This window comes from Aegilops tauschii, chromosome 7 (assembly GCF_002575655.3).
Source record: "Aegilops tauschii subsp. strangulata cultivar AL8/78 chromosome 7, Aet v6.0, whole genome shotgun sequence".
Classification (NCBI taxonomy): Eukaryota; Viridiplantae; Streptophyta; class Magnoliopsida; order Poales; family Poaceae; genus Aegilops; species Aegilops tauschii.
In genome coordinates this window covers 2177055-2249143 of record NC_053041.3, presented here as the reverse complement: position 1 = coordinate 2249143, position 72089 = coordinate 2177055, and the positions used below count along the sequence as shown (strand labels likewise).

The window sequence follows — 72089 nt, the reverse complement described above, 5'->3', positions numbered from 1 at the left end:
ATGAATGGCATATTTTCTAATCTTTCTAATCTTCAAGCGCATTGCATCCATCTTGATCTTGTGATCATCGACGACATCCGCAATAGGCAACTCCAATATCATCTTCTCCTCCTCATTTTTTTTTATTTTTTCCTTCAAGTAATTGTTTTCTTCTTCAACTAAATTTAACCTCTCGACAATAGGGTTGGTTAGAATTTCCGGTTCAACCACCTCCTAGATAAATAAAATCTATGTCACGTTGGTCGGTATATTTGTCATAAACAATAAATGAACCAAATAGTTATAAAAAGATAATATATACCACATCCGAATCATAGACAGGACGAGGGCCGACGGGGGCGGATACCAAAACCATCGCACTATGTAATAAGAAGGAATAATAAAAGTAACAAAATTAGACAAGTATCTATCTAAGGTAAGAATTTTTCCCTTTCAGAAAGAAGATAAGAACAAGAGGCTCACCACGGTGGTGCTAGCGACGAGATCGGCGCGGGCGATCGACGGTGGTGAAGACGGGGACGAGACGTGACGGACCGCTAAACCTAGACAAATCTCGGGGAAAATGGAGCTCGGAGGTCGAGTTTCGAGAGGAGAAAGATTAACTAGTGTGGCTCAGACATTTGATCGAACACCTCATGTGCATAGGAGGTGAGCTAGAGCACCCAAATGCCCTCCCCTCGCTGGCCAAAAAAAACAGAGCACTCTGGAGTGCTCTGCTGTGGCGATGGGGTATATATAGGGAACTTATTGGTCCCGGTTCGTGGCACCAACCGGGACTAAAGGCCTTTGGTCTTGGTTGGTGCCACGAACCGGGACCAATGACCCCTTTAGTCCCGGTTGGTGGCACCAACCGGGAGCAAAGGCCTTGTGCTGCCCCGCGTCAAAAGTTTAGTTCCACCTCGCTAGTTGAGAGGGCTCGAGAGTGGTTTATAAGCTCTGCTGCGCCCACCCTCTCGAGCTCCTCTCAACTGCAGGCTTTCGGGCCTAACCGTTCTCTTTGCCTGTGGGGCCTACTGGGCCTTCTGCGGGCCTGAATCCTGGCCCATGGATGGGTTTCAAGTCGTATTCAGGCCGTGTTGGCCCAGTAGGTGGCATAATTTTTTTCTCTGCTTTTTGTTTTCTCTTTTGCTTTATTTGTTTTGTTTTGTTTCTACTTATAACAAAAAACATATTTATTTTATTTCTAATTACTTATGTATTTTACTTTAATTATTTTATTTTTATTTATTTTACTGGTGCTATTTTTATTTAATTTATTAAGGTTTATTTATTTTAGTTACTATAGTTTATTTTATTTTATTTTATTAAGGTTTATTTATTTTATTTATTTTATTAAGGTTTATTTATTTATTTACTATAAAAAATGAACATAGATGCGCCTATAGAGAAAATTCAACCTAAATTCATAATAAATTTCTATGAAATTCAAAGAAATTTACTTTGAATTTAGGTCAAATTCCCTGTATAAGGGCATCTATTTTCACTTTGAGAGGAGCTCAACAAGGCAGAGAGGGACGGGCTTATAAACTAGTGTGAGCGCCCTTCGGTTGGCGAGGTGGGATTAAACACTGGCCGCAACTAGGACCAGCCCTTTAGTCCCGGTTTGTGGTATGAATCAGGACTAAAGGGTGGTGGGCCAGGAGCGTGGCCCATTGGTCCCGGTTTGTCCCACCAACCGGGACCAAAGGGGCCGGACGAACCGGGACCAATACCCCCACGAGGCCCGGCAGGCCCCTGGCCGCACGAACCGGGACCAATGCTCACATTAGTCCCGGTTCGTGACTGAACCGGGACTAATGTGAATATTGCCCTGTGACCAAAGCCCAGTTTTCTACTAGTGCTCCAATGTCACCTCAAGTATCCGTGGGTATGATTATACGATATGCATCACACAATCGCAGATTCATCTATTCAAACCGACACAAAGTACTTCAAAGAGTGCCCCAAAGTGTCTATCGGAGAGTCAAGACGAAAACGTGTGCCAACCCCTATGCATAAGTTCACAAGGTCACTGAACCCGCAAGTTCATCGCCAAAACATACATCAAGTAGATCACGTGAATATCCCATTGTCACCACAGATAAGCACATGCAAGACATACATCAAGTGTTCTCAAATCCTTAAGGACTCAATCCGATAAGATAACTTCAAAGGGAAAACTCAATCCATTACAAGAGAGTAGAGGGGGAGAAACATCATAAGATCCAACTATAATAGCAAAGCTCGCGATACATCAAGATCGTGCCATATCAAGAACACGAGAGAGAGAGAGAGAGAGAGAGAGAGAGAGAGAGAGAGAGATCAAACACATAGCTACTGGTACATACCCTCAGCCCCGAGGGTGAACTACTCCCTCCTCGTCATGGAGAGCGCCGGGATGATGAAGATGGCCACCGGTGAGGGATTCCCCCTCCGGCAGGGTGCCGGAACAGGGTCCCGATTGGTTTTTCATGGCTACAGAGGCTTGCGGCGGCGGAACTCTCGATCTAGGTTTCTTTCTGGGGGTTTCTATATTTATAGGATTTTTTGGTGTCGGTCACACGTCAGGGGGGTCTCCGAGTCATCCACGAGATAGGGGGGCACGCCCAGGGGGTAGGGCGCGCCCTCCACCCTCGTGGATGGCTCGGGACTCTTCTGGCCCAACTCTTTTACTTCGGGGGCTTCTTTTGGTCCATTAAAAATCATCAAAAATCGGCACGTCAATTGGACTCCGTTTGGTATTCCTTTTCTGTAAAACTCAAAAACAAGGGAAAAACAGAAACTGGCACCGGGCTCTAGGTTAATAGGTTAGTCCCAAAAAACATATAAAACATCATATAAATGCATTTAAAACATCCAAGATGGATAATATATTAGCATGGAACAATAAACAATTATAGATACGTTGGAGACATATCAAGGCTTCTCTCTTGAACAAAAGCATACGGTAGGTAACAAATTACCGTTGGCCAATTGATAGAAAAGCACATAGTTATGACGACATTCAACGCAATGATCGTGTATATAGGCGTCACGTCCGAGACAAGTAGACCGACTCTTGCGTGCATCTACTACTATTACTCCACCCATCGACTGCTATCCAACAAGCATCTAGGGTATTCAGCTAATAAAAAAGAATAACGCCTTAAGCAAGATGACATGATGTAGACAAAATAAACCCAATCAATATGAATAAACCCTATCTTTTTATCCTTAATGGAAACAATACAAATATGTGTCATGTCCCTTTCTATCACTGGGATTGAGCACCGCAAGATTGAACCCATCGCAAAACACCTCTTCCATTACAAGATAAATCAATCTAGTTGGCCAATCCAAACGAATAGATCAGAGGGAAATACAAAGCTATAAGAATCATGCATAAAAGTATTCAGAAAAGACTCCAAATATTTCTCATGAATAATCTGATCATAAACACACAATTCATCGGATCCCAACAAACACACCGCAAAAGAAGATTACATCGAATAGATCTCCAAGAACATCGAGGAGAACATTGTATTGAAGATCAAAGAGAGAGAAGCATGCAACTAACTACTAGCTATGGACCCATAGGTCTATGGGAAACTAGTCACGCATCATCGGAAGGGTGTCAAGGTTGATGTAGAAGCCCTCCGTGATTGATTCCCCCTCCGGCAGAGTACGGAGAAGGCCTCCAGATGGGATCTCAGAGGAAGAGAGGCTTGCGGCGGCGAAAAAATGTTTCGGTGGCTCCTTGATATAATGGGAATATTTGGGAATTTATAGTAGTGGAATTAGGTCAAGAGGTGCCACGAGGGGCCCACAAGCCCAGGGGCGCACCCTTCCTCCCCAGGGCATGCCTGGCAGGCTTGTCGCTCCCTCGTGACTCTTCAGGTCTTCTCCCGATGCTTCTAGGTTCCCTTCTGGTCCAGAAAAAATCATCAAGAAGTTACATAGCGTTTGGACTCCGTTTGGTACTGATTTCCTGAAAAGACAAAAACAAGCAAAAAACAACAACTGGCACTGGGCACTAGGTAAATAGGTTAGTCCCAAAAAATGATATATAATTGCATATAAAACATCCAAGATTGATACTATAATAGCATGGAACAATAAAAAATTATAGATACGTTGGAGACGTATCAACATCCCCAAGCTTAATTCCTGCTCGTCCTCGAGTAGGTAAATGAAAAAACAGAATTTTTCATGTGGAATGCTACCTATCATGTTCATCATGTAATTTCTCTTTTGTGGTATGAATATTTAGTTCCAAATGATTCAAAGAAATAGTTTATAATTTGATATAAAGACATCAATACTCAGGCATACCAACAAACAATCATGCATTTCAAAATAAAAATGCTAAAGAAAGTTATCCCTACAAAATCATATAGTCTTGTCATGATCCATCTTCTTAACACAAAGTATTTATCATGCACAACCCTGATGACAAGCCGGGCAATTGGTTCATACTTTTTAACGCGCTTAAGCTTTTTCAACCCCCACGCCATACATGAGCGAAGCCATGGATATAGCACAATGGGTGGAATAGAATATGGTGGTAGAGATTAGTAAGGGGAAGAAAAAAAAGGAAGAAAGTCTCACATTGACGAGGCTAATCAACGGGCTATGGAGATGCCCGCCAATTGATGTCAATGCAAGGAGTAGGGATTGCCATGCAACAGATGCACTAAGAGCTATAAGTGTATGAAACCTCAAAATAAAAACTAAGTGGGTGTGCATCCAACTTGCTTGCTCATGAAGACCTTGGGCATTTGAGGAAGCCCATCATCGAAATATGCAAGCCAAGTTCTATAATGAAAAATTCCCACTAATATATGGAAATGAAAGCATAGGAGACTATCTATATGGAAAACATGGTGCTACTTTCAAGCACAAGTGTGGAACAGGATAATAACATTGCCCCTTCTCCCCTTTCCCCCCATTTTTTTTTCTTTTTTGGTGGGCTCTTTTTGGCCTCTTTTTTATGGGCTCCTTTTGGCTTCTGTTTTTTATCTCCTCACTGGGACAATGCTCTCATAATGAATAAGGATGATCATCACACTTCTATTTACTTACAACTCAAAATTATAACTGGATAGTAGAACAAAATATGACTCTATATGAATGCCTCTGTAGTGTACCACGATGTACAATGAGCCACAAATACTATGTCTGCTATAAGATCATGCAAAGCAATATGACAATGATGATGTGTGTCATAAAAACAGAACGGTAGAAGTTGCATGGCAATATATCTCGCAATGACTATGGAAATACCATAATAGGTAGGTATGGTGGCTGTTTTAAGGAAGATATAAGGAGGCTTATGTGTGATAAAACGTATCATATCACGGGGTTTGGATGCACCGGGGAAGTTTGCACCAACACTCGAGGTGAGAAAGGGCAATGTACGGTAATGAAGAGGCTAGCAAATTACGGAAAGGTGAGAGTGCATATAATCCATGGACTCACACTAGTCATAAAGAACTAAAATACTTATTGCGAAAGTTTATTAGCCCTCGAAGCAAAGTACTACTCTGCATGCCCCTAGGTGGATAGATTGGTACTACTATGCATGCTCCAACTTCTTAGCATAACTAGAGACCATACGTGCATGCTTCAGGAATCACAAACCCTAACACCAATATTCTTACTAAACCACAATCATTCACTAGTACCTCCCACCTATTACCATCTTAATATCGCAAAACTATTGCAAGGAATCAAACCTATCATATTCAATGATCTACATGAAAGTTTTTATTATATCCTTCTTGAATACCTATCATATTAGGACCAATTTCATAACTCGTGCATATTTCCATTACTATTTGTCAAACTCTCCAAATGATATAAGTGAAGCACGAGAGTGCAAGTATTTCTTTAAAATATAACCATGGCCGTGCTCTAAAAAATTATAAGTGAAGCACTAGAGAAACTACCTAGCTCACAGATATAAGTGAAGTATAAAGATTATTCTAACAAATCATGAATGGGTGTGTGTCCCTCCCAAAATGTGTGTCCAACAAAGATGATTGTGGAAAACTAAAAACAAACAAAGCAAAGACTCATATAATACACGACGCTCCAAGCAAAACTCATATCGTGTGATGAATAAAAATAGAGCTCCAAGTAATTTACCGATGATTGGTAGACAAAAGAGGAGATGCCTTCCGGGGCATCCCCAAGCTTAGACACTTGTGTCTCCTTGAATATTACCTTGGGGTGCTTAGGTCATCCCCAATCTTAGGCTCTTGTCAGTCTCAATTCCTTCATCCATCGCGAGATCTCACTTAAAACTTGAAAACTTTGGCACACAAAACTCAACAGAAATCTTCGTGAGATCCGTTAGTATAACAACCAAATCACCAACTTTAGGTACTGTTATGAACCCATTCATATTTTATTATTGCATAATACCTACTGTATTCCAACTTCTCCATGACTTATACCCCCCGATACTAGTCTCACTACACTGGGTATTTCAGACAACCAACTAAACGGTTCCAAAATAACTGAACTTCTCGATTTATCTCAAGTCAAACTTGTTTAAGTTTGAGCAAGTGTAGAGCAAAATTTATTGACATCTAGAACATCAAATTAGTCCCATGAGATTTTTATGAAATATAAGTTCATATTATACGTATTTGGTTTTGTAGATTGTAGCATATTTTTCTATATGGTTGGTTAAACTTAAACTAAAACTAGCTTTGACTTAGGACAAACCATAAAACTTCAACTATTTTGGAACTGAGTTGTTGCCATATTGTCGGTAAAAAAACAGAAGCACAAAAAGGTGTAACAGAAGAACCACTAACCAAACCTAACTCGACCTCACTACCACTGCCTTGATAGTACAAATGTGGGCGGTGGGCGATGGGATTGAGATATGCATCAAGAGGTTTCCAGACAGAACGCAGAGAAGATAATAACAAACTGAAAAAACAGCGACCGCACTAATCAGCCGTCCAGAAAACGCTGGAACTACATGCATGTAGGCAGACAAAACCCAATGGGAAACAGATAGCGACAGCACAAATGGACCAACAGTGGCTGAGCAGCAGAAAGCGACGGCACATACGCAGACAGCGGCGCGAACTCTGACCCAACAGGGACACAAACGAAATCGGACGTTCAATAGAAATGGAAGGAAGCATATAAGAAGAACAATCACGTCAGCCTGCCCCACATGCAGCCAAAAATGCTAAACCAACCAAAAGAACCATCACACCAGTTCAAAAAATTTGAAACGAAAACCTGAATACACAGCGCGTTTGTACACAGCCGTGTACCAAAAAAATACACGTGCCACGTTCAAACTTTACCATCGGTCATTTTCAGCCAAGTGGGTGAATCTTGGGCAATTCCACAGTCCACCCTGATATTGGAGAATCCGCATAGTCTTGGCCTCAACGGAAATAATATGTGTGGCCCCATCCCGTTTCAGATTGCCATGCTCAAGAATATACAAAGATTGTTCCAATATGACAACAGATTCTCTGGTTTCATACCAGAGAGCACTGGTAACCTAACCAAGTTAGAACCCATGCTACTATCTCACAACCAACTATCATCAAATATACTGCCAAGTTTGTTTCATCTTGATTGCCTCATCCAACTACATCTATCACATAATTTATTGACCAGTGCATTACCAGTTGATATACGGTCTTTGGAACAAATTTGCAACATGGATCTCTCTTCAAACCGCTTGGTTGGTAGTATCCCGGAGTCGATTGGACAGCTGCAAATGATAGAGTAAACTTATCACACAATTCATTCTATGATTCACTTCTATTCAGCTTGCAAACTTTGGATCTATCACATAACAGTCTCTCTTGTACAATACCAGAGTAACTTGTCAATTTCACCATTCTAACTAGCACTATTAGGGAAAAGCTAGTAGTGGCACGGGGCCCAACGCTACTACTATCGTGCCACAACTAAAAATTTAGTAGTAGCTCGGGCGTCACCACGCTCTACTACCAAAAAGTTAGTAGTAACACGGTTGCCACCCGCGCTACTACTATTTCGCGCCCGCACTGATACAAACGAAATAGTACTAGCGCGTCTAACGCACTACTAGTATTTCTAAATACAAGTAGCACGCGGTATTTTTTTCCGCGCTTCTACTAATTAATTAGGAATTTAAAAAATTCACCAATTCCATTTTATGCATACAATTCTACAACTAAAACAAACCCAGAAATGTGATCCAGTTACCAATGTAGAATCAATTAGTATCATCACAAGCATACAACCGAGTACTTCATTTATCGCAATGTAAACATAGATATCACACGCACATCAAAGTTTGGGCAAGGCAATACAAGTTCGATGGAGAAGCTTCTCGCGGCACGCTACTAGCTACTATGCCCAGTAGTTGTCGCGCAGCCTGGGAGAGACACGCTACTACTAAGCGTGGCCCACCAGCTGGCCTCGTCTATCCATAATAGTAGAGCGGGGTGTCCCACGTGTGCTACAACTATCCACTTAGTAGTAGCGCGGGTTTAACACACGGCGGTCCTACTACTGTCTGTCCGAAGGGCACCGTGGGAGGAGTATTCTCAAACATCAGCCAACAATTCTTGATCGAAACTCAGGTTTTTGTGGTCCCCCGAGTTTGGAATTTTCACCTAGTCCAAGTTACATTCGTAGAACCAATGGGCATATGCTGAGAGTTCTTCTACTGACTATCATTATTGTTACTAGGCTTGTAGCTCTCTGTATATTTGTAGAGCAGTTTTAGCATGCTCCCTCTTACCCCCTCTTTTCACATGAGAGGTAAGAGTATGTAGTAGATCTGAGCCGTTGATCACATTAATTAGTGGTCGGATTAACTCTTACCTTCTTACCTCATATGTAAAAAGAGGGGGTAAGATCGAGCATGTTAAAATTCGCCATATTTGTAATGATTATACAGAAAATTCAGAAGCGGCAGGGTATGACAGCTTCTGCCGGTATGGTTGACATGATCAGCCCTCACTTGGTGTCCAACAATGAGATTAATCGTCCCACTAATGATTTTGGTGAGAGAAACTTGTTGGGATCGGGAATCTTTGGAGAAGTTTTTAAAGGCCAATTGAGCAAAGGTATGATAGTTGCAGTCAAAGTCCTAAACATGCAGTTGAACAGGCCATGAGAAGCTTCGATGCTGAATGTAGTGTGTTGCGCATGGCACTGCACCGCAATCGAATTAAGATCCTCGGTACATGATGCAACTTGAACTTTAGAGAACTATTCCTTCATCACATGCCCAATGGAAGATTAGAAGCACTCCTACATAGCTCTCAAATTATAAAGCACTTGAGCTTCCTCGAGAGGCTATGCATCATGCTCGATGAGTCCTTGGCGATGGGGTATCTGCACCACGAGCACTACCAGGTGGTCTTGCACTGTGACTTGAAGCCTAGCCATGTTTTGTTTGACAGCACATGTGGTAGATTTTGGCATTGCAAGCTTGTTGCTAGGCGATGACAACTACATGATCTCTGCAAGCATGTCTTGAACAGTTGGCTACATGGCACCTGGTACTCAGTGGCGGAGCTTCATAAGAATCTAAGCCTCACAAATTTGTATGGGGCCGGCCGGCGACGAGGGGTGGCCTGACAGACCGGCTGACATCGATGACCACTGGCCAGTGGCAAACAGCCAAAGACAACCGTCTCAGGCGTTCCCTTGTTCCCTCTTCTGACCTGCTCGGTGCCGGGATGTTCCCGATGGCTCGCGTGGATCAGAGGCGAGCATCTCCTCCTTGGCGCCAGCGTCGTTGCCGAGCCAGCGCGATGGCAGGGTGGTTGGTTCCACGATGGAGTAGGGCACTGAGGCGAGCAGCTGTGCCCAATCGTGGTTGAGGAAAAGAGAGATGAAGCAGCCGAGCAGGTTTGTGTGTCGTTCGTGATGATGTCAAATGTGTGGCCTTCTGCGTGTATGTAGATGGGGCTATCCAAAAACTGCAAGGCGATTAGTACTACCTTGTAAAATAATTGAGATTGGCTTTTTAGCACCCGGGGGTCTGGACTCCCGGTTATCTTAGCCGCTCATGCCGTACCTTTCTCATCAAGATATGTACTAGGCCCTTGACCGCTAGTTTGTTTAGCAGGCCTAGGTGAACAGTAAAGATTCCCAACTACATAGCCTGGTCGTTGTCCAACCCGTGATTCGTAAACACCAAAAGTAACCAACGCATCACATCACATGCCTCTGTTCAATCTCTGTCTCTCTACAGCGTGTGCAGCACGTGAACATGAAAAAGTCAGCCTTGGACCAGAGTAGTTTTTGTATAGAGAGAGGGAGTACATCCTGTAGTTGAACAGTGCCACGGGTACTATTCATGTCTCTGTAAATGACTGCCAAGCATTTCAGTGGAGACAGCTGCTGTTTTCAATTCGCTGGCTCCCACCTTTATCAAGAGGAGTCCGTTTTAGAGCAGTGGAGATGACCTGCAAATGTCTGTACAAGTTATTGTCTCAAAAACGAATGGTCAAGGTTACCGCACGCGCCGCTTTGACCATGTAGAACGTGACCCGCCTGTCACTTCTGTTGGAGACAAGTTCGTCAGACCTGTACTTGCTGACTAGACCTAATACTGAGACCTACGGCCTGGTACACATCGATGTTAGATGAGGGAAAATGGCCTGGCTAAGCACACTGCTGCCTGTAACTCGTCTGACCCCTGCACAGTCCCTGCACGAATCTCTGTGCGATTCAACAGGAGGATAATGGGGGGTCTGGACACCCGGGTGCTACTACACCTTTTTGAAAATAATTGCATTTGGGATGGGGAGCCACGTCCCCCTCAAACTTATACATAGCTCCGCCGTTGCAGGTACTTACATAAAGATCCCGAAAAAAGGTACTTACTTTGGAGAAACACTTTTAATTAAAGTTATTTAATCTAGTTCTTGTTAAGCCACGAATTAACTAGGGTTATTCAGTTCTCCTTTAATTTTCTATGAATACCTTGAGAACGGTATGGGGGCTCTTGGAAAGGCATCACGGAAGAGTAACGTCTTCAGCTATGGCATTATGCTCCTTAAAGTCTTCACCGGAAGGAGACCCACAGATGATATTTTTACTGGAGATCTAACCCTCAAGCAATGGTTACTGAGGCATGCCCTACTAAGCTTGTTTGTGTTGTGCACGATCAACTATTGCAAGGATCTTCCACAAGCTGCAGTTTTGAAAGCTTTCTTATGTCGATATTTGAGTTGTGTTTAGTCTGCCCCAGTGACTCGCTAGCCCAGATGATGACTATGAGCAATGTAGTCATAGCTCTGAATAAGATCAAAGTGGATTACACCAAATGGCAGATTCTGTTGAAAATATGAGCAATTTATCAAATGATTTTATTAACAGAAATACTACATAAAGCATGACTAATATAGCCGCGATAAAGCAAGTCATGCAATCTGATGGAGAGAAAGTAAATAGCATCTGCATATATGAACTTGAACTAAACACATCTAGAACAGACACTAGATGAAGTTGCATATATGAAGTAGAACCTATCATATGTAGGGCAGAAACTAGAGCAAAGAACTGTGTCATGACATCTAACAGAAAGAGCAAGAACACGCACGGGACAGCAGCAGCAGAAGCACTGGACTTGGGGTCGACATCCTCTCCAGCCATGTCGTTGCTGAGGTAGTCGACGTCGGGGAAGAAGTCGTCGTCGGGGAAGTAGTCGTCGGAGTCCGTGATGAAGAAGCCAGTAGTCGCGCAGAGCGCTCCCCAAAAACCTTATCACCCTTCTCCCGTACAGGACTCAAAGAGGTGCGGTTTCGGAGGCCTACTGTCCCGACCTGCGGTGCACGCCGCAAGCCGGGATGGGGAAGATCGTAGTAGCAGCGCAGTGCTCAGGAACTTGTGGCGAGAGGAGGAAGAGGTTCTGGTGCGTCTCTCTAAGAGGAGCGACCTCCCTTTTATAGGCGCAAGAGAAGGAGGGAAGAGGCTGCGCCGGAAGCTGAAGGGAACGCGGGAGACGAAACGAACGGGCAGGCCTTTCGTATACCCGTAGTGCGTGGCAAAAATTTAGACATCGGCTAGGCTCATTCCCGCAACCCGCGGCGCGGCGCGGCGAGGCGGGCGCCGAAGGAGGAGCGCGCGTGGATGTCCCTCTTGTTCTCATGCTCATACAAGTGGGGAAAGAACCTCCCTTATAAGGAGGTCCAACTCCCACTAAACTAGCAATGTGGGACTAAACTTTAGTAGTATCCCTTGCCTTGCACAAATGGGCTAAGTGGGCCTCTAGGATTTATTAGGAATTTCTGAAATTGTTATTGGGCTGGCCCATAAATAGATAAAATTCCAGCAATCCCCCACCAGATCCTAGAGGCACATAGAATTTGCCTTTAGTTCCAAAACACTGTTTTATATACCGGTACTGCAGTGGAGACTGTTAAGTTGAACTTCCACCTAGAACTCTATGCTACACTAGTAAGCAACTTGAACAGTGGACTGGGCCTTGAACTGCAAGTTTTCTGCGAATCTAGCTTCACATAAAACCTTGACCGATACGTGGCTACCGTGGGTCTTCCCCGCGGGTGGAGCTTATGCGTCATACTCCGAGACCTTTCATGAGTTTACTAAAGAGAACCCTACTCTCTCATAGATTGTGATGTTTGACAATCAGACTCATATAGGTGTGTTCTTCAAAAGATGTCCTGCAGGACAACATCTCTGCTTAAATGAGCCACTTAGAACACATTAAGATATACATCAACCTGCCATGCAGATTAGGAGAGTATTGCATCTTCATGGAGTGGTATTGTTGATAGTAAGGATACTCTCCTCTCAGTTGACCAACAGCTTGTCTTCCACATCTAATTCACGGGATCTCCGATCACAAAGAATAGGTTACCACTGTGAACAACTCATATTGTGAGTCTCATACCCATCTCCCTCGATGCATTATCTATCACATTACGTGATAGACCCTTAGTAAAAGGATCTGCCAGATTTTTAGACGTTTGGATATAATCCAATGCAATAACTCCGGAGTTTCTCATTTTCCTGACAGACTTTAACCTTCTCTAAACGTGTCTCGATGACTTCATGTTATCCTTCCTCTAACCGTTCAACAGTCTCATGAGCAATTGATAGAATTGAGCATAGTTATGAGAATATCTAGGTATGGTCATGTATATAGGCATCACGTCCGTGACAAGTAGACCGAAACGATTCTGCATCTACTACTATTACTCTACACATCGACCGGTATCCAGCATGCATCTAGAGTATTAAGTTCATAAGAACAGAGTAATGCTTTAAGCAAGATGACATGATGTAGAGGGATAAACTCATGCAATATGATATAAACCCCATCTTTTTATCCTCGATGGCAACAATACAATACGTGTCGTTTCCCCTACTATCACTGGGATCGAGCACCACAAGATTGAACCCAAAGCTAAGCACTTCTCCCATTGCAAGAAAGATCAATCTTGTAGGCCAAACCAAACTGATAATTCGAAGAGACTTGCAAAGATAACCAATCATACATAAAAGAATTCAGAGGAGATTCAAATATTGTTCATAGATAATCTTGATCATAAACCCACAATTCATCGGATCTCGGCAAACACACCGCAAAAAGAAGAGTTACATCAAATAGATCTCCTCTATTGTAAATCGTCCCTCTTCTGTCAGAGCTAAAATTGGCTGTAGATCGATAGCTCAACTTCCTGCCACTGCTGAAGGGGTGCTTGTAGGACGTTTCTACAGGTTTACTTATGAAGTTCAGGAGGTTTTGGTTAAAAATCCTGTGAATGCAGAAACTATCGATCCTATTCCTGATGAAAGGACCAAGCCAGATTAGACCCCTAAGAGGAAACGTATTGAACAAGAGAAAGGGATGCCGCAGCCTGAGTCTGCTGGACATGGCAACATTGGGGGTTCCTATCGTGGTGGCAAGGCCTGTCGCCTGCTATACGATGAGGAGGAGGGATCTCCTTCTACTGAAAGTGATGGGGATAATTCTTTGCTTATTGAAATGATGCAAAGAGAAATTGAGGAAAAAATGAAAGAAGATGACGTAGATTCCTCTAACTGGATTGTCCCTAGGAATCCTGATGTCATGAAGACTACTGCTCAAGATATACAGGTAAAAAAAGTCATACATAATAAAATTGCTTCGGCCTGTCAAACTACTACTAACCCTTCCCAGATTGTGGAGGTAACTGGTGAGGTGGATCCTGGGCTAAAGACTTCATGCAGCCATATGGTACAACTCCCATCTTCTGAAAGCGTTGAGGAGATCATTCTTACCCCTCCACTAGCACCTGAAGCCCCACTGAGATTCAGCAAGCGTAATGCCTCTGGAATGCAGGACAAGGTTGAGGACAAGGCCAAGAAACTGGCTACTAAGAAAAATCTGGAAGGTAACAATACTCCTGCTTTCAAAAATTCCTTTGATGTACTTTCTGATAATGAGTTGATTAGTAGAGCTAATAAGATAGGGGTAGACATACCCAATGATAATTTCGCTGTTGTTGACATTATTAGAGAGCTTGAATGCGCCCGAAAAGAATTAGAAGATAAAAAGGAAGATAACAACACTGAAAAAGAGCAGGATAACCTGATTGTGACAGACGGTTTGGGTAGGAACACCCCTGTGAATTTAGAATGGTTGGACCAGGAAGAACATATATATGAACATATCTCTTCTGTTAAAACTAAGAAAAAAACATAGCAAATCTGCTGTCAAAATTCCTAGGCCTGTGACTAGGAGTCAGAAAAGAAATAACCCTGAGAAAGATTTGTTAGGTAACCCTGCCCCGTCTCCTGGTAGGGTTACTCGGGCCAAATTCCACAAAAAACGTTCCAAATGAGAGGACTCATTTGGAACTATCGAGGGGTGGGCAAGAAAGGGATGGCCACCTGCCTCTTAGACATGATTAGTGACCATTCCCTTGACTTCCTGGGTCTGCAAGAAACTATGAAGAAAAAGTTCACACCTAACTGTTTGAGAAGAATTGACCCCTTTGACATATTCCAGTGGAACTGGGTGCCTTCTATTGGCAAATCTGGGGGCATTTTTTGTGGTGTGAGGAAAGATACTCTTGATATAGTATCCTGTGCTAAGGGCAAATATGTGTTACAACTAGTACTGTATGACAAAAAGAAAAAAATACAGTGGGGTTTGCTGGTAGTTTATGGATCGGCACATGATGAGTTCAAAAATGAATTCCTGATTGAGCTGGCATCCTTTTGTAGTGGCATGACCGTACCCTACATAGTGGGGGAGACTTTAATATCCTGAGACATTCGGGGGAGAAGAATAAGAAGATGGTGAACAACAAAGCCACTGACTTGTTCAACTCCATTATCAATAAACTAGCTCTTAGAGAGATTCATATCAATGGGGGTAAATATACCTGGACCAACAATCAGACCCATCCCACTGTTGAGAAGCTAGATCGAATTCTTATGTCTGAATGCTGGGAAGATATCTTCCCACTGGTCTCTGTGAGGAAATTAGTTCGGGAGATTTCTGACCATAATCCACTACTGTTGTCCTCCGGGGAAGAAGGGCGTGAAGCCCCGAAACCTCGTGAATTTCGTTTTGATCTATCCTGGATCAATGATGATACATTCCTGCCTACTGTGGGGAAAATTTGGGCTAGGAAAGTTGCTTCATCAGATCCTATTGATGTCCTGAATATCAAGTTGAAAAGATACAAAACATATTTTAAAGGTTGGGGGTCAGATAAGTATGGTCACGATAAGAAGAGAAAAGAGGACTTACGTATGGAACTAGCTATGCTGGAGGAACTGGAAGAAGAACATATGTTACCTCCTGACTTATATAGTAGGAAAGTGGATGTCAACGCTGAGCTCTATGAGCTCCTAGTGAATGAGGAAATCTTTTGGCTTCAACAGTCTCATGAGCGCTGGCTTCTCAAAGGAGACTTGAATACTGACTACTATCATAAAATTGCTAATGGACGAAAACGTAAAAATACAATCCAATCACTTAAAGCGGGAGAGACAGTGATTGAAGGCACGAACAATTTGATTGCACATGCCACTGAATTTTACAAGGAACTGTTCGGACCAGCCCCTGGTAACCAGATTCATCTTGATTCGGGAACTTGGTCGACTGAGGAGAAATTAGATGAAAAAGATAATAAGGATCTTTGCCGAGAATTTACAGAACAGGAGGTCAAAGAGGCTCTATTTGATATGGCCCCTAATAGAGCCCCTAGACCCGATAATATTCATGCTGAGTTCTATCAGGTGTGCTGGGATGTCGTTAGAGACGACATTATGGCCCTTTTTAAAGCTTTTCATCAAGGGACGTTGGATGTCCAGAGGCTTAATTATGGAGTTATTACTCTGCTCCCAAAAGTTTCTGGAGCCGAGAAAATCCGGCAGTACAGGCCTATCTGCTTGTTGAGATGCCCATATAAGCTAATTACTAAAGTCCTCGACCGAAGAGTTGCTATATATGCAAACAAACTCATTAGTTCTAGTCAGAACGCCTTTGTAAAAGGAAGAAATATCATGGACGGAGTTTTGTCCCTCCATGAAATTCTTAACTACCCTTATGTTAAGAAAAAAGTGGGGATTGTCCTTAAATTGGACTTTGAAAAAGCCTATGATAAGGTGAATTGGGACTTTCTCCTAGAATGCCACAAGATGCGGGGCTTTAACGATACTTGGTGCAGATGGATTGAACAGATACTGCATAATGGGACAGTTAGCATCAAGCTTAATGGTAGTGTTGGGCCGTATTTTCAAAGCAAAAAAGGGGTAAGACAGGGGGACCCGCACTCTCCTTTCCTATTCAATCTAGCCGTTGAATGCCTCACCAAAATGATCAAAAATGCCCAACAAAACAAACTTATTGTGGGCTTGGCTGCTGACCTTATTCCTAATGGGGTGGCGGTCCTGCAATATGCGGATGATACTATCATTTGCATTGAAGATGATATTGAGAAGGCAGTTAACCTGAAGTTGCTGCTGTATATGTTTGAGATGATGTCTGGTCTGAAAGTTAACTTTCAGAAAAGTGAGATTCTCACTGTGGGTGGAGATGATAGTGTGGTGAAAAAATATGCAGAAATCTTTAATTGTGAGGTTGGCAGTTTCCCACTCAAATACTTGGGGATGCCTGTGAGCTACGCTAATCTAAGAACGTCCGATTGGGAGTTTATTGTTAGTAAATACCTGAAGAGGTTCGAAGCCTGGATTGGCAACGCTGCCTCAATGGGGGGAGACACACTCTACTTGATTCTGTCGTCACACAGATCTCTCTCTATCACATGTCTATGTGGCTCATGAATAAAACTTTCATTGAGAGGCTAGATAAACACAGACGCAAGTTCTTTTGGCAAGGTTGCAACAAAAAAAGGAGATACTATCTTGTTAAGTGGAGCAAGATATGTAGATCCAAAGACAAAGGGGGGTTAGGTATAAAAGATCTTCGTAAGCAAAATATTAGTCTCATGGTTAAATAGTGGTGGAAGTTAGAGACACAAAATGGACTGTGGCAGGATATAGTCCGGGCCAGGTATCTTCGCAACAACTCTGTTGCTGAAGTTTCTCCCAAATTCTCTGACTCGCCTTGTTGGAAAGCCTTGCTTAAGATTAAAAATATCTATATGATGGGCAGAAAGATTGAGACTGGTGCTGGGAACTTGATTAGACTATGGAAAGATCCAATAAATGGGTTGATCCCTTTTCAGGATCGATATCCGCGCTTATTTGAGATCTGCAATTATCCAACGAGCACCCTGGACAAAAGAGATGAACTTGATGACACCTCTATATTCAGACGCAGGCTTACCCCTGAGCTGTTCAAACAGTGGGTAGATATGCGTGCTATAGTTAAAAAAATCCCCTTGATGAGAGGAGTGATCGTATCTTTTGGGGACTAAACCAAAATGGCAAGTTCACCACTAAGTCAGTTTATAAGATGTTGGAGAAACCTCTAAGTGGGTGCCATTACAGATGGATTTGGAAAGCCAAGATCCCTTTAAAAATCAAAATCTTCTTATGGCAAATGTCACAGGACGCAGTTCTTACTAGGCAAGTGATAAGCAAGAGAAAATGGCCATGGAATCCCTGTTGCTCTTTCTGCAAACAGGTGGAAACGGTACAACACCTGTTCTTTACTTGTCCCGTGGCCAGAATTGTCTGGCGATCTATTGGAGTAGTTCTTGGCACTGATAGATGCCCGTCGAATTAGTGGCAATACTTCGTGTGGTGCCACAAATTTCTTCCTGGGAAGCAAACGTTTTATACAGTGGGCTTAGCGGCCACATGTTGGGCCATTTGGCTGGCACGCAATCGAGCTACTTTTGAAAAGAAACAAATCAAGACTCCTTTTGAGATTGTGTTTTCTCTATGCTCTTTTCTACTTTACTGGACAGGGCTTCAACAAGGAGAGGACGCCAAGGAGCTGCGCGCTGGAGCTGAGATGATCAGGGCTAGCACAATGCAGCTGATGAAGATGTGTGGTGCTGTCAAGCAACCAATCCAAAGTGCTTGATGTTTCTGGAGTTGAGCTGGATGTATCCCGGAGAAGATTGCTTTCTGTCTGCTTGGCACGCGGCTGTGTCTTGATACTTATTCTAATCTTTTGAGAATGTAATAGGCTAGATGTTATGTCGTGCTATCCAGGTTTTCGCCCCATGATACTCGTTTCGACGGCGAGCGAGTATGGTGGGTTTCCTGGTAGTGCTAGAACTCGCTATACCTCTTTCCCTCCTCCTGTCTTTCTCGCTTGAACTGGTTGTATTTCCGTTCTTTGCAATGGAAAGGGGTAAAAGCCCGGTTCTAAAAAAAAAGCTTCATTCCTAGAGGAAGATTGTAGGTTGTCATTCGCCATAGGAAATCAAATCTTTGCCTGGTAGGGTCAGCTTCCATAGTTTCTTCCAATTAAATTTGTTGTTTTCTCCGTCTGCACTCGAAGAAGATGTCAGTCCCGACGATGGTTCACGATCTCTAGTGTCTACTGCCAGTTTATACGCAGATTTCACAGAAAATATACCTTTTTTATCAAAGTGTCGGGCTATAAAGTCCTTGGAATGTTTATGGATGGGTATCTGCAAGATAGTCTTGCGTCATCCGGCATAAACATTGTTAGACTAGTTCCATGTCCCACGAGTTTGTGCTCAGATCAATCAGCTAAACCTTTAGTTATAAGACGGTTTCCTCTGTGTGCTATGACCCTTCTTGTGCTTCCTCTTGGGATCCAGTGATCAGTCCACACCTTGATCCTCTCCCCGTCTCCAACTCGCCATATAATGCCCTTTTTCGGTAACTCCACCCCATTCAAAATGTTACGCCTTGCATAAGAGATGCCATTCTTCATAGTAGCTTCCAAAACTGATTTTCCTGGGTGATATTTGTTGCGAAACGTTGCATGGAAAACAAAAAATTTATGCGCACACGCAAGATCTATCAAGGAGATGCATAGCAACGAGAGGGGGAGAGTGTGTCTACATACCCTCGTAGACCGTAAGCGGAAGCATTTAACAATGCGGTTGATGTAGTCGAACTTCTTCGCGCTCCAACCGATCAAGTACCGAACGCATGGCACCTCCGCGTTCTGCACACGTTTAGCTCGGTGACGTCCTCCGCCTTCTTGATCCAGCAAGACGGCGAGGTAGTAGATGAGTTCCGACAGCACGACGGTGTGGTGACGGTGATGGAGATGTGATCTCTACAGGGCTTCGCCTAAGCACTACGAGAATATGACCGAGAGAGTAAACGGGGGCGCCGCACACGGCTAAGACAATGTTGTGTTTTCTGCTAGGCACCCCCCCTCCCACATATATATAGGTGGTTGGGAGGGAGGATCAGCCAAAGGGGGCGCCCAAGTAGGAGGAATCCTACTTGGGGTCTCTCCCAAGCCGCGCCCTCCCCCTGCCTTGTATAAGTGCGGGGGGAAGGCAGAGAAGGGTGCCCCCCCTTTCCTTTCCCACTTGAGGAGGGAAAGGAAGGAGGGGCCTCCCCTCCCCTTTCCTTCCCCTAGAGCCTGCTGTCCAAGGAAGGAGCGCACCAGGGGCTGCTCTGCCCCCCCCCTTTGGCCCATTAGGCCCATACACTTACCGGGGGTGTACGGAACCCCTTGCGGTGACCCGATGACTATCCGGTGCACTCCGAAACTCTTCCGGTGTCCGAATACCATCGTCCTATATATCAATCTTTACCTCTCGACCATCTCGAGACTTCTCGTAATGTCTGTGATCTCATCCGGGACTCCAAACAACATTCAGTCACCAAATCATATACCTCATATAACACTATATTGTCAACAAACGTTAAGCGTGCGGACCCTACGGGTTCGAGAACTATGTAGACATGACCGAGACACCTCTCCGGTCAATAACCAATAGCGGAACCTGGATGCCCATATTGGCTCCTACATATTCTACGAAGATCTTTATCGGTTGAACCGTTATGACAACATACGTAATTCCCTTTGTCCATCGGTATGTTACTTGCCCGAGATTCGATCATCGGTATCTTCATATCTGGTTCAATCTCGTTACCGGCATGTCTCTTTACTCATTCCGTAATACATCACCTTGTGACTAACACCTTAGTCATTTGCTTGCAAGCTTATGATGTGTATTACCGAGAGGGCCCAGAGATACCTCTCTAATACTCGGAGTGACAAATCCTAATCTCGATCTATGCCAACTCAAGAAACACCTTCGTAGATACCTGTAGAGCATCTTTATGATCACCCAGTTACGTTGTGACGTTTGATAGAACACAAGGTATTCCTCCGGTATCCGGGAGTTGCATAATCTCATAGTCGAAGGAATATGTATTTGACATGAAGAAAGCAATAGCAATAAACTGAACGATCATTACGTTAAGCTAACGGATGGGTCTTGTCCATCACATCATTCTCCTAATGATGTGATCCCGTTATCAAATGACAACACATGTCTATGGTCAGGAAACCTTAACCATCTTTGATCAACGAGCTAGTCTAGTAGAGGCTTATTAGAGACACGGTATTTGTTTATGTATTCACACATGTATTTAAGTTTCTGATCAATACAATTCTAGCATGAATAATAAACCTTTATCATGAATAAAAAAATATAATATAAAATAACAACTTTATTGTTGCCTCTTGGGCATATTTCCTTCAGTATTTTGTGAAAGCACTCTAGCACATAGTGATGAAGGGTATTCTATAATTCTTCAGGCCTGCTTAGCCAACATAGCTAGATTAAAGGAATGCGAATCCCTAAAACCCATCCCTACATTCTTTTTTTTGTTTCAACATATTATCCCAAGAAATTCAATGCATTTTTTTGCTTATCCACTTGGCCCCACCAATACCGGCCTATCATTGAGCTCAAGTCATCACACAAGGACTCGGTTATGTCAAAACAAGCCATTGCATATGCTGTCCACATCCCACATCCTTAATCCATGAAAGAAAAAAAAAAGGATGTATACATATACGTAACCCTAAGCATATTTGTCCTTGAGTCCGTCTTTCCATCTAACTGCCCTTCAATCTCACGACGTGCTTGGTGTAGACAAATGGGCCACATGGCACCGTAGAAGAGTAGAGCGGCACATCACGGGCTACGTCGAGGCTTCCTGGGTATCGGTTGTGGCTTACCTCGAGGCTGTGGGTGCTAGCAAGCCCACCACGAAGGTGCTGTCCAAGGTCATCCCTGCTCTGCCCTCCTCAAGCTTCACTCGTTTGAAGAAACATTTCAAGGTAACATTTCAAGGTATAAATAATGTTGTACATGGGAGGATTATGAAAAATCTTCTCAGGCCATCTACTAGAAGAGGCACCTTCGGTACTACCATTTGGCTGAGGTGGTGTCTCTATGCTGAATAGCACAGTCAGACTATCGCATAATCGATCGTCGGGCAAGTGCAAATGATTTATAGCAATGGAAAGTCTAAACCGACGAATTGGGCTCGCCGCCTGCCCGCCCCCGCGTCGTCTCCTCCGAGGCGACTCGGGGGAAACCCTAACCGCCGCCGCCACACCCCTCCTCCCCCTCCTCCCCCTCCGCCGCCGCCAGAGGTGTGCGCCGGCGTGCGCTCGACACTGATGAAGGTGGCGGCGGGGGATCCGGCGGCTCCACGTAGTTGGTGAGGCGCCTCCCTCGGTCTCGAGGGGGACGAGGAGGCGTCGGTCCCCGATCGCTGGTGTGCGGCCTCCCCCGCGCGGTTGCCGCCGCCAGATGCATCCCATCCTCCCTGCCCCGATCTGCTCCTTCCATCGCCGGATCCGGGTCCCAGTGGCTTAGGCCGTTCTTCCCGGGCTCCGGCAGCGCGGATCTCGTCGAGTGGGGTTGGATCCCGGGGAAACCCCTGGCCGGCACAGCCACACCGTAGGCGAGACCCTGGGCGCCGTTCCCCTCCTTGCAGGCTGTGGTGAGGATCCTTCTCCCCTCCTTCCGTCCCCTGCTAGGTGAAAGCCTAGGTCCCCTGATTCGGGCGGCGACGACACATCCGTGTCGTGTTCCTTCTTGGAGGCGCAGTCCGGGGATCGCAGGGGCGGCGAGAGAGTCGGGTTGTGGGTGTGATGGTGGCGGGTGGTAGCTTGGCTCTGCGCTTCAATGCCTTTTCTTAAGTGGCTCATCGCTGTTACCCTTGTTGCTGCGACTGTGGCCGACAGCTCTAGCCCTTCGGTGTGGCTTAACCGTGGACGATGACGGTGCTCGGAGTGGTGTGCTCTGAGCTTGGAGGTCTGCTCCTAGTTCCTTCTCCATGCGCAGCTTGTGAAGGAAATATGCCCTAGAGGCAATAATAAAGTATTATATATTTCTTTATATCATGATAAATGTTTATTATTCATGCTAGAATTGTATTAACCAGAAACATAATACATGTGTGAATACATAGACAAACAGAGTGTCACTAGTATGCCTCTACTTGACTAGCTCGTTAATCAAAGATGGTTATGTTTCCTAGCCATAGCCATGAGTTCTCATTTGATTAACGGGATCACCTCATTAGGAGAATGACGTGATTGACTTGACCCATTCCGTTAGCTTAGCACCCGATCGTTTAGTATGTTGCTATTGCTTTCTTCATGACTTATATATGTTCCTATGACTATGAGATTATGCAACTCCCGTTTACCGGAGGAACACTTTGTGTGCTACCAAACGTCACAACGTAAATGGGTGATTATAAAGGTGCTCTACAGGTGTCTCCAAAGGTACTTGTTGGGTTGGCGTATTTCGAGATTAGGATTTGTCACTCCGATTGTCGGAGAGGTATCTCTGGGCCCACTCGGTAATGCACATCACTATAAGCCTTGCAAGCATTGTGACTAATGAGATAGTTGCGGGATGATGTATTATGGAACGAGTAAATAGACTTGCCGGTAACGAGATTGAACTAGGTATCGAGATACCGAAGATCGAATCTTGGGCAAGTAACATACCGATGACAAAGGGAACAACGTATGTTGTTATGCGGTCTGACCGATAAAGATCTTCGTAGAATATGTGGGAGCCAATATGGGCATCCAGGTCCCGCTATTGGTTATTGACCGGAGAGGTGTCTCGGTCATGTCTACATAGTTCTCGAACCCAAAGGGTCCGCACGCTTAAAGTTACGATGACAGTTATATTATGAGTTTATATGTTTTGATGTACTGAAGGTTGTTCGGAGTCCCGGATGTGATCACGGACATGACGAGGAGTCTCAAAATGGTCGAGACATAAAGATTGATATATTGGACGACTATATTCGGACACCGGAAGTGTTCCGGAGAAGTTTCGGATTAAACCGGAGTGCCGGAGGGTTACCGGAACCCCCGGGGAAGTATTGGGCCTTGGTGGGCCTTGAGGGGAGAGAGAGGGCAGCAGCCAGGAGGTGGCGCCCCCCCTCCCAGGAGGAGTCCTAGTTGGACTAGGAGAGGGGGGCGCAGCCCCCTTCCCTCTCCCTCTCCCTCTCTTTCCTTCCCCCCTTCTTTTCCTAGTAGGACTAGGAAAGGGGAGTCCTACTCCTACTAGGAGGAGGACTCCCCCTCTCTCCTTGGCGCGCCTAGGGCAGCCGGCCTCCCCCTTGCTCCTTTATATACGGGGGCAGGGCGGCACCTCAATACACACTTGATATACGATATTTTAGCCGTGTGCGGTGCCCCCCTCCACCATATTACACCTCGATAATACCGTTGCGGAGCTTAGGCGAAGCCCTGCGTCGGTGGAACATCATCATCGTCACCACGTCGTCGTGCTGACGAAACTCTCCCTCAACACTCGGCTGGATCGGAGTTCGAGGGACGTCATCGAGCTGAACGTGTGTAGAACTTGGAGGTGCCGTACGTTCGGTACTTGATCGGTCGGATCGTGAAGACGTACGACTACATCAACCGCGTTGTGATAACGCTTCCGCTGTCGGTCTACGAGGGTACGTGGACAACACTCTTCCCTCTCGTTGCTATGCATCACCATGATCTTGCGTGTGCGTAGAATTTTTTTTGAAATTACTACGTTCCCCAACAGTGGTATCAGAGCCAGTTTTTATGCGTTGATGCTATGCACGAGTAGAACACAAGTGAGTTGTGGGCGATATAAGTCATACTGCTTACCAGCATGTCATACTTTGGTTCAGCGGTATTGTGAGATGAAACGGCCCGGACCGACATTACGCGTACGCTTACGCGAGACTGGTTTCACCGTTCGGAGCACTCGTTGCTTAAAGGTGACTAGCGGGTGTCTGTCTCTCTCACTTTAGTTGAACCGAGTGTGGCTACGCCCGGTCCTTGCGAAGGTTAAAACAGCACCAACTTGACAAACTATCGTTGTGGTTTTGATGCGTAGGTAAGAACGGTTCTTGCTAAGCCCGTAGCAGCCACGTAAAACTTGCAACAACAAAGTAGAGGACGTCTAACTTGTTTTTGCAGGGCATGTTGTGATGTGATATGGTCAAGACATGATGTGATATAATTTGTTGTATGAGATGATCATGTTTTGTAACCGAGTTATCGGCAACTGGCAGGAGCCATATGGTTGTTGCTTTATTGTATGAGATGCAATCACCATGTAATAGTTTTACTTTATCACTAAGCAGTAGCGATAGTCGTAAAAGGAATTAGTTGGCGAGACAACAACTATACTACGATGGAGATCAAGGTGTCGCGCCGGTGACGATGGTGATCATGACGGTGCTTCGGAGATGGAGATCACAAGCACGGTGCTTCGGAGATGGAGATCACAAGCACAAGATGATGATGGCCATATCATATCACTTATATTGATTGCATGTGATGTTAATCCTTTATGCATCTTATCTTGCTTTGATTGACGGTAGCATTATAAGATGATCTCTCACTAAAATTTCAAGATAAAAGTGTTCTCCCTGAGTATGCACCGTTGCGAAAGTTCTTCGTGCTGAGACACCACGTGATGATCGGGTGTGATAGGCTCTACGTTCAAATACAACGGGTGCAAAACAGTTGCACACGCGGAATACTCAGGTTAAACTTGACGAGCCTAGCATATGCAGATATGGCCTCGGAACACAGAGACCGAAAGGTCGAGTGTGAATCATATAGTAGATATGATCAACATAGTGATGTTCACCATTGAAACTACTCCATCTCACGTGATGATCGAACATGGTTTAGTTGATTTGGATCACGTAATCACTTAGATGATTAGAGGGATGTCTATCTAAGTGGGAGTTCTTAAGTAATATGATTAATTGAACTTAAATTTATCATGAACTTAGTCCTGATAGTATTTTGCAAATTATGTTGTAGATCAATAGCTCGCGTTGTTGCTTCCATGTGTTTATTTATGATATGTTCCTAGAGAAAAATTATGTTGAAAGATGTTAGTAGCAAAGATGCGGATTGGATCCGTGATCTGAGGATTATCCTCATTGCTGCACAGAAAAATTATGTCCTTGATGCACCGCTAGGTGACAGACCTATTGCAGGAGCAGATGCAGACGTTATGAACGTTTGGCTAGCTCAATATGATGACTACTTGATAGTTTAGTGCACCATGCTTAACGGCTTAGAATCGGGACTTCAAAGACGTTTTGAACGTCATGGACCATATAAGATGTTCCAGGAGTTGAAGTTAATATTTCAAGCAAATACCCGAGTTGAGAGATATGAAGTCTCCAACAAGTTCTACAGCTAAAAGATGGAGGAGAATCGCTCAACTAGTGAGCATGTGCTCAGATTGTCTGGGTACTACAATCGCTTGAATCAAGTGGGAGTTAATCTTCCAGATAAAATAGTGATTGACAGAATTCTCTAGTCACCATCACCAGGTTAGTAGAACTTCGTGATGAACTATAGTATGCAAGGGATGACGAAAGTAATTCCCGAGCTCTTCGTGATGCTGAAATCGACGAAGGTAGAAATCAAGAAAAACATCAAGTGTTGATGGTTGACGAGACCACTTCAAGTGTTGATGGTTGACGAGACCACTAGTTTCAAGAAAAGGGCAAAGGGAAGAAGGGGAACTTCAAAAAGAACGGCAAGCAAGTTGCTACTCAAGTGAAGAAGCCCAAGTCTATACCTAAGCCTGAGACTAAGTGCTTCTACTGCAAAGGGACTGGTCACTGGAGGCGGAACTGCCCCAAGTATTTGGTGGATAAGAAGGATGGCAAAGTGAACAAAGGTATATTGGATATACATGTTATTGATGTGTACTTACTAGTGTTTATAGAAACCCCTCAGTATTTGATACTGGTTCAGTTGCTAAAGAGTAGTAACTCGAAAACGGGAGTTGCAGAATAAACAGAGACTAGTAAAAGGCGAGGTGACGATGTGTGTTGGAAGTAGTTCCAAGATTGATATGATCATCATCGCACACTCCCTGTACTTTCGGGATTAGTGTTGAAACTAAATAAGTGTTATTTGGTGTTTGCGTTGAGCATGAATATGATTTGATCATGTTTATTGCAATACGGTTATTCATTTAAGTTAGAGAACAATTGTTGTTCAGTTTACATGAATAAAAACCTTCTATGGTCATACACACCAACGAAAATGGTTTGTTGGATCTCGATCGTAGTGATACACATATTCATAATATTGAAGCCAAAAGATGCAAAGTTAATAATGATAGTACAACTTATTTGTGGCACTGCCGTTTAGGTCATATTGGTGTAAAGCGCATGAAGAAACTCCATACTGATGGGATTTTGGAATCACTTGATTATGAATCACTTGATGCTTGCGATCCGTGCCTCATGGGCAAGATGACTAAAACGCCGTTCTCCGGAACTATGGAGAGAGCAACAGATTTGTTGGAAATCATACATACAGATGTATGTGGCCCGATGAATATTGAGGCTCGTAGCAGGTATCATTATTTTCTGACCTTCACAGATGATTTGAGCAGATATGGGTATATCTACTTGATGAAACACAAGTCTGAAACATTTGAAAAGTTCAAAGAATTTCAGAGTGAAGTGGAGAATCATCGTAACAAGAAAATAAAAGTTTCTACGATATGATCGCAGAGGTAAATATTTGAGTTACGAGTTTGGCCTTCAGTTAAAACAAAGTGAAATAGTTTCACTACTCACGCCACCTGGAACACCACAGCATAATGGTGTGTCCGAACGTCATAACCGTACTTTATTGGATATAGTGCAACTATGATGTCTCTTACCAATTTACCACTATCGTTTTCGGGTTATGCATTAGAGACAGCTACATTCACGTTAAATAGGGCACCATCAAAATCCGTTGAGACGACGCCTTATGAACTGTGGTTTGGCAAGAAACCAAAGTTGTCGTTTCTTAAAGTTTGGGGTTGCGATGCTTATGTGAAAAAGTTTCATCCTAATAAGCTCAAACCCAAATCGGAGAAATGTGTCTTCATAGGATACCCAAAGGAGACAGTTGGGTACACCTTCTATCACAGATCCGAAGGCAAGACATTCATTGCTAAGAATGGATCCTTTCTAGAGAAGGAGTTTCTCTCGAAAGAAGTGAGTGGGAGGAAAGTAGAACTTGATGAGGTAACTGTACCTGCTCCCTTATTGGAGAGTAGATCATCACAGAAATCAGTTTATGCGACACCTACACCAATTAGTGAGGAAGTTAATGATAATGATCATGAAACTTCAGATCAAGTTATTACTGAACCTCGTAGGTCAACTAGATCAAGATCCGCACCAGAGTGGTACGGTAATCCTGTTCTGGAGGTTATGTTACTAGACCATGACGAACCTACGAACTATGAAGAAGCGATGGTGAGCCCAGATTCCACAAAATGGCTTGAAGCCATGAAATCCGAGATGGGATCCATGTATGAGAACAAAGTATGGACTTTGGTTGACTTGCCCGATGGTCGGCAAGCCATTGAAAATAAATGGATCTTCAAGAGGAAGACGGACGCTGATAGTAGTGTCACTATCTACAAAGCTAGAATTGTCGCAAAAGGTTTTCGACAAGTTCAAGGTGTTGACTACGATGAGAGAGTTTCTCACTCGTATCTATGCTTAAAGTCTGTCTGAATCATATTAGCAGTTGCCGCATTTTATGAAATCAGGCAAATGGATAAACAAAACTACATTCCTTAATGGATTTATTAAAGAAGAGTTGTATATGATGCAACCAGGAGGTTTTGTCAATCCTAAAAGTGCTAACAAAATATGCAAGCTCCAGCGATCCATCTATGGACTGGTGCAAGCATCTCGGAGTTGGAATATACGCTTTGATAAGTTGATCAAAGGATATAGTTTTATACAGACTTGCGGTGAAGCCTGTATTTACAAGAAAGTGAGTGGGAGCACTACAGCATTTCTGATAAGTATATGTGAATGACATATTGTTAATCAGAAATAATGTAGAATTATTCTGCAAAGCATAAAGGAGTGTTTGAAAGGAGTTCTTCAAAGATAGACCTCGGTGAAGCTGCTTACATATTGAGCATCAAGATCTATAGAGATAGATGAAGACGCTTGATAAGTTTTTCAATGAGTACATACCTTAACAAGATTTTGAAGTAGTTCAAAATAGAACAGTCAAAGAAAGAGTTCTTGCCTGTGTTACAAGGTGTGAAATTGAGTAAGACTCAAAGCCCGACCACGGCAGAAGATAGAAAGAGAATGAAAGTCATTCCCTATGCCTTGGCCATAGGTTCTATAAAGTATGCCATGCTGTGTACCAGATCTATTGTATACCCTACACTGATTTTGGCAAGGGAGTACAATAGTGATCTAGGAGTAGATCACTAGACAGCGGTCAAAATTATCCTTAGTGGAATAAGGATATGTTTCTCGATTATGGAAGTGACAAAAGGTTCGTCGTAAAGGGTTACGTCGATGCAAGTTTTGACACTAATCTAGATGACTCTAAGTATCGGTCTAGATACATATTGAAAGTGGGAGCAATTAGCTAAGAGTAGCTCCGTGCAGAGCATTGTAAACATAGAAATTTGCAAAATACTTATGGATCTGAATGTGACAGACCCGTTGACTAAAATTATCTCACAATCAAAACATGATCACACCTTAGTACTCTATGGGTGTTAATCACATAGAGATGTGAACTAGATTATTCACTCTAGTAAACCCTTTGAGTGTTGGTCACATAGAGATGTGAACTATGGGTGTTAATCACATGGTGATGTGAATTATTGATGTTAAATCACATGGCGATGTGAACTAGATTATTGACTCTAGTGCAAGTGGGAGACTGAAGGAAATATGCCCTAGAGGCAATAATAAAGTATTATATATTTCCTTATATCATGATAAATGTTTATTATTCATGCTAGAATTGTATTAACCAGAAACATAATACATGTGTGAATACATAGACAAACAGAGTGTCACTAGTATGCCTCTACTTGACTAGCTCGTTAATCAAAGATGGTTATGTTTCCTAGCCATAGCCATGAGTTCTCATTTGATTAACGGGATCACCTCATTAGGAGAATGACGTGATTGACTTGACCCATTCCGTTAGCTTAGCACCCGATCGTTTAGTATGTTGCTATTGCTTTCTTCATGACTTATATATGTTCCTATGACTATGAGATTATGCAACTCCCGTTTACCGGAGGAACACTTTGTGTGCTACCAAACGTCACGACGTAAATGGGTGATTATAAAGGTGCTCTACAGGTGTCTCCAAAGGTACTTGTTGGGTTGGCGTATTTCGAGATTAGGATTTGTCACTCCGATTGTCGGAGAGGTATCTCTGGGCCCACTCGGTAATGCACATCACTATAAGCCTTGCAAGCATTGTGACTAATGAGATAGTTGCGGGATGATGTATTATGGAACGAGTAAAGAGACTTGCCGGTAACGAGATTGAACTAGGTATCGAGATACCGACGATCGAATCTCGGGCAAGTAACATACCGATGACAAAGGGAACAACGTATGTTGTTATGCGGTCTGACCGATAAAGATCTTCGTAGAATATGTGGGAGCCAATATGGGCATCCAGGTCCCGCTATTGGTTATTGACCGGAGAGGTGTCTCGGTCATGTCTACATAGTTCTCGAACCCAAAGGGTCCGCACGCTTAAAGTTACGATGACAGTTATATTATGAGTTTATATGTTTTGATGTACTGAAGGTTGTTCGGAGTCCCGGATGTGATCACGGACATGACGAGGAGTCTCAAAATGGTCGAGACATAAAGATTGATATATTGGACGACTATATTCGGACACCGGAAGTGTTCCGGAGAAGTTTCGGATTAAACCGGAGTGCCGGAGGGTTACCGGAACCCCCGGGGAAGTATTGGGCCTTGGTGGGCCTTGAGGGGAGAGAGAGGGCAGCAGCCAGGAGGTGGCGCCCCCCCCCCCTCCCAGGAGGAGTCCTAGTTGGACTAGGAGAGGGGGGCGCAGCCCCCTTTCCCTCTCCCTCTCCCTCTCTTTCCTTCCCCCCTTCTTTTCCTAGTAGGACTAGGAAAGGGGAGTCCTACTCCTACTAGGAGGAGGACTCCCCCTCTCTCCTTGGCGCGCCTAGGGCAGCCGGCCTCCCCCTTGCTCCTTTATATACGGGGGCAGGGCGGCACCTCAATACACACTTGATATACGATATTTTAGCCGTGTGCGGTGCCCCCCTCCACCATATTACACCTCGATAATACCGTTGCGGAGCTTAGGCAAAGCCCTGCGTCGGTGGAACATCATCATCGTCACCACGTCGTCGTGCTGACGAAACTCTCCCTCAACACTCGGCTGGATCGGAGTTCGAGGGACGTCATCGAGCTGAACGTGTGTAGAACTTGGAGGTGCCGTACGTTCGGTACTTGATCGGTCGGATCGTGAAGACGCACGACTACATCAACCGCGTTGTGATAACGCTTCCGCTGTCGGTCTACGAGGGTACGTGGACAACACTCTTCCCTCTCCTTGCTATGCATCACCATGATCTTGCGTGTGCGTAGGAAATTTTTTGAAATTACTACGTTCCCCAACAGCTTGGACGTCTTCCTTCTAGGTTCTAGGGTGAACCGAGCTGCCGCCTGCCAGTGCGGCATCCTTCGAGGCAGGATGAGAGGGCAGGGGCCCTTTGCAGCGGCAGTTCCAGAGGAGTGTCGGTCCATTACTGTCTTCGAGTTTGGCTACGATCACGAAGCTTGCGCGTGGTGCATCCTCTCAAGTCCATAGTTAGTCCTGTTGGTGTAGGTCGTCCTGTAGGGTGATGGCTGCAGCATGGCGTTGCTTGCTTCGATGCTGCCTTTTGAGTGTGTTTCGCTTTGCTCCTTGTATCAGCCGTTTGTTTTCTTTTGCTTTTCCTTGTAAGTTGGTGATCTTGTAATCCTGGCCGGTTGATGGCTTTGTTAATTCAAAGCCGGGCTCTTCTTGAGCCTTCGTTCTAAAAAAATGGAAAGTCTAAACCATGGGCTTTAGGTTCCATTTTCTGAGCCATATACCATTAGATGGCATATATGAAGAAGTTTAAACACCATGGCATTAGCGCAAGTTAAGCTCGCGAGGACTTTGCTAGCTAATTTTGGCGAATGCCATGTGCACATGCAAGCATGATTTATCTAGGAGCGACTACAATAGAAAAACAGCCTAGAGTGAAAGAATAGAAAAACTAACCTGGGCCATTGGATGGAAGATGAGTGGTACAGATTTAGGTGGAGGGCTCTTAGTGTATATTTCTTGAAAAGCCCCTACTACTAGTTACACATAGAACATAACTTTTGCAGTAACCACCTCAAATGACTCATGTATCATCATTTTGTCCTTCATAAATAAGACAATTTTTCAGGCATGTACTGTGCCCATCTCCTCTTAGGTTTACACAAAAACTGCACACACATATGTATTGTACGAAATTTCATGTATATTTGATTTCATTAGTAGCTTCGGCTGCATCACGATTCATCCAAGAAATCCAAACACGTTGGCCACTAAAAGTATGTGAACATCATAAAAGATATTAGAGTACATGAGAACATTAATCCGTCCACTTCGAATCATAACCAAACATACATTTCAAATTGCACAGATCCTAGACCAAACACAGCAGAAGAGACACATACATATCAAGTGTTACATAGCATGAGATGATCAATTTTCATGCATCACAGCCCACGTTAAATATGAAGGACTAAAATAATCATTGTTCAACAAGCATTGCCAAACTGTATACAACAGAAAAGCTATAGCCTTTGCCTCCGTTACTAGTGCTTATGGGATCCCGGTGCTTATTGCTCATCGAGCTTCTTGTAGTGGGAGAGATCATACCTAATAACAAATAAGATTAAGTTAGCACAGGTCAGTACAAGCGTCATACATTCATAAGTAATCTTATTACCCATGATCTAATCGGATGAATATGCATCAACAGTGCCATCTCACTGTGTGCTGCACATACCACATGCAAGGAAAAATAGAGATGAATCAAATTCATCCCAAAACACAACCTAAAGTATGCTTCTATGCTAGAACTAGCAGAGAAGCCAGTTATTTTGTGGATCATCCTAACTTACTCATAATGAAACATATTATAAAACATTATTTATCTTGTAAAAATACATAAGTGCATTATGTTCATATAGTGAGATTGGCAACCACTGGCGAACTTAGGCAATACAAATATTACATATAAAGTTCAGATAAACTTGAGAAAACATGCAAATGCAGAATCATATTAGACATCAGGTGGGGAGCCTTTCCCCCCCCCCCCCCCCCCCCCCCCCCCCGGTGACCATTTCAAAAAATATTAGACATCAATCCAGTAAACTATGGGATTTTCAAATAGACCATCGTATGTTCAAATAAGAAAATAGCATATCGTATTACAAAACAGTATGTTGAACCGTCGAAGGCACCGTACAGTTTTATCACTCAAAAGCAGTCATGACTTTGAGAAGAAGAAGAATTAGTTAATGACAAGATATTCTTGCGTTCTTAGACTATGTGTTCTCACCTGAGAGTGGTGGTACACAATTTGTGATTACTGGCACTATGGGCTCTCCTAAAGGCGATGTCCCACTACTTCCCACCATTTTCAGTTTGAGATGCAGCAGCAAAATAACGGAGGAGGAGCTTAGTACTAGTCAACGAGCTCTGATCTATCCATCATACCCAGAGAAAAAAATTATGTTTTCTCCACTATCACCTCAAAATATAACAAAATGAGAAATCAGCCACAATTTCAAGGTTGCAAATTAAAAGACAAACAGAAAGAGAGACTTCTTTTTTAGATAAAAAAAGTTGCAGTTGTTCTTTTCATAAGTGGAGTGTTATAAAAACAGGAAAAGCAAAAAGCTAACTAAACTTTTTCACCAAGCCAAAACTATCATGATTTTAGTTTCAATGGCAAGATTGGACAAATAGATAGTGACTCCCTGAAATCAGTGAAGTGGCACATATTCCAAGTGTGTAATGAATTTCAGTCCTGTGCCAACAAGGACTTCATGTTCAGGTACTCTAACAGGTAGATGAGATTAGTTTGTTCCCATGTACAACATCCGACAAGATGACAAAATTTCACAATGCCAACTCGAAAATCTATTCTAAGCAAACTATAGCAAGCTTGTCAAGTGATTATTTTTCTTTTTTTGTGGCTGCTAGTATATCCCTCTCCTTTCTCTGCCTAGTCCTGTGATATGCAATTGCCAATGTTGGAACTTAAAAACAAAAGCAGTGCATGCAACCGGTGTTGTACAAGATTCAGGTCACAAAGTCGCAGGAAAATGTGAACAAAACAAATGACACAGTGGATACAATACAATCTCTGAACAAAAATAAATCTAGGCTTTCTATATATATGTGCCACTCAGACAGGATTTCAGGTTGCGCAACTTTCTGTCCCTTACTATCTGGCCAGATTCTACTTGCCCAAATGTTAAACTGGTTAATTCTTTTTCCTTGTCTTTTCACCAATGCACATGTACAGAATGATCCATCCATGTCTCAAATTAATGGTCAGAGCTCAGAACAGTGTGTCTACAACTGGTAAATTGCAGTACAATACATTTGTTATATGAATTGGTGGTTGTAATCTTCACAAGTAGAAAGAGCTCACTGTCCCATCAATTTTTCACTCAATGATTGCATATTGCGACGATAAACAGAACAACCCTGGATACTAATATTTTCAGTGAATTGTTCTAAATTTCAAATCGAAGACTATCCACCCATCAACCAACTTGGTTCTCTGAAGTATTTAACAGTGAAACAAAATGCCCATAATAGACTGCCAAACCAGCAAGAACAGTAGCAACACATGATCAAATCGAAGTTACAAGATTGCATCATTCACGCATGAGCAGAATTGACATGAACAAGTACAAGAACAGGTAAATTAACTACCATGGTGACACCTTGTAGGCTCGCACCACGTCACACGGGCCGGTGGTGAAGGAGACGAGGAGTTGACCACGGGCTTGCAGCCGACGAGGTGGAGAAGGACGCGAGCTCCGATCTCCTGTGATAGAGAGGAGGCGACGGACCAGACGTTGCCGGAGCCTGAGATGGGAGGCTGCAACAAGCACACAACGGCGCCGATCTTAGTACTCCGCGAGCTCTGATCTGGTCGGCCTCAAACTGGGCCGCCGGCGTAACAGCGGGCAAGAGCCATCAGAGAGATGGAATATCACCTCCTCTGTGCGTAGTCGCCCAGCTTGGTTGAGGGATTTGGTCCGCCGCCGTGGGGGGATCTTTGGTCGCTGCTACTGCGTATGGGTACTCTGTTTGAACGAGAAAAGGAGATCGGGAACAAATTAACCAGTAGCGAGGGAGCTTTTTGCAAATTGTGCGCACAGATCGCTCCACTTGAATCTGGGCCATCAATCTTCCATCCGATGGTACAGATACATTTTTCTATTTTTCTACCCTAGGACGTTTTTCTATTGTAGTCGCTCCCTACGATTTATCTACGAGAGAAATCCAGTCTACTCCTTTTTCGAAAAGGCAGGGCCAGGCCCATATATGTGGCCCACACAGGGCCCATACTTTTTGGGGGCCCCAAATTTTTGTGTAGGCTTATGCATATTTTCTTCCTCCTGGGAGCTGGGCCGCGCATGGCATTGGACCACTACTGGTGCCTGGCGCGTCCGCACGACTCCCTGTGAGGCCACTGCTCAATGCGATGCCTCGATCAGAAACAGACCGGGATCGATCGCACCCATAGGAAATTGGCAGGCGAGACAGCGCATCCAGAGCAGATCAAAATCGATCGCATCGCATCCAGAGCCGGCAACACGGCGACAGGCAGTTCCGAGTTCCGATTAACTCTGTCTGATGAACATGTTCCGGGACTCTTGCCATCACCAAAACAGGTAGATCAACACAACATGTTCCTCTCGCCGCGCTAGTCATGTGAGATCATGTGTAGGATTGGTCGTGGAGGGTTGCCCGTCTTGATTTGATACTAGCACGAGTTAAGCAATTCATCAATACTTGCATGGTCCAAGCCCTAGTTTAAGTGTTTAACTACTCCTGCCGGCTGCCGCGCTGGATTGTCCTACTCCTAATTCCTAAATCCTAATTAATTTTTGACAGGGATCGTTACCTCATTAGAGATCGGTTCTTGCCTCCTTGATTAAAGATCACAGTATAGCAGTTCATCCGGACAGGACACGAGACTAGGTGAGTTAGATGGTTTGTCCAACTGCCAAACACAGACGCATAATCTCTAATATTCGCTGACTGCTGCTGTATCACTTTAGTTTTATTTTACTCATCTTATGTGTCTTCTATTTCAGTAATACAGATTTGAGTCATCATGAGGAGAAGATTCATTACGAGGATATCACTGAAGATTTCATTTCAAGAAATAATAAAAGAATGACGTTGTTCAAATAAATATTATGCAATCGGGGGTTGAATAGGTATGATTTTTTATGTATCCAATTGTTATGTAAGATATTATATCATATCCATTAATTGTTTTTCGTTCATTTTTTTTTAGTGAGATGGGGCTCCATTTTTTTGTTTCGCACGGGCCCTGGATTTTGCCAACACGGGCCTGCCCCCAAATCCAGCCTACTCTTGTTTTCAGGTTTCTGGTGCATTCATTCATCTTTATAGGACCACTTCAACCTAATCCTCAGGCTATGCTTTCTGGAGTTCGTTCTCACCGCGGAGTAGAGGGTGGCTCGCCGGAGGCACATTGCATAGTCCTGATGATCCACACTAGACCCCAGATTTTCTTGACGCACGATGGTCCATTGAAGGTCCTTGCATCAATTGTTTTCGTACCACTTGAAGAGTTAATCAATAGAGCACTGATGAATAATGTTCAAATAGTCTCCGCATGTTAGACAAAACGCATGTGTACTCATGCACAGACGCGTGACTTGAGCTATGTATTGATCAAAGAAAATTTTAACTTACTCACATAGTGCTAATTGAATTTTCGACACAAATATAATAATTATTAGGTAAAAAGAACACACGTGGGTCAAATGATTCTTGTAGTTATCCTGCCTACGATCAAGTGTCTTAATGTACATATGAAGGCTTGTGAATTACCTTACGTACTCAAATATGAAAATTAAAATATATAGGTTATTACTTTGAAGATCTTTGATGTACTAGATCTTTGATGCATGTGATGAACACACATGCATGCATAAGGTACTTCATTATATCACCATCTTCTATTTATAGCATATAGTTGTAGGGGAACGCAGCAGAAAACAAAAATTTTCCGACCTACGCACCAGCCCAGGACCACTATGGAGACTGCATACATGGTTTGATCTTTTTCGTTACCGACTCATAGCGCAGCGGGAAGTAGAGTCGATGACGATCGGCGGTGCAGATCCCCGCAGCTAGGATTTACAACCTCCCAACCGCGAGGATGTATACCCTCATCTGCTCCTCAGACAGCCCTCCAGGAGGCGGTCGAACAGCCCCCCGGACGGTGTCGCGGACAGCCCTTCAGGAGGACCTTCGAAACTCGAACGGTCACTCGGACAGCCCTTCGGGAGGACCTTCGAAACTCGGACGGTCACACGAACAGCCCTTCGGGAGGCACTCACAAACTAAGACCGAAACTACGATCTCTCTACAGATTTGCACACATACGGTGTCATCTATCCGGCAGGGCTTCGCCGTCCAGAACTAGTTCCTGCCGGAACCCAGACAGCCTTACGGCTCTACGAAACTCTTTTCGTGGGAGGGAGAGAAGAAGCCAGATAATGCATGGCATGTGTATGAGAGCAAGGGATGAGTGTGGAGGGCTGCCCCTCCACCTCTATTTATAGGAAATCCCAAGGGGGTAGGGTAGTTTCACAAAAAACCCAAAATGCACATGAATGAAGTCCTTCCACAAGGACCTAGGAGTGAAACCAAGGAACAAGAGGGTCCCCAAGGGGGGATACCCCATGTGGCCGGCCACACCCCCATGAGGGGCCCAAAAAATGGCTCCTATCCATCCATGTCATCCCCAAGATCTTTTGGAGCAAAGCCCCAAAAGGTGGCTTTCCATAAAGTAACCATAAAGCTGATTTTCACTATTCACGACGACATTTTTCAGCGTCTGATCGAACTAAAAATATTTATGTGGGCTAAGAACATTTCCAGTACCCACTAAAATGATTTTCAACGCGTTCCGAAACAATTCCGGTTTTAGTGATTTTCATCTGCGAAACGCATCTGAAGTGGCTCCGGCAGCTCCGGAACATTTCCGGTTTTTATCTCAGAAAATTCCAAAAAGCTTCCAGAATGATTCTGGCATCCTCCAAGAATTATCAGGCATGTGCCGAAACCAATTTGACTTAATGGTGTATCCCGAAACAACTTTTCGGTATCATCGAAACTTATCCGATGACCTCTCTCTGCGGTACGATTCCGCTATCCGAAACTTTTCGGTGTCCGAAACTTTTTCGGTGATTTTCTCTCAGACTCCCTGTCTAGTATTCAGCAGATAGATGACCCTTAAGCGTGTGACCCTATAGGTTCGGTGAAGTATAGACATGACCCGGAACCCCTTCCGATCAATGATCAACATCGGAGCCGTGGACACCCATATTGACCCCTATACCCACACGAATAAATATTCGAGTGAACCTCCAGTTGCCGTGTGCTATTCCTGTTGCTTCGCGATATGTTACAAATACCCGAGGTGAGACATGTTGGCATTCCCGTGGATCAACAACTTGTCCACTATGCTAGTTACCTCGTTACCGGTATTGTTCTCTTTTCTCGTTATCGTGTTCCGGCATCCCCGTGATCAAATCACAAAGTGTCTGGCCAGACGATGATGGATACCGTAACACCGAGAGGGCCCAGAGATATCTCTCCATCTTCGGAGGAGCAAATCCCAATCTTGAGCTATCAAGTTACTTGACACACTTTTCCATGAACCCGTAAGCCGCCGTAATAGCCGCCCATTTACGGATGACGTTTAACGAACCCCAAAGTTCATGAAGCAAGCATGAAGAAACTCGATACTCTCATGGTCTAAGGAATCATGCAAACGTTAACCATCTCTGTGTTATGTACCAATAAACTTGTGACGAATGAATCTCATAGCATAACATCATGCCGGGTCGATTCAACACAAATGTTCTCTTAACATTATGCCCTCAAGGTTGCTGACATAGACATGCCCATGATCAGGAAAACATAACCATCATGCAACACTTGAGCTAGTCTTAGAGGCTAGACTAGGAATACATTTTACCGTTTATTATTCCACACGTGCATATGAGTCTTCCTACGAGCCTCGTGGTTATTGTAGACTCGAGAACCATAGCAGTTATAGCATGGAACATAAACATAATTATGAACTCGGAGATAAATAATATCATTTATTATTGCCTCTAGGGCATATCTCCTACAGACTCCCACTTGCACTAGAGTCAATAATCTAGTTAATGCTAATGCACTTTACACCTGTGGCACACCGGTGTAAATATGCTTCGCTTGTGGTATAGCCTGATGTCTAACGGATCTGACGACTTCAGTTCCGTGTGTATCTTTGCATGTCCTCGCGTTTTCACGTTTTCACAAAATTCATATTTTGTGTGGACTTGGCTTTGTATGTATGTGAATCACAGGTCGAACCTGGATTCCTCAGACTGAGTTATGGAGCAACTACCTGCAGTAGTGTCCCATTGTCAAAAGCCATCTTGGAACTATACTAAGTTCATGAATGAACTATATGATTCAACATCTTCTTTGTCGCTTCTAAAGCGTCAACATACTTAGCCCTTGTTATAGAATTCGCCACAGTAACTAGTTTGAACAAATTCCAACTAACTGTGCCACCACATTGTGTGTTACACAAAACCCTTAACTTAAATCGAAAATCGCACGGTGAAAAGATGAAGACTATCGATGTAACATTTTACAACGAACTCTTCATGCTCCGCTTGCAAGAAAACATATCATCAGTACTTACTCTAGTACTCAATGACATCTTTCACTGTTGTCCCACGATCAGTACTTTGATCACTTTAGTATCCATACTCGCAACACCTTGGGAGTATCGGACATATCTGGTTGCTTTACATACCATGGAATACATGATTAATCCAAACACAAAAGTGTGTGGAATCTGCATTATGTATTTTACTCATCAGTGTTTTGGGACACCGAGTCTTGCAAAAACTCTTTCCATGTGACTTTGGCAAGAATCACTCCTTGGCGTTTTAAATGCTAAAAGGTTTTAGCATCTTGTCAATATGTATTCATTGCTTAGCCCCATTAGGTAAATCTATCTCCATAGATCATCATGCCTAATATTGAGGCTATTTAGCCTAAGCACTTCATCGAAAAACTATTTTCAAATGAAGTCCTAATTCGTGTCAAGAAATTTATTTCCAATTACCAATGTGCCAAGCACATAAGGTTTTTAGAAATATTATTACGCTCCCACTTACTTTCTTGAATTACAAGCATCTTCGTTACCCATTGATGAAGTCAAAACCCCTTTGACCATTTCATCAAAACACGAAGATTCCAACTCCATTTTGCTCTCTTCTGTCCATTGCTAGAACTCTGAAGTTTGCATACCTACTAGCATCCTCTGGATCGACAAATTACTTTGGACTGTATCATATACAAGTCCTAGCTTTCATTTCCATCAGATGGAAATCCTTTTATCATCCATGTTTCATATCTCATGATTGAAATATGTATTAATTGCTAGTTCAACCCGAACCGACTTTAAGCATCGCTACGATGAAAACAACCTCATCGTAGTCAACTCTTGAACTTGTTATTTCAACAAGTCGAGCTTTATGGATAAAACATTTTTATCCGTATCATTTTTAAGTTCCATAAATATTCGTTAGACTCTAAGTCTTCCGAAAGGTGTATCAAGGTTTAAATCTTGAATCACTTATATGAAAACTAATTCGGGTTGTATTGGCATTTAGCCAATTCCGGAGTCAGGGCCCATCAACGCTTCCTTGTGTATCGTAGGTATAATGTTGTCTAACAACAATATCTCGTTTGCGCACCTCAGAGGTTTGCACGAGCCTTGCCTACGTGGTTCAGCTGCAAGTTCGACCGAAGTTCATACATTTTATTGTAGAGACTTCCGTATCAGTCGCAGTAGGAAACTCTGGAATTACTTCCAAGGTCTCTTTCCTTTGATCTGATGACGTAGATACTGTTTATCTCGTCGAGTTGCACTATTCTCCCACTCACCTTTTTGAAAGAACCATTCTCTTTAAGAGCACACCGTTTCGCGGCAAAACTATTTGCCTCGGTATAGTGAGGGAGGAATACCCAACATTTTGGTATAACCTACAAAGTAGCACTTGTCTGATTTGGAATAGGTTTGTAACCTTTTACACAAGCCCCATATTCCAAATGTTAAGAAAAGATATAACATGGTTGGGCGTAGCATACCATGGCTTCATTTCAACAGACCCGATGTAGCTCTTTTCAGTGTAAAAGCCGCAGTCTTTAAAGCATCACTTTAAAAGGGATAATGGCAAATTTATTTATGTCATCTTTGACCTTACCATGTCATAAATGGTTTGATTACATCTCCATAGACTTTCCACTTGCAGTGGTGTTCCGGGAGGTGCAAGTTATGAAACCCCTTTCACAACTCATCAGACATCCGCTAAACATGTAACTCAAATATTCCTTTGTGCAATCAAATTGCAGAAACATAATTTTCTTGTTACAATAACTTCTACTTCATTTTTGAAAACCTTTTGAATGATTTCAAAAGATCCAGACTTACGTCTCATCAAGTAAATATCCATATATCTACTTGAGTCATTTCTGAAGATAAATAAATCCACTACTAACAACACTTATCGGACTACACACATCAAATGTATGATCACTAATAAGTTTTTTGTTCGTTCCTTATGGCCTGTGAACGGTATTTTAGTCACTTCACTTTTCGGAGGAAAGTTGCAAGTGTCAGATGATTCAAAATCAAAAAGACTTCAAAATCCATCATAATGGAATTTTCCATGCGGGTTTCTCCAATGTGACCAAATGTAGTGCCACACTTGTGTGGTATTCTTTTAGTCTTGCGACATTTAGCGTCAGTGTTATGGATGTATCATATTTCCATCAATATTCATAACATACATGCCATCTTGGATGGAAGCATGGACCTTCATGTTATTCATAATAGTTAACAACAATTGTTGTTTTTATGAACAACTCTTTTGCAACAAACATTGTGCAATGGGCTAGCGTGTATGAAACTCTAAAATGAATTATGAAAGTAAACCCAGAGGTATTGTATTATTATCAATATTCATAACATACATCTCATTCATAATGAAAGTATGGCCCTTGTGTTATTCATAACATCGAACATAAAAAGTTCTCTTATGAACAACCTTCTTGCAAGATACCTTATGCAATGGGATAGAGTTTGTAAAACTCTAAATGAATTATGAAAATAAATACAGACGGCAATACATCGATGGAAGGTATAGTAACATTTACTATGTTCCCTGTGTATACCTTAACCTCATTTCTAGCTAGTCTTTCAGGCCATAGTAGTTCTTACATCGAGTTGCAACAGAATGCAATCGAGCGGGCAATTTTGTGATGAACTCACAATACCCAAGAATTAGTGATTAACATGTTTAACCATAATTCGCAAGAACTATATCTTTGACCAGCCTTCTATACATCAAAAACTTGTATGACATTCATACATGAGCTGGATATTCCTGTCTTCTTCCCTTTTGCCTTTATACTTCTAACAGTTTAACTTTTAGTATTTCTTCTACTCTCAGAAGAAGCACCCAACTTAAGAGTGGCATTAGCCCCGGACTTCCTAGGTGTGGAAATTATACTAACACCCTTTGGACACTTCCTTTCTCTTTAAGTTGTTGTTTTATTCACCTTTCATTATATGACAGGCGTTCTTCTGGATCCCTTTCCCAACAGTCAAATGCATAGTAAACACTTTTACTAATACTTGCAAACAAACATTGCTTTGTTTGTATCTGAAAATAATTTTCAGTTCCATGAATATCATATAACTATCCCAAGTTTCGAAGTTTGGGTTTCATGGAAGCAAACATATTGCACTTGACTGAAACGGAATTATAGCTTTTGGATCGAAGGACGAGAGTCACATGATCCATAGCTTTAGCGAGAGGATACGGAAAGCATGCGATAGGACAAAGTCCTTCTCGGCACTTTTGAGGACAATCCTCATATTACGTTACCAATCGTAAAGTTTTAACCAGATATTTAACAGTTATTCAATTTTAATAGGGAAGGTGGAAACGCGAGCCATTATTCTACAACTATTTTGCAAGAAACACTTAGACAGTGTTCATAATTAATTGCACTGAGAATTAAACATGTTAATTCAACAGTGCGCTCCCACTCAAATCGATATCTCTCACAATTAATTTTGAGTGATACAAGATCCAGACTTCAATTCATCGCCATAGAATCATCATCTCATAACGGGAATTTTAATCGGTAGGCCAACTTGCCGATCACATCTCTATGTGACTCTTGCTCATCTTTCGATGCGTGTGTTCCGAGCTCAGGACGATCCTGCCATGAACGTCAAGACAACCAAGTGATCTTGCTGCGAGGTCTGACCTCACCCGCCTCACACTTCTCTAATCGTTCGTACCCATGCATCCATGGCGCACCCCGAAATGATAGGTGCCGTGACGGTGCTACACTTGGGAGAACACTAACTACTTGATATTTTAAGTGAGAGATCACCCTAATAAAAGCGACTACCGCGCAATCAAGAAGGGTGCATCATAAGGGATAAACATCTCAGGCAATTCATAATAGCATGATATGGTATAGCCCTTTCTGACGGAGAAGTATTTCATTTCTTCGTCTTCGGCATTCGCGTCGGTGGTCACCTTCACGAAGATTGCCACCACCTTGTCGATGCACCAGATAATATCGTTATCTCTATAGCTAACAAAATAATGCATTACAACAAGGTTGACACGCAGGTCATTAAAATGCAATCATATGGCTCCAGCCATCATGTCGAATCATGACACGCAGGTCATGTTAATCAAATTACATCATATAGTCATCTCATACATAATCGAATTAGTATGAGCACTGCTATACCACATCACATGCACATCCTGCAAAACCAAGTTAGACGCCTCTAATCGGTTTATGCAAAAAATTATTTTACGTGGCTTCTAAGGTTTTGACTTAAACCGCAGCTACCAACGTTTTATCATCAAGTATGATTATTCAAGTTGCTAGATTAACATCTCGGGGTGTATGAAACCTGAGATAATTAAATCTCGAGCCCCATACTAAACTTCATCATACGCATGACCTTCGTGCAGATCATATCTGCAATGCCCTTTCATCTGCGAATTTCATCTTTCTTTTGACTACGTCAGAACCCAAAGAACTGATAGCACTTCCATGATCAATCAGGATCACGGATTGCCAGAACTTTGTCAAATTCCACCATGCTGTCTCGAGATTGAGCAAACGCAAATTCTAGGGAAGCAACAAGAACGTCGGGTAACAGATTTCATCTGTCACCCGCATAAATAATTTTCAGCAATAGATCTCATCTACTACCTAATTATATTATGCAATACCCATACATCTCTATGTATTCTAGATCGAAACCTGCATCTACGCATAGCACGGCTCTTGATGCCACTGTAGGGGAACGCAGCAGAAAACAAAAAATTTCCGACCTACGCACCAGCCCAGGACCACTATGGAGACTGCATACATGGTTTGATCTTTTTCGTTACCGACTCGTAGCGCAGCGGGAAGTAGAGTCGATGACGATCGGCGGTGCAGATCCCCGCAGCTAGGATTTACAACCTCCCAACCGCGAGGATGTATACCCTCATCTGCTCCTCAGACAGCCCTCCAGGAGGCGGTCGAACAGCCCCCCGGACGGTGTCGCGGACAGCCCTTCGGGAGGACCTTCGAAACTCGAACGGTCACTCGGACAGCCCTTCGGGAGGACCTTCGAAACTCGGACGGTCACACGGACAGCCCTTCGGGAGGCACTCACGAACTAAGACCGAAACTACGATCTCTCTACAGATTTGCACACATACGGTGTCATCTATCCGGCAGGGCTTCGCCGTCCAGAACTAGTTCCTGCCGGAACCCAGACAGCCTTACGGCTCTACGAAACTCTTTTCGTGGGAGGGAGAGAAGAAGCCAGATAATGCATGGCATGTGTATGAGAGCAAGGGATGAGTGTGGAGGGCTGCCCCTCCACCTCTATTTATAGGAAATCCCAAGGGGGTAGGGTAGTTTCACAAAAAACCCAAAATGCACATGAATGAAGTCCTTCCACAAGGACCTAGGAGTGAAACCAAGGAACAAGAGGGTCCCCAAGGGGGGATACCCCATGTGGCCGGCCACACCCCCATGAGGGGCCCAAAAAATGGCTCCTATCCATCCATGTCATCCCCAAGATCTTTTGGAGCAAAGCCCCAAAAGGTGGCTTTCCATAAAGTAACCATAAAGCTGATTTTCACTATTCACGACGACATTTTTCAGCGTCTGATCGAACTGAAAATATTTATGTGGGCTAAGAACATTTCCAGTACCCACTCAAATGATTTTCAACGCGTTCCGAAACAATTCCGGTTTTAGTGATTTTCATCTGCGAAACGCATCTGAAGTGGCTCCGGCAGCTCCGGAACATTTCCGGTTTTTATCTCAGAAAATTCCAAAAAGCTTCCAGAATGATTCTGGCATCCTCCAAGAATTATCAGGCATGTGCCGAAACCAATTTGACTTAATGGTGTATCCCGAAACAACTTTTCGGTATCATCAAAACTTATCCGATGACCTCTCTCTGCGGTACGATTCCGCTATCCGAAACTTTTCGGTGTCCGAAACTTTTTCGGTGATTTTCTCTCAGACTCCCTGTCTAGTATTCAGCAGATAGATGACCCTTAAGCGTGTGACCCTATAGGTTCGGTGAAGTATAGACATGACCCGGAACCCCTTCCGATCAATGATCAACATCGGAGCCGTGGACACCCATATTGACCCCTATACCCACACGAATAAATATTCGAGTGAACCTCCAGTTGCCGTGTGCTATTCCTGTTGCTTCGCGATATGTTACAAATACCCGAGGTGAGACATGTTGGCATTCCCGTGGATCAACAACTTGTCCACTATGCTAGTTACCTCGTTACCGGTATTGTTCTCTTTTCTCGTTATCGTGTTCCGGCATCCCCGTGATCAAATCACAAAGTGTCTGGCCAGACGATGATGGATACCGTAACACCGAGAGGGCCCAGAGATATCTCTCCATCGTCGGAGGAGCAAATCCCAATCTTGAGCTATCAAGTTACTTGACACACTTTTCCATGAACCCGTAAGCTGCCGTAATAGCCACCCATTTACGGATGACGTTTAACGAACCCCAAAGTTCATGAAGCAAGCATGAAGAAACTCGATACTCTCATGGTCTAAGGAATCATGCAAACGTTAACCATCTCTGTGTTATGTACCAATAAACTTGTGACGAATGAATCTCATAGCATAACATCATGCCGGGTCGATTCAACACAAATGTTCTCTTAACATTATGCCCTCAAGGTTGCTGACATAGACATGCCCATGATCAGGAAAACATAACCATCATGCAACACTTGAGCTAGTCTTAGAGGCTAGACTAGGAATACATTTTACCGTTTATTATTCCACACGTGCATATGAGTCTTCCTCCGAGCCTCGTGGTTATTGTAGACTCGAGAACCATAGCAGTTATAGCATGGAACATAAACATAATTATGAACTCGGAGATAAATAATATCATTTATTATTGCCTCTAGGGCATATCTCCTACAATAGTTTCACGGCTTCGAGTTAACTTTCCACATATAAATGTTAGCGGATCATTTCAGCATTGTTTAATTTTTTCTCTCTATTCATGAACAAATTATAGTTGAAGAGGCCTACAATAATAAGTTCTGATTTTGACTTATAATGCAAAAAAATGCATCAGTAATGAATAATATCTCTAGAACTTTGGGAATATTTCAACAAGAAAATAAACTTATACTTTAAACACATTTATTCATACAAAACTATAGCCTGTTACGACTATGCTCATATAAAAAGTGACATTTTTTGGATGGTGAATTTTTGTTTAATAAATATTTGTGGTCTTTTGTTAATAGCAGCTATTGCCAATTCACTATGTTCTATAAATTTTCCATGTATTAGAGATATCTAATTTAGAGGTCTCTAAATTTGCCATGACATATGGTCTTTCATGCATACCATTTTTTTCTACACTTCTCATGAATTAGATATCGCTTAATTTTCATATACCATGGAAAATTACCTTGGATTAGAGATCGTTTAGCATGGCATTATACATCATGGGGTCTATAACGTTTGTTAAAAGCTAGGAATTTTATTTTAAATATGTGTTGACATGGCAACCAAAAGCATATGTTGCCATGATGGCAACCTTTGTTCTGTGTTTTCCATAGCAATTTGAAGAATGTTTTTTCATGGTTACTTACACAAATTTGCCATGCTTTTTTAAAAAACATTTTGAATCACAAGGTTGACAATCAATTTGAAGAAGCATATCTAGGGTCATAAAACTTGGCAAATAATTCCATCAAACCATATCAACTTTTATATGCTTATTTTACTTTTTGCCATAGCAGAAGTGTTTAAAACTTTTGCCATGTCTCTAATATAAATTTTCCATGTCATCAATTCAAATTTTGACATGCCATAAATTAAAAAAATTACCACGGCAAACTCGTTAAACTCTTCACCATGGAAAAAAGTTTAACACTTTTGCCATGTAACCAACACTCTTTTTAAAATCATTTTTGCCATGATTTTTTCTCTCATGGTAAACGGCAAAGTAGTTAGATGGCAATTTTTGTAAAATGACATGGAAAATTTTGACAAAACCACATGACAAATTTCTTAGGAAATTTTAAAAAGTAAAATCCAAATGTAAAAATTATATTGCCATGGCAAAAGTGTTTATATCTTTTACCATGTCACCAACATAGCTTTTTCCATGTCAGCATTACAACTTTTTCCATGCCACGACCACATTTTTTGCCATAGCAAAAAGTTAAAACATGTTGCCATGCAAACCTACACTTTGTAAAATCAGTTTTCAATGATTTCTTTTTCTCATCTTCACATGGCAAATTGATTAAAAAATTGTTTCTAAAGATGGCAAGTTTAGGTCTTTCAAAACACTCTTTCTTTAAATATGGCAAGTTGTTTAAAAAAAATAACGCTCTCTTGGAAACTATAAGATTTCCGTGTCACACACATAGAAACTTTCATATTATTTTTCTAACGGTCACATGTCAATTTCAAAGCACTATTCTACCAAAACATGATTTTTGGTATTTGTTTTTTACGTAACTAGTCAATACTATGAATTTTTTTATCTTCGCATATGGAAAAATTTAAACCATCCAAAATTTCTTTTTTTACCACGACAAATCGGAAAAAAATTATTGGGTTTATATGTCAAATTTAATTATTCTTCGGAAAAAAACCATTGTAAGTTCTTTTTCTATCTTTTTTCTTTATTTGGAACATTATTTAGTGCAACACTAGGCAACTGGGTTGTGCATGGCCTTTTTTCTGTTTGGACCAACGGGATCTGTGCCAGGTAGGCCAGCGCAAATAGTGACCACCAAAAATCGTTTGCTAGGGACTGATTTTGTAGCGCGAACATATGTGTTCGATCGATCATATCGCTATAGGGAATGATTTGTTCGATCCGTATTGGATTCCAAATTAATTAGCCTAAACAAATCCACAAGTCATGCAGGCAGATTTTTTTTCTTGAACATAGTATAATCGAAAGTCACTCACATACACGAGCATCCACTCACCCTTATGAATGCACATACATCATACCACCTCTGAGAAACTGAGCCGATATATCATCTTGACATTGATGAAGTCCCCACAGGCACCGCATAGTGGATGAGAACGTCTCCTCCCATTGAACAAACATCACCAAAAGCATGAAATAAATCCAAGAAGATGAACCATCCAGCGAGAGGTTGGCTCGCGTGTAGGCGGAAAAGGAGCAAATTAAGGTATACAATCCAATCTAAGCGGGACAAAATTAGTTAGCCTAAAAACTTAAGAACCAAATTAAGGTATGCAATCCAATTGGGTCAGAACAAAACTAAATATCCTAAACAAATCCACAAATCAGTCGGGCAGAATTGAATGAGCAAATTAAAGTTCGCAATCCAATCAGATCCAAACAAAATTCATCAGCCCAAAAATTGAAGAAAGAAATTATGGTATGCAATCGAATCGAATCGAAAAAGAAAAAAACTGGACTAAAAAAATCCACACATCGCGTGCGGAATTGAAGGAGAAAATTAATGTATGCAATCCAATCGGATCATAATAAAATTAATTAGTCTAAAAATTAGAAGGTTGTTAAGATGGAAAGATACTCTTGAAGCAAGCATAAAATAGAATAAATGGTTGATATTGTATATTTCTGCTACCACGAGTGCCCTTTATAAATAGTACAGATAATATAACAGGCATCAACAAATTGGATCATTTTGTAACAGTTTCCTTGTGATGGCACTTCCCAAGAACAAGCTGAGGGTTGTACACTCCATGGCCCTTGTATTCATGGGTCTTATGATTTTCTCCAATGTTTTCTCATCATGTGATGCATGTAAGCTCTTCCCTTTCTGATTAATTTTTTTTATAAACAGCAGGTCTATATACATTATGTATGTATGTATGTATGTATGTATGTATGTATACATACATATTTATTTATTGTTGGATACATACATACATAAATGTAGTTCAATTTGTGTGTTCTAAATAATGGTTATATTTTTTGTAGTTGGAGAGCACGACATACAGTGTAATAAAATTAAGGATTGCACAATCACTGGATGCAAGAATATGTGCAAAGAATATGGTCTCGATCCTTATTCAGCTTACTGCTCATTAGCACCGGGAGATGAAATGAAATGTTGTTGCACCCCAGTTCCCCCATTCCAGGAATAACATAGAAAATGATGTACACATTATCTTGAGCAAGTTGAATATGGAATAAGAATTTTAGTCCATCTAGTTTTGTGATAATTTTTTCTCTTGTGAGTAGCAGTAAATGTGCTTTCATCGATTTGACAACGTATACTTGACCTTAGTGGTCAGTAAGGCCCCCTTTGGTTGCATGTTAAGTCAATTCGGTTAGTTAACCTTAATACTTCTTAACCCTATAAGGTTAGTTTAATCCAATTTTTTGTTTGGCAGGGCTTGCAAAATGAGTTAACAATATTAAGTTCATTTAACGGAGAGGTTAAGGGCATCTCCAACGGTAACCCACAAATTTCCTCCCGCATCCGTCCGCGGGCAGGGGGACCAGTCCGCGGACACAGATGTGGGAGGACGTCATCCAACCATAAACGCATACATCCGGCCTTTCGGGTTTTTTCCTAGTTCGCACAATCAAGTAGCCGCATGCAAAGGATACAGACATTCAAATACCTGCATGCAGCACTAGTTCAATTTTTTTAAAAATTCAAATATTACATCCCAACATTGTTGTCCCCTTTCATCGTCCACTGATGCTCAATCAGATCTTCCTTCAGCTTCTCGTGAGTTGGTCGATGCCGAATTTGTTGATGCATTTGAATAAAGTCCTCAAATGTGGTCGTCGAGCAGTCGGACAACTCAACATACTGCTCGTATATGTACTCCAAATCGGAGTCCATTGCTAAAAAGAAGGGACAACTATTTTCAGCGATGGCGATTCATCGAACAGTTGTCGGGCTCCGTAGAGGATGGTACCCGGCGGCGCAGTCGGAGGACAGAGGGTTGAACGGAGACGGAGGAGAACCGACGGGGAGCCCTGCTGAAGTGTTGGAGACACAGATTTCTGGCAGGGGTGTGGCGTGGTGGCCGGGGTGGTGGAGCATCAGCGAACGCAAGAGAGAAAGAAGGAAGGAGAGAAAACGGGGAGGATGGAGTCGCGGGGTCGAGGAAGGTCTTTGGGTGTGCCTGGGGTGTCGGATTCATACGTTTCGCGTGTCCAAACTCCCGCAAAGCTCCCCCACTTTTGTCTCCGTTTTACGAGAGAAATCATGTTGGAACCGCCCCACGGGCCGATAGAGGACCGCGTTGGATGGTTAGCAATACAACCACAAGTTAATCGCTACAGATTTGTACAATTCTTAGTGAATTAGTACAAGTGCATATACATTATCGGCATATAAACGGGGATACACTATTTATGTTCACTAGATCTGTGAGTACTTGGCAAGGAATTGCGCATGAGTAGGTGACAATCCAATAAATGCGCCAGGACTGACAACGACGCAACATTCTCACATGTGCACGTCAATTAAAAATTGTGTTGATGCCGGCACATGCATAGAACTTGTAACATCCTTTTGGTTCTGTTGTGTAAGGGCTAGGGAATAGGATGATCGATACAACGAAGATATGAATGAACACATAATGGAGGATGCCGTTGTTTCTGATATTTTTGCTATGCGGCTTTTCATCGATTTTTAATCCTTGCATATAACAAGCACGCCCTTCCGTCCTAGCATGCTTTGATTCTTTTCTTTTCCTTTGGTAAAAGGACCACACAAAAAGTAAAAAAATGCATCTAACTCCCCCTATATTACACACAGGATCCTGCAAATGAGACACAAAGAAAACAATCGGAGATGCTATGGCCACTACCTTGCCATCGGTGGGCAAGGATAAGGGCCTCCAATTAGCGGGGTTGAAACTAGACGGGGGCATAGGAAACTGTCGGCATATCAACCATTGGCCGGTGCTCCACCCTGGCCTCCATGCGCCCTCTCGCCGCCCGACCATTTCACCGTCGGGACACAACTTTCCACTTGAGCGATTGAATCACAACCGATTTTACTTACTGATCTAGCTAGGCATCATACATGGACGTCAATGTAATGCCATTGGTATGCACCAATAGAGCAGCAAGTTTCTCGCTATAAATTTGTGCAATTATTGGTGAATCGGTACAAGTGCATATAGATTATTACTGACTATAAACTGGTAGACGTTGTTCATGTTCACCGGAGCGGGCAGAATTTGGCAATGGTATGCTGGGATGGATCCCCATGATAACGATATGGCACTGCTCCACGGGAGATGAGAGTACTTGGCAATGCACTGCACTGCACATGGGTAGGCGGCAATGAAATAAATGAGCCGGCACATGATAAGGACGCAACATTTTCACATGTGGACATTGATCAGCAATTGTGTTCATGCCAGCACATGGACCGGACTTATAACATCCGTTGGTTGTGTTGTACTCCCTCCGTAAAATAATATAAGAGCGTTTAGATCACTAAAATTTGTGTGGAGCATGCATGCATTTGTTTCTGATTACGACCTTTCATCCATATCTCACCCACGCGTATAACAGGCATGCATGTTCTTCTGTCCTGTCCAATTGCATGCTTTGATTTTTGTTTGTTTCTTCTCCTGTGGAGAAAGGGCCACACGGAAAATGGAAATTACATCCAATTCCTCCCATTTTGCGCACAGGGCCTCCAAATGAGACACAAAGAAAATCAATCAATCAATAGGAGAAAAAAATGAGATTAAGAGGAGCTCGTTTCGTTTGGCCAGAAAAAAAATCGAGGAAAACGCAGGGGAAAGGAAGCATGTTTTCAGGCAAGAAAGCGTAAAGCAGTGAAAAGACGCCATATAAACCCCCTCACCTCTCAAACCCAACCCAAAATCTCTTCCTTTCTTCCTTCCAGTTCCAGCCCTCCCCAGCTGGGAAGCGGCGTCAAGGGCCATGGCGGTCCGCCGTCGCCAGCTCCTCCTGCCGGCGCTCGCCGCCCTGCTGCTCATCCTCGCCGGACGCTCCAACAAGAAGCTCCAGGCGGTAACCAATCCCCATCCTCTGCAACATCTCCCGGCCCTCTCGGATCCAATCCAAAATGTGTTTTTTTGTTTCAGCCTAGTAGAGTAAGATAAAGATAAAACTCTGCTTGATTCCTGCCCGACCTGCCTTCCACGCTAGCTATAGCTAGGCACAGCAACATCCCCTCTCTCTTTTTTTTCACATCCCAACAGGCTCCATTCTCTGTCAGATCTACTAGCTCGCACTCTGCTCAGTTTTCGGATGTAATGATGTAATGAAATGAAATGTGCTTTTTTTTTGCTGAGAAAATGTGGGTGGTTTTCGGCATAGATAGATAGATAGATACAATCCTGCTAGATAAGATAAGCTCTGTTATATCGATGCCCATCTGTGCCAACTCCGTTTGATTGATGCTCAACCTACCTGTGAACTCGGCAGCAATGCTCCTTTCCTGTGTCTGTCTTTTCTCATGGTTAGCAGCATACAACAAGGCAACTTACATTCTACTGTCACTGTGAACTTTGCTTGCTTTCCTGTGTCTTTTCTCATCTCGCCGCCCCTCTGCCCGCGATTCGGGGGTTGGGTTCCACTCAATTTTCCGATGCGACCCGTCCCTGCTAGATAAGATCAGCTCTGTTTGTTTGATTGATTGATGCCCAACCCACCTTCCACGCTAGGCAAACCCCATGTTTCCTCCCCTTCTTTCTTTCTTTCTTTCTTTCTTTCTTTCTTTCTTTCAGTTCAGACCAACACATACAGTAGTTGCTTATTTATCAGTATGGGATGGGAACCCTACTCCTACTGATAATAAGCTTGGCAGAAATGTTACTGTGTTTTCTGATGGTTGGCAGCAGCATAAAACAACTACTCCCTCCGATCCATATTAACTGCCGCTGATTTAGGAGGGGGTACATATATTTGGCAGCCAGTTATCCCCATTCTGCACTACTACTGCTGCTGCTGCTACTACTACTACTCTACTCTTCTACAGCTGCGACCAACAGATCAACTCGATCTCATCAGCAACAACCTGAAAAATATTATTTCCGCTGTTACACTTTACTTGAGCAGCAAACAAATTAACTTGGTCTGATAGGTTGGGGCACTAAAATATTTGTGGGCGTTTCTGTTAACATAAATCGGGGGCTCTTCTACACCTTGCTCAGATGAAAGGATTTCTGGGCGTGTCTGTTAATATGAATCCGGGGGCTTCTCCACTCCTTGCTTAAAAAAAAGGGATTTCTGGGTTATTGTTACACTTCAGAGTGTAGGCAATCAGCAGCACGTGACTCAGAACCAAACCAAATTTTGCATGTTTATGCATATTGTCCGGCACAGATCTTATATAAAAGCAAGATACTGCTCCGCATTCTTTCTCATGCTCCCAGGTTTTCTCCAGGTTAAGGTGAAGAGCTGGGTGAGTGGAACCCAGGGTACGACCGTTACTGGAATGAGCGCGACATTCGGAGCCACCTTTCCTACAACTGTCAACGAGGCTCAGAGAACATGTGCTGCTCTCACCAACCCTCTTGACTGCTGCTCAAATACAACCTCAGAGGTTTGGCTTCGACTCCGAATCCGACATAACTTGGCAACCAACTCGGTTCTACAGGCATCTTCTAGTCTAATCCAACCCCTTGCTGTCGCAGTTAACGGATTCTGTCGCCTTAGCGACACGTGGACAGTGTGCTCTCACCGCTAAAGCGGAAACTGCACACTGCACAGGCTGCTGACGATGAAGGTATTCAAATGACAACCTGAAAAAATTATATAATCTCTGTCCCGTACTCCTGTCCAATATTTTTGCTAGGCATTCCTGGTTCTTTTGCAGGCAATAATCTGTTTGGTTAACCTTGTGTTTGCAGAACTTCATAAGATGGTTTGCAGTGTCACTGATGCTTCAATTAACGAGACAAGTCGACCAGTTGTGGACCCTTCAGCATGCTTCTTGTGGATAATGGCTGCAGGAACTATAGCCTGCGCCTCGCTCTTGGTACTTATGAATGATTCTTAAGATAACAAAAAAATTGCACTTTATCGTATTTGTTTCTAGCTAGTGAGTAGTAGTTTTCAGTTGATCACTTGGTTTATGTTTTTGACTAATGAATTTCTTCGTTTCATATTAACAGCAGGGACCGAATTCTGGAACAAACTACAGACAAGATAAACCAATCATTGAAATCACCGCCAAGAGAGCTGTTCTTCTTCTTGTAGTAGCTTCACTTTTCCTTATCCTCCGGTTCTACTTCATGTCCTCTTGGATCACCTGGCTGCTAATTGTGACATTTTGCATTAGTGGCAGTGAGGTATTTCCTCGTGTATTCCCTATCTTGCGCTCTTTTGATCACAAGGCCTGCCTATTTGTACAAATACTTCTCTCGGCGCCTCGTTATTGAAGTGTTTGATTAGTTTTTTTTATATTTGTTTGGAGCGGTATTCGGTTGTGAGTTTGCTTCTGTTCTGTGTCTTGCAGGGTATGCATTTTTGCTTGGTGACAATTATCTCTAGGTAATGCATGAAATTGTTTACGTTAAGCAAGTTTTTCAATGCTATTTATTTTATTATTAACTCATTGTCTGTGCCTTGTGTGCGCCTTGTTTGCAGGATTTTTAAGGATTGCAGAAATAATACTGTACAGTTGCCCTTGTACGGGGAGGTCTTAACCTTGTCTCTTGGAGTGGTACCATTCTGTACGGTCTTTGCCATTCTATGGGCTGCTTATAGGCATTCTTCGTTTGCCTGGATAGGTCAAGACATCCTTGTAAGTTGAACTTATTCTTATGTTTGCTTGCTATGTTTTTAATCTTCACGGGGAAATACCCTTCATCCAAACACCCCCTTAGTTCTATTCTTTCCACTTTAGTTCAGAAGCAACTGAAAACATGCAACGTGTTTACTATCACAGATCAAGTTGGAGTTCACATGATACGGTGATATAGACGTACTGTTTTTCTGAAATGCCAGAACATAAAACTAGCATGTCCAAATTCAGTGCGGATCGAGGTTCCATTTTCCTAGTAGGATAAGCTAAACTGTGGTTTGTTTTAGAATTTACACATTGCAGTAAGATCAATCTCTTCAGAAGAATTTGATGCTGTTTTTTTAGTTAAAGTACATTTCGGAACTGGCCTTCTATGCAAGTTTTCACATCATACTACATCAAATGTCAATCCAACTTATTATTGACCATATTCAGTTTTTAGCCCTGACAAGGTAAGCATGATTTGTCTAATATGAATGCATTTAAATTAGCTATGGGCTGAACTGATTTTGTTTAGATATGCAAGTTTGCACTAGGTTTCCTAGATTTCACATGTTAATTTTCGTCCATGAACTAAATCTTAAACTGATCTACCCAGGACTCAAGGGAGGTGACAAGATTATCTTCATTTCACACCTTGTATTATTTGTTTGATTTTGGATGACCACATATTGAGTTTCCAAGCTTGATATTATATCAAAGAGATGCATGTTATTTGAGAATTAAATTATAAGTTGTGGAATAGTTTCCGTAATGTAGAGAACGTCAATTATTTACCCTTTTTTTTATAATTTGTTACTTGGGATGCTAATTTTTTTGGCATGGTGTTTAATTAGCTTGCAGCGAAAAATACATACATTAACCATGCAGTCTGTATTTGTGACAGGGTATCTGCACAATGATAAACACGCTTCAGACAGAGCGCTTACCTAATATCAGGGTATTAGCATGTCTATTTGCAGTAGTCCACTGACCGTCGTCGGATCCTACTTGTAGTAGTATCTAATACTGTATCTTTGCAGGTTGCATCAGTTCTTCTTAGTGCTGCATTTGTGTATGACATCTTCTGGGTCTTCATTTCACCTCTTGTATTCCATGAGAGTGTTATGATTGCAGTAAGTGCATTCTTTACCTTTACATTTACATCAAGACTTACTATCAGCTATGCTTTAGTTATACACATTAATTTGTGCAATAGATTTTCTAGTTAAATCAATCAGTGGAATACTCTTGCTTCTTCGCAAAAAAGAAAAGTAGTCTTGCAACTGCATGATGAAACCATTTTTAGAAAATAAGATATACCATTTCCCCCAAAAAGGAACACTCTTGCTTCTTCACAGAAAAAAGGCATTTGGAAGGTTGTAAAAATAAAGGGAAGGACAGGACAGAATCCACAAGGGTTGCCTTCTTAAATACCTTTAGAATATGAGAGAACTGGTAGCAGCCTGTCTTGAAACTGAGTAAATTGTTAAAATATTCAGTGTTATGATCTAATTTGGTTCTCTTATGACCCGTATAAAACTGATATATTTTGGAGGCAAATGTTCAGACTTTAAACTGTAGTGAAATGTTATTTTTTGTGGTTATAATTTGAAGTTAAATAATGCATTGTCCAGAAAATGCTTATGTTTAGTAGCCTATCTTATTCTCTTGTGATTGGGTTTTTGTTACTTACCATTTTATGAAAGCTCCCAGGTTGCAAGTGGTGGCGTCTCAGGGGAAGCGATTCCGATGCTCCTAAGAATACCTCATTTCTTTGATCCATTGGGTGGCTATGCCATTTTATGCTTTGGTGATATTATTTACCCTGGACAGCTCATTGCATTCAGCTACAGGTACTCTATGCAATGCTGCAATATATGTTTGTAGCTTTTCTTCTAATCTGTTACTCCGTTAGTTCACTAATGGGTAGACATAGAAGAAACATAATAAAATACTGCCTGGTAGTCTGGTACTATTCGTGCTAAACGCAATGAAGGTCCCAAGACACACACTATTTGTTGTGAACCTTTGTTCAGGATAACTAACTACCATGCTGAAGATAGGTTGAGATGTAGAATATTTGGGAGATACTAAGATCGATTCTTCCTGCTTATCTCAAACATAGATACATATCATCTTTATAGTGAATGTTTGGACCCTTGATGTTTCCTAGCACAATAAGAACTCTGTTGTCTCAGAGGTTCATGCCATTTGTTAATGATACATCATCTCTTTGGTATATGACGCAGATTTGACAGGGCAGGCAAAAAAGGTATCTTGAATGGATATTTTCTATGGCTGACCGTGGGATATGTTGTTGGTAAGCATTTGATACATCTTGTTCTCTATTATATTATATTTGTGTTGATCAGTTAGATGTTAGCGCTCTATGTTGTGTCTGTTGTGGTATTGCTTATGTTCATGGGCTGGTTACGCAATTTTCTTTAACAGTTCATTTTAGTTGTGAATTTCATAGTGGCCCATCATATTTGATTATTTGGGTACTAGCAAAATAGTGGACTTTGACAAGTAGCCATAGTCTCCAGAACTATTTTTTAGCGCAGTTCTAAATTTTTGGCATGAGCACCGAGTCTAGAGCCGAGAGGCTTAACAAGCACTGCACTATAAAAGGGCTCAATATATTCAAGCTGTACATAGTACCGGCATTGCTGTTATTGTTATGGCATCTAGGAGCACATGGTGGTGGCTGCCTGACTGATTGGTTGTTTCCATTTTCTTGTTCTGCGTTCTGTTCTGCCTGGAAGTTACTGTCTTTCTTTGTCTTCAGGCAATAGATATACATATTTTTCTTAGTATAACTCTGTAAACCGCAGACTGCAGCGTAATCCGAATTCTTGTGTTTGTTAACACAATTCATTGCTTCGTAGTGCAGAACCCAGATCGTCATTTTCTTTTTACCCTTGCAGGCCTTTTCCTTACCTATCTTGTGTTCTTCCTAATGGATGGACATGGTCAACCGGCATTGATGTACCTAGTTCCATGCACCCTAGGTAAGCATATAAATTGTTCCTTTGCTGCCTCATCTTTGCCTACTCCCTTTTCTGCGATCAGGGCCACCGATGCATGTATTTGCTTGTTTCCACACCAGGGCTTATTGTTGTGCTTGGCTGGATAAGAGGTGAACTGCCTCACTTGTGGAACTACGGAAGAAGACCGGAAAATTTAGTCGGTGAAGTTGAAATGTGACGAGACAGGGTTTAAACTCGAAAGCAGTCATCCTTCGATGTAATTAATCAGTGGATCTGACATGATGCTCCTTTTGTCGGGCGAACTGTGCGGCATCGAGGAGATGTTAAATTAGCTGTAGCCAGATTTGTGTTTGATATAGGTTGTCCTCATTGAACTTGAAACATGTGGGTTTAGGGATGGCAATGCGTGGGTACAGCCCCCTTCTGCCCAAACCCATACCCATAGAAACTTTCTACATCCACGGGCATAAATTGACACCCATGCCCATACCCATTGGGTAACCTATACCCAATGGGTATTCAGTGGGTACAATATATAGCATTTACATTTTGAAAAAGTAGAGAAATGAGTCTAAAATTCAACTGATGATGGGCAATCAGTCTAGCACCGACGCGGCCTCCTCCAGTGGATGGCCTATTGGAGGCAACACGGGAGTACGATAAGCAGTTGGTGGAAGCCCGACACAGTGGGAGGTGGCGGTGGGAACTAGGGATCTTGGTCCGAGAGTTGGACTAGAATCCGTTGGTGATGAATTGGGATTTCATCGTTTTGAGGAGTCACATAGGACGTAGGAGGAATGCCTGAGTGCTGCGGGCCTATTAGCTATTCCTGATTTAGGGAACAAGAGTTGAGGGTTGAGCCATAGGAGTTGGATGCTGACCCCACATGTCATTGGAGTTACTTTTCATTTTTTATTTTTTTCTGGGTATCCTGGGTTACCCATGGGCGCAATTTCATACCCATGCCCCACCCATATATTTTGCGGGTAGGGATACCAATTACCCATGGGTACAAAATCTTACCAGGTCATTCCCATGCCCGCTGTTTTCGGGTAGGGCACCTGCGGGTACCCATACCCATGGGCAAAACTGCCAACCCTCCCATGCCAAACCCAAACTCAGTGAGTTCGGGTTTGGCATGGGAATCACTTCCGTATCAACAACAGATTACTTAATTTTACATAAGGCTGAGCTACTGGTGTTCTTTTCTTGCAAAAATCATGATCTTGTACGGAACTGGAACAATCATTCAAACCCTAAATTTTCAGGACATTGCAAATGCAAATACAGTGGCACATTGGGCCGCTCATGTTCAAACATGTGTGGATGCAAACAAACTCTGAAAGCATGTATCTTATACTTTAAACCAAAACTTTATGTCCTCTTTTGGTAGGTATGCCCAGTTCCTTTGCAGGCAGTAACCCATTTGGTTAACTTTGTGTTTGCAGAACTTTGTAAGGTGGTTTGCAGAACATTATAAGATGGTCTGCAGTGACAGTGACACCTCAATCCCGGCCATAATGATACCACAATCAGAGGAGGGAAGAATCTGACGGACTTGTTGGATCATGGAGCAAGGGATAAGTGCATACAGGGCCGGCCCTAGGCCATGGCAAGAAGTGCGACGGCCTAGGGCCCATGTCAAATAAGGGCTCATTACATCTACATGCATGAATACATTACTTTTTTTTTACAAAACACGTCAACACAAAGGATAACTTTGCTCATGGATATTTAACTCGATCAATCATGAATGAATAGTTAAGTTAGAATTATGGGGTTTGGCCTGCTGCTCATATATATATATATATATATATATATATATATATATATATATATATATATATATATATATATATATATATATATATATATATATATATATATATATATATTTTGGGAGGGGGCGGGAGGGGGCTTACCCCCCCATATTTAGGGGGATCCTTTCCCCGGCATGACACCACAATATATTTGTTCAATGGTTGCTTATGGTTGAGTATATGTATGTTATAATCATCATCTGTATCATTTAATCACAGTTACATGGTATATTAAGACCTCATTTGATAAATAAAATTACTTTATATATATAATTATAACTTAATAATGATTTTCATGATATGCAATATATACTGATGAAAGTATTACTTCTACTCTTTTATACACGTTAGGGCCAATGTATAAAATTCGCACTAGGGCCTCCAAAATATTAGGGCCGGCCCAGATCTGCTAGAACAGTTTTTATTCTCCTTCCAGTATTTTGTAGTACCTATGAATTGGCCCTTTTACAAATCTCTTATCATAGTTTTTCATGTGAAACTGAATGCAGAGGCTGGTACTTCAGCATATCGTCCAAAGACCTTTTCGAAGAAGGTTTGCATGCATACATTTCTTCCCAATTATGATATCAGTAAGATCAGTTTGACTAGACTATCTCATATGCTTGTTTTGGCTCTGGGCTTGTATGTGACAGAAGGCAAGAGTCAATTGAGGAGGAAAGGGATGAAGAAGTTGAGAAGACTGTAAGTTATTCTCTTCCTGTCATAATTATGCAACACTCCTGGCATAATCTGTATTATAGCTAGGGCCTTGTTATATTTTGAAGCATTTGTCGGTTCATATCTACTCCCTCCGTCCCAAAATAAGTGTCTTGAGCTTAGTATAAATTTATACTAGAGCTAGTACAAAGTTGAGGCACTTATTTTGGGACGGAGGGAGTACTAGCTAACTCGTTTTGCACCTGCACAGGTTGATAGGACAACCGACCTCTCCATGCTTGTTTTGCCTCTTATCTACATGGCCTTGCCCCCATATTTGGGGGGGGGGGGGGGGGGGGGACCCTTGCCCCATCTTGAATTCTTGTTTTTTTAATACTATAATAATAGTAATTTGTTTGTTGTTATGTAGGAAATGATGGGAAGCTTCTTGAAAAATTGCCCCTTGCATATGGGCCTTTGGAGAGTGTCACAGATTAGTACGTTGCTCTGTCTAAATTGGTACCGTGTGGTATGAAGCAACTGAATGTTGCTCTTCCTCTGCTGGCAATGCTGCATACCCCGCGAACATGGAGGCTGAAACGAGTGATGATGGCTTGATTTGTTGAATGAAGGAGCAGATTATATACGTCTTGAAGAAAGAAAGACAGGGAAGCAAGAAGATTGTCGTGTGACTGCAGGTGGTGTGCATATATATCTGAAGATGGTACAGAATCTACCAGTTGTGACTGCAACCAGCTGAATCTCAACTCGTGCGACGACCACGATGACGATGGTGGTCATGGACCGATGACGACAGGGATGGCGAGAAGTAGCTCTGTTTCCCCCCAGGCTGGTAGGAAAAGAAAGAGAATTCATAGGCCATGTATGCTGTAGTTGCTTTCATGTGTGACAAAAGGGAAGAAAACAGGAGCAATCCAGAAGGAATAAGCAGAATGTGCAGCAACATGTACAGTAGAGGCCAGTCCTCCTCCCATCCGTTCCCATCATCATCATGTCATGTGTATGCCACAAGCAAAAGGCATGTCCTAAACTAGTACTCCCTCCGTTCAGAATTACTTGTCGCAGAAATGGATGTATCTAGACGTATTTTAGTTTTAGATACATCCATTTCTGAGACAAGTAATTCCGAACGGAGGGAGTACACTGGACCAGACTTATGTGTGTGTGTGTGTAACACAAGTAGACAAGCAAAGGAACAGGTAGTGTGCTTACCAGTGAAGGGATAAAAAGCATCTATATGGATACTGGTGATGCAGCATCACCCATATTTATTCATGATGTGGATTGTGACACTGTGAGAGCTTTTCAAAGAAAAAGGAAGGAGAAAATGATGGGAAGAGGTCAAGAGGAGTGGTGTGGACATGCAACTAACTGTATCATGTATCAGGCAGGACAGACAGCAGCAAAAGCAATTCAGCCTTGAGCAAAAGCAAGAAGCTGTATGTGAAGATTTTAGCAGCAGGTAGAGGTAGGGACTGCACACCATATGTACTACAGAATTGTTGTTACACTTAGATACATACAGAGAGTCCTAATTGTTACGGGCATGATTTGTTTTACTTTTTGCTGGACAAACAAGATCAACTTCTTTTTGTTGGTTGGTGGGGTGATGTTATCTGATTGCTGATTGGGGACACTATGCTGCTATATGTATGTACTAGATGACGATGATGATTAGATTAGATTAGATTACGAATGGTTCTGGTCGCCATCTGTCTCTTTCCTTGCTTGTTTTTGTGCGACTTTAAATTTATTTATGTGTAGGGATGGAAATCGTCCTCTAGTGGCGTGCCTATGGCTACGGAATCTCTATTCTTAAAATTTCTTTGATGAGGATATTTAACTAGTAAGTATCTCAAAGGACGTGTAGATGAATAAGAAACACGCTAATTGCAAGGAGCAAACTTATGCAACTTGCATGTTGACAGCATTGTTGCCTGGATGGTGGATCTTCTTAAACAAGAGCACGACTGTAGTTGTCCTTGTAGGCAAACTTATGTAACTTGTGAGGAAATACTACTTTTTTTTTTGAGAAACTGCTAATCTATTCATCTTCAGTCATGGCAGTACAAAGAACAACAGAGGTAATAAAAATTACAACCATGCCTATGAACCACCTAGCGACGACTACTGTGAGGGAAATACTACAACCAGGTGATATGTGGTTAGAGTTCACACGCCATTAGCAACCCCAAGTGCTAGTGGTGATAAGAATGGATTTATTCGCTTAAAGTGATGCATCAAGGGGATACAAAAACAATGAGCAACACACCCGGCCTGTGCATAGTTATTATGCACACAGCCAACACCAAACACACACGAAAATCACACCGGCATCTAGCATAGTCAAACAAGACCGAAGTTATGCCTTGAAGGAGTAAAAGAAAAAAAAACTCTGAAACGATCAAAACAATCCACATCAACAACCATATTCGCACCAACAATCAAGTGAAATCACTAGTACCACAAGAGGGATTCTCCAACAGCAACACCTTTAGGAAGGGAACAACGCTCATGCGCCGTTGTCGCCGAATTCAACCATGGAAGGCCTGATCATTTGTTTTACCGAAAAAGGCTTTCGGCCCGCTTTATAGATAAAGCAAACCGCCCGAATCAAACAGCCAACAGAGTTCACACACACACACAAACACACACTCAAAGTCACAGCCGCACAGAACGCACGGTACGAAAGGGGTTAATGCTGAGGGCACAGCTCAACAAGCCCTAAGAACAAAAGGACACACACACAAGAAAACCGCCACGGATGAGTCCAGCCTAATCAGGTTCCGGCGGTGGTGGCGGAAGCGGGGGCGCCATGCGGAAGGCCATCGATCGAAGGTCGGTGAGGAGGGTGTCGATGGTGCTCCGGTCCGGGGGGCGGCTAAGCGGCCGCCAAAGCTGCAAATAGCCACACATTTTGAAGATCGCGTCAGTCGCACGTCGCAAAGGAACTTTCTGAATAACGAGCTTGTTGCGAATATTCCAAAGCGTCCATGCAAGGATCTCAATGCACAACCATCTAATATGGCGGTAACGCGGGGAGGAGGCATTGATCTCCGCGAGTAGGTCAGGGAAGTTGGAATTGCACCACTGTCCGCCGACCGTTTCACGGAAGCACGACCACAGGAACTGGGCAGTGGAGCAGTTGAAGAAAATGTGGTTCGAATCCTCCACCGTGGCACACAGGGGACACATCCCGTCCCCAGGGCCATTGCGCTTGCGGACTTCCACCCCAGAGGGGAGACGTCCCCGAATCCACTGCCAGAGGAATATCCGGATCTTGAGGGGGAGACGAATGTCCCAGATCAGGCTAAAGGGCTCAGGGGCCAGCGAAGGGGCGATGGCAGCATACAAAGACTTCGTGGAGAAGCATCCCGAGGGCTCCAGACGCCACGCCATGGAGTCGGTGGCGCCCTCTACCTGCATTGGCAAGAGAGCGATGTCCTGTAGAAGGGCGTCCCACGCGTCAACCTCCTGGGGGCCAAAGGAGCGCCGAAAGGCGAGGCGCCCTAAGTCAATAAGGGCCGCTTCGACGGAAATTCGGGGATCTGCCGCAATGGCAAATAAGCCCGGGAAGCGGGCGGCCAGAGGGGAATCTCCAAGCCAGCGGTCGAACCAAAACAGGGTCGAGGACCCGGAACCCACCGAGATGGAAGTGCCAATCCGGAGCACGGGGAGGAGCTGAATCACCGCCTGCCAGAACTGGGATCCCCCAGAGCGCTGGCAGAAAGCAAGAGGTTGTCCTCGGAGGTATTTATTCTGAATGATGGTAAGCCAGAGGCCGCCCTCCCCGTTGGCAATACGCCATAGCCATCGGGTCAGGAGAGCAATGTTCATGCGACGGGAGGATAAGATCCCCAGACCTCCCTGGTCCTTGGGTTTGCAAATGTCCGGCCAGCTCACCATATGGTATTTTTGCTTGTCCCCCTCGCCAGCCCAGTAAAATCTGGACTGATATTTGGCCACCTCCTGGTGAAGCGTCTCATGGAGTCTATAGAAGCTCATGAGGAACCAGAGAAGGCTAGCCAGCGAGGAGTTGATGAGGATTACCCGCACCGCCTTCGAGAGCCACCGGCCCTTCCAGGGCTCGACTCGGTGTTGCATCCGGGTCACGGAAGGGCGGAGGTCCGCTACGGTGAGGCGAGAGTCACTAATGGGGATCCCCAGATATGATCATTTGTTTTCACCTCGAAGAACAAGTCCGAGCAATGCCTTCGGCAAGGTAACGACACAATAAACATCGCCACTGCCAAATATAACCAATAGGTCAAAATTCAGGTTTTTCACCTCAGAGCTCAAGACCGATGCTTGAGATGCACCACCAAATCGAAGTCATCCAGTGTCGTTGCCACCACTTTTCGTGATCCCAACAGCTACATGCATGGCACGGACTTTGATATGAGATGCCATACAAGCGAAGACCATGCTTGCAAAAACAGGCAGTCGAGCCACGACAAAGTGGTGGTCGTACTTATCCTAACCAAAGAGTATCAAGCTAACAAGGGATCATGAGGGATTAGTCAGCAACCCCCGGAATATTCTATCCTTTTTTATCACATGAAGATACAATAAGCAAAAGCGATTATCTGTCTATGAGTCTATCTATGTGTGTATGTAGAAAAAGCAACAATAAGGTAAAGCAATCACCATCATCTCAGATGCTCTTTTTAATGCCCGCAAGTCACATCACCATCCGAGAATTTCTCCATTCCATCCCACAGGGTAGGATTTTAGCTGCCACCTCTTTTATTTTATTCTTTTCAACTTCCATCGCATTTGTAGATTCTTAAAATTGCTGGAATCTGAATACATCAAAGAAGGAAGGAATCGAAACAATCCGTGGATGTGCGCAAAAATTTCCGTTGCTATAAAGTAAGTAAGAGAGCTTTATTTCTTTGCAATGAAAGGGAATGCAAAAAAGGCATGATAGAGAAAACTGTAGAGAGAAAGAGAAAATGTGGTTTTAGGATTGGTTCGGACTGCTGCAGCTTCAGCACATAGCAGTTTTGAGAGATGAATTGTTTTTGTAGGCAAGGCGTGTTCGATTGAGCTAAAATTATGTGATAAATGTGTTGTAAATATCTAGAGGTTCCGGAGAGAATCCTGTACAATTCATTCTCACAATAAAGTTTTGTTTACCAGCCGGTCCACAACCGGGGGTTTTTTACTTCTCAAGTTTTGTGTGTGTGTGTGTGTGTGCACCAGACCAGTCGGTCCACAACCTTGATTTTTTTACTCCTCAAATTGAGGTTATTTTTCCACGTGAATCATGCGTCACATGTGCACGTCGTGTGTGTATTTTCCATGTCACTAAATCAGTAAACTTTGAGCCGCCTTACCGGGACCTCGACTAGTGCGCCAGTGCCAGATCAGGCTCAAATCTCACTCCTCGCACGACGATGGTGACGATGATGGACTGATGACCACAAGGATGGCAAGAATAGCTCTGTTTCCCCATGTAGGAAAGGGGAGAAAAGGGAAGGAGATTGCTAGGCCATGTACACCGGTTATGATGCTTGTGTGAAGGGAGAAACAGGAGTGAACAAGCGGAATCTGCAGCATGTGTATGCCACAAGCAAAAGCATGTCAACTACTAGTACATTAGACTAGACTTGTGTGTGTGTGTGTGTGACACAACTAGACAAGCAAAGGAACGGGTACTGCTCAATTCCCAAGGAAGGGATAGACAGAATATACTGGTGACGGAGCATCACTCATTCATATGATGTGGATTGTGATGCTAGCTATGAGCTTTTCAAAGAAAAGTAGAAAAGAATGCAGGATAGCAGCCTTGAGCAAGGCAGGAAATGTTAGTTTCTGAAGCTTTCAGCAGCAGGCAAGAAGGGACTGCAGTCCTCCTCTAGATGTTGATGCAAAAGGCTAAAGAGCAGAATTACAGAATTACAGATACATGTAATTTTGTGGTGGTATATTTATTTTGTTTGGTGATGAGGGAGGCCGGGTGGGCCATGGATGTGTTGGTTGTTGGGGGTGATATTATCAATATCCCCCGATATATATGCTGCTGATTGGAAAGACTATTTTGTATGTATGATGACGATGGTGATGATTGGGTAGATTATTACCAATGGTGCGACTTTAAATTTAGAAAGAAATCGTCCTCTAGTGGCATGCCAACTGAATTTTAATTTCTAAATGCTTTTGTTGCGGATGTTTAACTTTATTTATCGTGGAAGGGGTTTTATAATGTGCATATTTACCGTGTCGCTAAATTGGTAAACTTTGAGCCGTCGAGGCCCTGGTACGACGAAGACGGTGATGGTCTGATGACAACAAGGATGTCAAGAAGTAGCTTTTTTTACCCAGGTAGGAAAGAAAAGGAAATATCCAAGCCATGTATACTGCTCCATCCGTTTTAAAATATAAGATGCATTATTATTCTTTAAGTCAAACATGTGCATGTTTGACCAAGAATTTAGAAAGAAAAATGTCAATATCTCTCCGGTACCAAATTTGCATCATTAAATCTAGAAAAGTATTTTTCATATTTTATTTATTTTGTATTGTAGATGTTGATATTTTATCCTATAATGTTGGTCAAACATACATGCAACTTTGACTTGCACGAATATCGCCACACCTTATATTCTGGAATGGAGGGAGTAGTAGCTAATTTCATGTGTGATACTAAAAGGGAAAGAAAACAGTGATGAATTAATTATAAAAAGAATCTGCAGCATGTACAGTAGATGCCAATCCTCCTCCTATCCGTTGCCATCATCATGTCATGTGTATGCCACAAGCAGAAGGCATGTCAACTAGTACACCAGGCCACACTTGTGTGTGTGTGTGTGTGTGAGACACAACTATATATACAAGTAAAGGAACGAGTGGTGGTTACTGATGAAGGGATAGAAGGCATATAGATAGATAGATAGAGAGATACTTGTGATGCAATCCGCAACAATGGCAGCATCACCCGTTTATATGTATGATGTGGATTGTGACGCAGTGAGAGCTTTCCTTTCCAAAGAAAAGCAGAAAAGGATGAGGAGCCGTGTGGGCATGCAACTGTTTCAGGATAACAGATGCTAGCAGCAAAAGCAATGCAGCCTTGAGCAAGGTAAGGCAGGAGGCTGTGCCAGTTTGTTTCTGAAGCTTTCAGATCCAGCAGGTAGGGAGGGACTGCACGCCATACCAGCATTACAGATAGATACAGAGCCCTTTGGTGTGTCCTCCTCTCTATATATGTATCATGTCATGTGTACTCCCTCCGTCCCATAATATAAGAACGTTTTTGAAGCTTCTTATGTTATATTATGGGATGAAGTTAGTGCGTACGCATCTTGTGCATGTGGATGCAAAAGGCTAGTTATTTTGCAGGATAGTTATTTTTTGGGGATGAGGGAGGGAGGTGTGGGCCATGCATGTGTTGGTTGTTGTGGTGATGTTATCCGCTGATATGTTGCTGATTGGAAAGACTATGCTATGTGTATGATGACGACGACGACGACGACGATTATAGGTTACTAATGGTGTTTGCTACTGGTTGCTTGTTTGTCTCGTTCCTTCAATGTGCGACTTTTATTTAGTAGCATGATGTACATGCAGCGAACGAGGGACATATAGGTCGTCTTCTGGTGGCGTGCCGTGCCGACGGAATCCATAAATATTTTTTCTTATTTTGCTCAAGATACTGTTAGTGTATTTAAGTAGCTAGGTGTTGAGACTAGAGTTGTTGTTGCAGAGTAACCAATCAATCAAATCAAACAAGTGTATGTTGAGTCGATCAAAGGACATGTACTAGTAGATCAATAAAAAAACACATCAAAATCACACCAGCATCTAGCATGGTCAAACAAGGCTGAAGCTATGCCTTGAAGGAGTAAAAAAAGAAGAAGAAAAACTCTGAAACGATTAAAACAGTGATCAACATTCTGCAACCATATCCGCACCAACAATCACTTAACATCACCAGTACCAATGTAAGGATTCTTCAACAACGACATCTTCAGGAAGGGAACGATGCTCAAGCGCCACCGTCATTGGATCCAATCATCGAAGGCCAGATCATTGGTTTTCACCTCGAAGAAAAAGTCTGAGCAAATCCAAGCAATGCCTTCAACAAGGTAACAACACAATAAACATCGTCATTGCTAGATATAATAATAGCTCAGACCTCGGGTTAGCACCCCGGAGCTCGATACCTATGCTTGAGAAGTACCACCAAATTGAAGTCATCCAATGTTGTTGTCATCACTTTCCGTGATGCCAGCAACTGCAAGCATAAGACAGACTTTGATGACGGCTTCCATGACATTCTCTGCCACTGACTTCACCATGGAACAAAAAAAGACATGTCCCATGATGACAACAAATAGCAGAGCTTCGCACCGCTCCCTCCAGAAACCAAATGGTCGGAAAAAAAAACATGGGTGCGCACGACCGAATCCCATCCGATCCAGCAATCCAGGCATGAGGCACCCAAGGGAGTCCGCCGGCGGAGCCTTCCGGAACTTGACACTCTGGCCAGATCAAGGAGGACAAGCATCAAGCAGATCTTCATCTCGGCGCGAGAGGAACCCTAGGACCGCCGCCTTTATTAGGCAGACCGACGGCCCCCACGCTATCGCCTGCCGGCTCCCAACAGCAGGCCAGAGATCTGAGCGGACACCGCCATCACGACCCGCACCACGCGGAGATGAGGATCTTAGCCACGTCGAGTCCTCCACAACGGTCGCCAAGGTCGCCGAAGAAGACCGAGGCAGCCGCCCCAGCGTCCTTCTCCGCTGCGTGCACCTCGACGTTCAAGGCAGCCAGTCTGCAGCAGCCGGAGATCCCGCCGCGTGGGGATGAAAGGCTCGCGCCGCCACCCGCCACGCAAGGAGATGAAGGCCCGCCGCCGCTGTCAGCCGCGTGGGCTTAGCCAGGTGACTTCCTCCAGCAACGGTGGGGGACGGAGGTGGAGGGGGTGGGAGCGGCAGCGACTGAGATCTGGATCGCCCGAGCAGCCTCCTGGAGCGACGCGAGCAACCTGCGCTCCGTGAAGCACTTTTTAGCTTACCGAATACTAATGTTGCGGAGTATGTGTGTATGTAGAAAAGCAACAATAAGGTAAAGCAATCACCACCATCTTAGATGCTCTTTTTAATGCCTGCAAGTCACATCACCATCCGAGACTTTCTCCATTCCATCCCAACCATCCCACGGGGTAGGATTTTAGCTATCACCTCTTTTATTTTATTCTTTTCAACTTCCATTACATTTCTAGATTCTTAAAATATATTGCTGGGAATCTGAGTACATCAAAGAAGGAAGGAATCGAAAGAATCCGTCGATGCGCAAGAAAATTTCCATTGCTATAAAGTAAGAGAGCTTTCTTTCTTTGCAATGAAAGGGAATGCAAAAAAGCATGATAGGGAAAACTGCAGAGAGAAAGAGAAAATAGGGTTTTAGGATTGGTTCAGTGTTGCATCTGATTTAAGTGTGCTTTTGTTAGTTCGGGCTGCTACAGCTTCAGCACATAGCAGTTTTGAGAGATGAATTGTTTTTGTAGGCAAGCCGTGTTCAATTGAGCTGAAATTATGTGATGAATGTGTTGTTGGTTGGCAACGCGGTGAATGTGTTGTAAATATCTAGAGGTTCCACAGAAGATTTTGTACAATTAATTCTCACAATAAAGTATTGAGTACCAGCGGGTCCACTATCGTGGTGTTTTTCTTCTCAAGCTGAGGTTGTTTTTCCATGTTAAATCATGTGTCACATGTGCAAGTTGTTCGCTGAAGTAGTCCTCAAAGTTCACTATAAGTGGAGGGGGTTGGATATTGTACATATTTGCCGTGTCGCTAAGTGGGTGAACTTTGAGCCGCCTTACCGGGACCTCAACTACCGCCAGTGCCGGAACCAGCTGAAATCTCACTTCTTGCTTGACGGCGATGGACAGCTCTGTTTCCCCAGCTCTGTTTCACAATAAAAGCGTTTTTCCTTGAAAAGAAAAAGGTTTTGACACTATACTCTTACACTGTGGGACGAAGGGAGTGTATGATATGATGTGGATTGTGACACATAGATAGCTTTCCAAAGAAAAGCAGAAAGAGATGAGGAGTGGTGTGGACATGCAACTGTGTCATCAGTACAATGCTGTAGATAGCAGCAAAGCGATGCAGCCTTGAGCACGGCAGGCAGGAGGCCATGTCAGTTTCTTTCTCAAGCTTTCAGCAGGTAGGGGCTGCACATGCACCATTCTCCCTTCGTTCCTAAACATTTGTTTTTCTAAAGATTTCAGTAAATGACTATATACGAAGCAAAATGAGTGAATCTATACTCTAAGATATGTCTATATACATTTGTATGTGATAGTCCATTTAAAATCTTTAAAATGACAAATTTTTAGAAAACGGCTGGGGTAGTATAGAATTGGATTGTTACAGATAGGAAGAGTCCTCGTGTCCTCTGTCCTCTGTGTATGTGTGTATGTATCTGATGGATGTGGATACAAAAGGGTAGAGAAAACAAGATATGTGTTACTCACTCTGTCTCAAAATAAGTTTCCAAAGGAAAGACATTTTCGCGAGAGAAATTTTCAATCTATTCATCAATGATGTTAGTATAGAGCACACTAGTGGTAATAAAAATTACAACCAGGTCTATGGACCACCTAGCGACGGCTACAAAGCAATGTAGCGAGCTGAAGGCGCGCCGCCGTCATCGCCCCTCCCTTACCAGAGCCAGCCAAACCTTGTTGTTATAAACAGTCGGAAAGTTTGTCGTGCTAAGGCCAAAGTATCAGCGCACCAGAGCAGCAACCATCACTGTTGAAGAGAGTTGTACATCGGAAAGATCAAACCTGTAATCACACGAATGAAGACGAACAAAAACTGGATTCAAATAGATCCACCGAAGACCAGCACCGACCGAATCCCGCGAGATCAGACGGAGACACACCTCCACGCACCCTTCGGCGACGCTATGCGCACCATCAGGGCGGGGATAGAACGTGGGAGGCATTATTCTTACTGAGGGACATCGCCACCGCCACACAGCCCCAACCAAGACGTTGAGCCTAACAAAAACGAGAACGGGATCCCTCCCGCTGGCGGGGCGCCGAGGTCCACCGCACCTCCACGGCCCAGAGGCCATGGATCGGCGGCGGCGCCGGCGGGAGGAGAAAGGAGACTTTTCTCGAGGAGGATGAGTAACACAGAAAATTTTGATGAAAGACGCTTATATTTTTTTTGCATGATAATACGTGTCT

The 72089-nt window shown here is 43.1% G+C and overlaps 1 protein-coding gene and 3 long non-coding RNA genes across 5 annotated transcripts; 2 read left to right on the top strand and 2 right to left on the bottom strand.

The window, feature by feature from the left end:
- Nucleotides 1-32331: 32331 nt before the first annotated feature.
- On the bottom strand, nucleotides 32332-35054 carry LOC120967787 (uncharacterized). 2 transcript variants are annotated; one of them, XR_005761509.2, is made up of 3 exons: nucleotides 34969-35054; nucleotides 34682-34850; nucleotides 32332-32608 (listed from the first exon to the last, which is right to left on the bottom strand). It is a non-coding gene; the product is annotated as an uncharacterized lncRNA (long non-coding RNA). The 2 variants fall into 2 exon arrangements; XR_005761508.2 differs by having other exon boundaries at nucleotides 34682-35046.
- A 14281-nt stretch (nucleotides 35055-49335) lies between these two features.
- LOC120969305 (uncharacterized) lies at nucleotides 49336-49873 on the top strand. Its single transcript, XR_005763356.2, has 2 exons — nucleotides 49336-49451; nucleotides 49629-49873. It is a non-coding gene; the product is annotated as an uncharacterized lncRNA (long non-coding RNA).
- A 4499-nt stretch (nucleotides 49874-54372) lies between these two features.
- Nucleotides 54373-62585, top strand: LOC109765231 (signal peptide peptidase-like 2). The gene is made up of 14 exons (XM_045231183.2): nucleotides 54373-54384; nucleotides 54509-54636; nucleotides 54773-54949; nucleotides 55117-55151; nucleotides 55248-55404; nucleotides 56291-56344; nucleotides 56427-56519; nucleotides 57100-57239; nucleotides 57636-57706; nucleotides 58314-58397; nucleotides 58496-58632; nucleotides 59825-60749; nucleotides 60850-60898; nucleotides 61284-62585. Exons 2-11 carry the CDS (start codon nucleotides 54520-54522, stop codon nucleotides 58591-58593), a joined length of 1026 nt encoding a protein of 341 aa, XP_045087118.1. The 5' UTR covers nucleotides 54373-54384; nucleotides 54509-54519; the 3' UTR covers nucleotides 58594-58632; nucleotides 59825-60749; nucleotides 60850-60898; nucleotides 61284-62585.
- A 651-nt stretch (nucleotides 62586-63236) lies between these two features.
- LOC141027678 (uncharacterized) lies at nucleotides 63237-67137 on the bottom strand. Its single transcript, XR_012189381.1, has 2 exons — nucleotides 66214-67137; nucleotides 63237-63772 (listed from the first exon to the last, which is right to left on the bottom strand). It is a non-coding gene; the product is annotated as an uncharacterized lncRNA (long non-coding RNA).
- Nucleotides 67138-72089: the final 4952 nt, after the last annotated feature.

What these genes read in the sequence shown, in the direction of transcription:
- LOC109765231 (XM_045231183.2), top strand. Translation starts at nt 54,520, where the DNA reads ATGGTTTGCAGTGTCACTGATGCTTCAATTAACGAGACAAGTCGACCA. An exon ending in TTTGCATTAGTGGCAGTGAG is followed by an intron (nt 54,950 to 55,116) that starts GTATTTCCTCGT and finishes TGTGTCTTGCAG; the next exon opens with GGTATGCATTTTTGCTTGGT. An exon ending in GACCGTGGGATATGTTGTTG is followed by an intron (nt 57,707 to 58,313) that starts GTAAGCATTTGA and finishes TTACCCTTGCAG; the next exon opens with GCCTTTTCCTTACCTATCTT.